The 72,089-nt window shown below is 40.3% G+C and overlaps 2 protein-coding genes and 2 long non-coding RNA genes across 5 annotated transcripts; 1 reads left to right on the top strand and 3 right to left on the bottom strand.

The window, feature by feature from the left end:
- Nucleotides 1–14,240: 14,240 nt before the first annotated feature.
- LOC125900983 (uncharacterized) lies at nucleotides 14,241–27,778 on the bottom strand. The gene is made up of 9 exons (XM_049596328.1): nucleotides 27,759–27,778; nucleotides 24,394–24,469; nucleotides 17,498–17,573; nucleotides 16,762–16,971; nucleotides 16,487–16,609; nucleotides 15,735–15,906; nucleotides 15,463–15,631; nucleotides 14,787–14,900; nucleotides 14,241–14,699 (listed from the first exon to the last, which is right to left on the bottom strand). The coding sequence occupies exons 2-8, from the start codon at nucleotides 24,421–24,423 to the stop codon at nucleotides 14,874–14,876; spliced, it is 807 nt and encodes a 268-aa protein (XP_049452285.1). The 5' UTR covers nucleotides 24,424–24,469; nucleotides 27,759–27,778; the 3' UTR covers nucleotides 14,241–14,699; nucleotides 14,787–14,873.
- LOC125900989 (uncharacterized) lies at nucleotides 27,592–49,155 on the top strand. 2 transcript variants are annotated; one of them, XM_049596332.1, is made up of 5 exons: nucleotides 27,592–27,837; nucleotides 28,219–28,375; nucleotides 47,591–47,684; nucleotides 48,163–48,250; nucleotides 48,388–49,155. In XM_049596332.1, exons 2-5 carry the CDS (start codon nucleotides 28,330–28,332, stop codon nucleotides 48,853–48,855), a joined length of 696 nt encoding a protein of 231 aa, XP_049452289.1. In that variant the 5' UTR covers nucleotides 27,592–27,837; nucleotides 28,219–28,329; the 3' UTR covers nucleotides 48,856–49,155. The 2 variants fall into 2 exon arrangements, 1 of the variants encoding a protein (XP_049452289.1); XR_007450912.1 differs by lacking the exons at nucleotides 27,592–27,837; nucleotides 47,591–47,684; nucleotides 48,163–48,250; nucleotides 48,388–49,155 and adding exons at nucleotides 31,010–31,116; nucleotides 31,414–31,999 and having other exon boundaries at nucleotides 28,237–28,375.
- A 7,749-nt stretch (nucleotides 49,156–56,904) lies between these two features.
- LOC125901008 (uncharacterized) lies at nucleotides 56,905–58,079 on the bottom strand. Its single transcript, XR_007450920.1, has 4 exons — nucleotides 58,046–58,079; nucleotides 57,861–57,956; nucleotides 57,363–57,451; nucleotides 56,905–57,238 (listed from the first exon to the last, which is right to left on the bottom strand). It is a non-coding gene; the product is annotated as an uncharacterized LOC125901008 (long non-coding RNA).
- Nucleotides 58,080–58,094: 15 nt separating this feature from the next.
- Nucleotides 58,095–60,958, bottom strand: LOC125901006 (uncharacterized). Its single transcript, XR_007450917.1, has 6 exons — nucleotides 60,929–60,958; nucleotides 60,165–60,225; nucleotides 60,038–60,088; nucleotides 58,963–59,141; nucleotides 58,223–58,303; nucleotides 58,095–58,138 (listed from the first exon to the last, which is right to left on the bottom strand). It is a non-coding gene; the product is annotated as an uncharacterized LOC125901006 (long non-coding RNA).
- Between the last annotated feature and the right edge of the window lie 11,131 nt (nucleotides 60,959–72,089).

Raw genomic sequence — 72,089 nt, 5'->3', positions numbered from 1 at the left:
AACTTGGCAGAAACCACTGTGCATTTTAATCTATAAAAATAACCAAGCTCTAACTACAATTTTTTCCATGGCCCCCAATCATTTTAAAAATGCCCCCATTTTTTACAACGTGGGGGCCAAAATGGCCCCCAAAATATTTTGTTAATTTCATACCCTGTCGGAAATCCTCGCTAGAGATCCAGCACGGCACCAGAACACTACCAGCCATGATCTACTCAGCGCAGACGTGATCCCCTGTACACAGTATCGCGACATGCTAGTTTAGCCGCTACCAAAACAACTAGCCAGTCACCGCGGATTTCATTTCAACAATTAAAGATACGAACTTCATAGTAAATAAATCCACGTTTCCACTGCTCGATGCTGTGCTCATTGGTGTTGATGATGTTTTAACGTTTAGGGGACGTGCAGTGATTGACTCAGTTCATTTGATTTAGTTGATGTTCAGACAAGAACAGAATGGGCACAATGAGCATTTAAATTTTAAAACTTTGAAAATTCCTACCAAACCAACCGTATGTGCTACAGTTTTGCAACTTTCACCAAAATGTAGCCCCAATACTTTAGAAACTTTTGTACACTCAAACTCAGTACAAATTATGAAGTCCATCACTGTTTTTTCAGAAACTGTGTATTAAACCTATCTCCTTCCACAATATTTGCTCAATTGACACCAAACTTGCTACAGAGCATCTTCAGACTGCCCTCCACAAACGATCCAGACAGATTTTTGATTTATCGAAAATTGAGCCTACAGTGCATCAAAAATGTTTGACTGTAAACAGTATTGTAAACATATACTTGCAAATTCTTGCTAAAAACATTTTCAATGTGCATTTTAAAAAATGACAAAATTTTGGAGTCATGGTAGATGATGTATGGAAAATATCAGAATTTTATCTCAAAAACTGAATTTTTTTTACAGCATTTTGAATTTCACTCTCATGCGAACAACTGGAGTCAATGTAAGAGTGGCATTTTTAAACATCAGATTTTCTCTTATGAAGCAAAACACTTACCGTTAAAAACAAATCACCAACATTTCCATGCTGTCAAGATGCAATTTATGTATTATCAGATTTTTGTTTTGATAACAGAATTTATGACATTCTGACAATTTTTGAAATCTGCCTTGACAACTGCTGCCTGCTTGGTGACTACCTGAGTCCATTTTTCAGGCAACACACGAGGAGCCACTTCCAGCCAATTAGCTCAATGAGTTACAAGCTGATTCTTGGTGTTAGAGGTTGTGAGTTCAAGCCCCAGCTATGGTAGTCAATTCAAAAATGGTATTTTTAAACATCAGTTTTTCACTTATGGGGCCAATAAATCATTGTTAAAAACAAATTACCAACATCTCCATGCTGTCTAGATGCAATTGTGTATTTTCGTCTTAATAACTGAATTTTTGACAGCCGTTTGAAATCTGACTTTACACACTAACAGCTGCTGTCTTTGATACTACAGACACCATTTTGTTTTCATTTGAATTTTAGTAATTTATTTTGGTGCTATTTATGTTGCTACAAAAATGCTATTTTACTTGAATTTTGTATGTCATGCCACTGTGACAGTTGTTTTGCAATAACCTTTTCAGATTTGGAATTGTATTTGTTTAATTTCAGATAGGCTACATTTTGAACATACATGAATATATCCGTTAATTATAACCATATCATACCATACCACCATCAAAGGAGATTAACACTACAATTTAAGAAATACAAGAATATAAGAAATAGAAAGAAATACATTTTTTTAATTGGGGACCCATTGAATTTCCCAGGGACCCAATCAACATCACTGCTATTTTATTGCTTTTGTCACTGCAATATTTCAGAATCATATTTTTTCATCAGTCTGACACATTGGTCAGTGAGGGGAACAGCCAGTAGTGCACTGTAGAGCCCTAAGAAGTCAATAGGATGGTGTCTGCAAATAGGATGGTGTCTGCAACATTAGAAAATTCTGCAGGGGTGTGCCATGAAAAGAGAGTACTGAGTGACACTTTCTTCTGTCGAAATAGACAGTCACCACAGTGACCTTTCTCTCCAACTCTCCAATAGCCTGAAAGCAACTGAAAGAAAGAAAAAACTCATGTCATATTCTTTTTGTTTGTTTTTTAAATCACTGACACATAATGAGCATGATTAAATAGCAAATATTGAGAAAGATGATATTAAATATTAAATATTAAATATAAAAGGACTTACAGATCTTTGAATACAGACACTATATTTTATTAAAGAGGACATGCAACAGCCAGTTAAACTAACACTTTAAACATAAACATTAAGGAGAAAATTGAAGTTTAGTTTAGCATTTTTCATTAGTTTTTTAGCTAGGGTGGGGCCATCTTGTTGGTCGACAGTCTATGACGTCACTGGTTGTGCTGGCAGACTGCAATAGACAGTGAAAGTGAAGGACAGCTACAGACAGAGACGGTAAAACATGAAACTGTGGAGGTACAGGATTAGAGAAGACACAGGGGAGACCACTACTGTATTATTACTTCATGTAACAATGAGTTTTACAGTGTTAAAGTCCGTGTAGTGTATTGAAAATGTAACATATCGACATTTTCAATTGCCCCACTGGAATACATTGAAACAAGCTTTGGACGTGCAGTCCCTCGCTTTGTCCTGGAGCAGTTGCAAATACTGAAAATCCCACCACTCATTTAGATAAAAGTAGATGGGAAAATAGGGTCCAGGGTGCTAAAAACCATACTTTCCCTTTAAGGAATAAGCCTCTCTTTGCAACAATCATATTGAATTATCTGACAACTGACAGCCTTGAAAAGGTAGGCTCTCTTTTTCAATACACCTTAAGCACTTTGCAATGGTCATCTCATTATGAACCAAAGCAAAGGTAGCTAGTGTGCACTGCAGCCCACAACACATCAGTTTGGGGTGACTGTGGCCCAGATGGTAACGCAGGTTAGCACCTTGCATGGCAGCTCCCGCCACTGGTGTGTGTGTGTGTGTGTGTGTGTGTGTGTGTGTGTGTGTGTGTGTGTGTGTGTGTGAATTGGTGAATGAGAGGCCATTGTAAAGTGTTTGAATGCCTCAGCTGGTGGAAAAAGCACTATGTAAGTGCAGTCCATTTACTATTTGACCCATAGAAAGAGCATAAGAGTGAGGCTCCTTATTGTCTAATTAGAGGCACTTTGTCAAGGTGAACTTATTAGGTGATGGATCAGAAATGAAGATCAAGCTACTCAAAGCGGTCTTTGCTATTTTATTATTAAAAGTCAAAGCGGCACAAGATTATATTTAGGAGCGAGTGTTAAGTGTTCCCAATGCAGTTGCTTTATGACACTGATGATCAATGAACAGTGTGCTCAAAACAACACTGATGTTGTGTTGAGAATAAATAAATAGCATTATAAATGTTCCGTGCACATATTCACTTCTCAGTAATTAATTAAATGATCTAAACCACAACGGTGTCAGTTTGTTATTAACTTGGATTTTTAGATATAGACAGAAGACGGGGGAAACAATAAAGAAATGAAATGATGATGTTTATGGAATGTTTATTTGGAGATGGGTAAGTTTATGATGTTATTTACGCTTCAGACTCTGCCATGTTGGACAGCCAGCGCAGTTGTTTCTGCCGTTGCCATGACAACACGCATCCATGAACTGGTCACCTGTTAACCCGAAACACCGGCCGGTCACAGCTTTTCACATGTCCGAAAATGTCGCAGCAGATTTACAAACAGGCGTTATTTGGATAAGCTAACCGCATATGGGGAATCTACATGATTGCTTTCTCGCCTGAAAAAATGTTAAATCTTAATAATGTGACTCAACAGTCCCACTGTGAAAATTGCAGCTGCTTGTGAGTCTGCTAGTCTCCACTCTGTTCTCCTACAGAAAAAGACGGAAAACCGGACCCATTTGCTTATTTTTCTGATTTTGTTTTGAAACGGAATAATGAAAGATCGAACCATATGCGGATTAAACATACAGAGTTGCTCACTAACTGTCACGAAGTTAACGTTCGGCGTTATGACGGCATATCTACGTTGCTAACACATGCATGGCACTGTGTTGTGCTGTGTTCCCACCAAACGCGAATTCGCAAATTCGCGCGTCAAGATTACATACAAAGTCAATGCAAAGACGCGATTAGACGCGAAATCGCGCCGGGCGGCGCGATGGACGCGCCTAGCGCGACGCGATGAACGCGATGGACGCGATAGAGGCGTCTAGCGCGGCGCGATAGATGCGAAAATCGCGTCCAACGCCTCATCGCTCAAGTTGAAAATATTGAACTTTTGAGGCGAATTCGCATTACGCTGTGCCGCAAAAGCCAATCAGCGTTGAGATTCTCCCGACGTCACTGGCGTGTGTCAACAACGTCCAGTTGTTGACACAGCAATAAACTGCTACCCACCAGAGACAGATGGACAGGCGCTCCGCAGCTGAAATGGAGCGGCTGTGGTTGGTGTCCTGCCGGGAGATCCTGGTGCCAACCCTCGCCAACAGGTCCTCAAACTGGGCCCCAGTCAGCCTGAAGTACCACTGAAAGCGGCTATCATCCAGACGGAGTTCCTGGAAAAGGTGGTGAAACTCGCCGAGCTGGATGCACTTCTGCAGGATAGTGTAAACCCAAAAACAACGGCGTTTGGTCATCCGACATATTTGGGACTTCCAGAGCAGGTACAAAGCAGCGATGGTGGATGGATATCTCAGCCATGGTCACCAGGGGCTACCTGGAACTACATGATACTACGTGTCTACTCTACAGAGACCGCAACAAAAAGGAGCAGGCTTTGGTGAAAGTCGCCGAGGAGACTGGTCTACTTGGTAAGTTCTGTAAATATGTGTCTTTAATTAGTTTGCAGAATGGTTGTACTATGAACGTTAGCACTAGCTTAGCTCCAGTTAGCACAGCCGGCTTCCCCGCTACTCGCGCGAATGACACGATAACGCGAATGAAAAAAATATCAGGCGCTGAAACTCGGGCGTTCCGGGCGGCGCGTTAAGCCTCTTTCATACAGAGCGCGATTTTCGCTGCGCCCACCGCGGGGTAGGGCGCAGAGCAAGCGGAGAGCAAGGCGCGCACATATTTGGCGCAAGTTGCTAAGCGACCGACAAGTATTCCGGTTCCGGTCTGGTGCCCTTTTCGTCTGACGCCCCCGATTTCACCATGTATCTATCCCTGCCTCAGCGAAAAGCCCTGGCTTTAGTTCTTCTGAGGAGGAGGAGGAGGCGAGCAGCAAGAAAGGTATGGGTCCATGAAATTCTCATGGCAAGACAGGATTTGGGGGAGTGTAGGCTCGTTCAGGAGCTACAGCTCCATGATGACCGCTTCCAGGTCTACTTCAGGCTGAGCAGGGAGCAGTTTGACAGTCTGTTGGGGAGAGTTGGTCCAAGCCTCCGGAGGTTGACAACGAACCTCAGGCAGCCCATCACAACGCCTGGCCATTTGTTTGAGGTGGGTGCTTATAAGGATAAGTTAAGTTATTTATAAATAACTTATCCTTATATTATATATATATATATATATACAGTACAGGCCAAAAGTTTGGACACACCTTCTCATTCAATGCGTTTTCTTTATTTTCATGACTATTTACATTGTAGATTCTCACTGAAGGCATCAAAACTATGAATGAACACGTGGAGTTATGTACTTAACAAAAAAAAGGTGAAATAACTGAAAACATGTTTTATGTTCTAGTTTCTTCAAAATAGCCACCCTTTGCTCTGATTACTGCTTTGCACACTCTTGGCATTCTCTCGATGAGCTTCAAGAGGTAGTCAGCTGAAAAACCTGAAAAGTTTTTTAATTACAAGGGCACCTACTCCATCGTCCTCCTTGCCCTTGTGGATGCCAGCTACCGCTTCAGGGTGGTGGATGTGGGGGCTTTTGGTCGCAGCAGTGATAGCGGCATCTTCGCTGCATCCTCTTTTGGACGTGCTCTGCGGGAGGGCACTCTGGATCTCCCAGAAGATGCACCTCTCCCAGCTATGTATAATCGTTTATCTAAATATTTCACACAAAAAATTCTCAAATTAGAACATGCTTTCACAATGGGAATACTCACCATTTTAAAAGTAATTCCTAAAAACAAGAATTGTTTTGAATTATAAAAATATTTTTATTTTGTTATGGCACTATGTTAACCTAAAATTGACTTGTAGTTTTTATTGTGTTTTAGTTGCCTTTGATCATTTGTCCAGTTTTGCTAAATGGTGTCATTGTTGTTAAATGTGTCTGTTTTGTTCCTCTTTTATTATAAGGAGGAATTTGCTCCGGCCCTAACCTGGACGAAACCTCTCCAGGTCTGAGAGGATTTTTAACTACCGCCTCTCCAGAGCCCGCAGAGTGGTCGAAAATGCCTTCGGGATCCTCGCTGCCCAGTGGAGGATTTATCACCGGGTGACTGGAGTCAAGCCGGACAACATTGACTGGATTGTGAAGGCCACTGTGGCCCTTCACAATTTTCAGAGGTGGAACTCCACACCACAGGCTGACCTCACACTGGAAACTGAGGGCCCCCCTGCACTGCCAGAGCTGAGAAGGGTCGGCTCTAACCATGCCTCCAGAGATGCCCTTGCAGTGCGGGAGAAGTTCACCACCTACTTCCTCTCTGCTGCTGGTGAAGTGCCCTGGCAGAACAACCTCGCTTGACCTGCCTACCTGACCCACACCCTCTTCCTCTGCTGCTCCAAAAAAAGGCTCTTTTAAGAGCCAACCATTTACTCCTAAAGAGCTTTTAAATTAATAAAAGGAAAACTGACTGACAGTTTATGAATGAAGTCATCCTCCTACTTCTTCATATCAAAAGCATATCTGTACATAAAAAGATCTGATACAGTAAATACTGCATTTTTTGCAAACTTATTTTATTTAAACTTGATCTTATTTAACAGGAACCGGAACAGGCCCAAAACATCGCCTTCACAGCAGCCCAAGGAGACTCAATAGAGAGTGTGTGTGTGTGTGTGTGTGTGTGTGTGTGTGTGTTTTTAACAAAAACGTAAAAAAAAAAAAAAAAAAAAAAAGTCTATGAAAACTCAGCACAGTGCAACGCCTGCAGAATTTCTATTTTAAAAAGACTCTTCTTTTCATTTGTCAGATTTCTGAGGCAAGGTGCCAGGCTCAGCAGGCAGAGCTCCTCCTCATCTGGCCTAGCACTGAGCATCCCCATTACCTCATTCTCGAAGGCCTCATCATCCTGCCTCTGTCTTTTATTTTTTAGCTTTCCCAGAATTTTTTAGCTTTCCCTCTGACCTGGGGGTCCTGGGGTTGCTGGGGGTGCTGAGGGTGCTGGAGGAAGTGGGGGAGTAGGACAGGGGGTGGACACTGGCGCTGAGAGGAAGCTTGAGGTGCCTTGTGTGACCACAGACTCGGACACCTCATTCTCCTCAGAGGGGACCATGGTCAGATTGAGGGTGAAAGTGTCATCATCAGCATCCATGGGGTTGGGGGGCGTGTGCTCAAGAGGTTAGATGTGGTCTCCCTCTCTGTCACACTTGGCTCCAAAAAAGTCATAATTGAATAAAATTTCCAGAGGGGCTTGTGGTCCGCTGCCGACCCACTTTTTTTCTCCCTGGCTGCTTTCCTCTCTTTAATGAACCTGTCCCTCAAGTTCTTTCATTTTTTTTCAAGTAGTCCACTGTAAATAATCAAAAACATTTTTTATTTAAAAACCTAATGAACTATGTTGTTTTAAAAAAAAGATTAACTGCACATCTAACACATATAACATTATTAAATGTATGCCTGTACTGCATTTTCTTTGCAAGAATAGTGTGTAGCTTATGTCAGTCATGTAGATTTTTACATACTGAGTGTAGGCCTACGTGTAGTAAAGCATCAGCTTCAGTTTACAAACGTATTGTCACATAGTCTTTTCATATTGATAACTGATTCAAGTGATCCTGATATGAGGCACTGGAATGCTATATTTTATTTTAAGCTAACATTGGAATGTACAAGAGCAGCAAAATATCACATTTCTACCACTTTTAAACACACCTGGTAGGCTCAAACTAGTGGAGATTTCTCTCCACCTTTGTGCCTTCTTGTGAAGGTCGCGATACGCCTGTAATCGTGTGTCCCACAGCTCGTCACAGAGGGACACAGCCATGATTATCTTTTCCTCCATCTTGCTGTTTATCAGGATTTCTCCGCCAATTTTTTTCTCACTCCACCACATCCCCTGCTATTGGACGCGCCGAGGTGTCGTCACAGCGCGTTGCGGTGAAATTAAAAAATGTTCAATTCGAGCGCAGGCTGGAAAGCCAAAAGAGTCACAATTCGCCACTAATCCAATGCGTCTGATCCTTAAGACGCCGTAAAAAACGCCCGTTTTTTTAATAAGACGCCGTAAAAAAATGACCGTTTTAAACAAAAAACGCCCGTTTTAAACAAGCAAGACGCGCGTTTTTTACGGCATTTTACCAGATGTTAATGAGCTCTGCCCTCTGATAAACACAGCCAATAAGTTTAATGTTTTTGAAGCCAATCAGCAGAGAGCACAGCGAGGCCAAAACAATGGATCCAAGAGACTTGCCTGCTCTTCTGTGTTATCGTAGCCTATACTGTGTTGCTAGAGGAAATGACTAAAATTCAGAGGATTAAAATATCTGCACGAATTAAGTATAATCACCGTGGCTGAATACGCTGTGCTGAAAACATGTGGGTAGTATATAAAATAAACAAACAAAACCTTGATCATCGTATTCTGTGAGTCAACCACAGCACTCGAGAGACGTCGGCTTGCTCCGTCTATCACCAACATACCCCCCCCCCCCCGTGCACTTTTATATCTAGCTCTGTGTCAAATACTGCCTACAATCATTTTCAAAATGTATTAAGTCCAAATATATTTGCTTTTTATTTATTTGCATTTATTTGCATTTTGTTGTTGTGTTATGTCATAACTACGAGAACAATCTCTTGCTAAAACATTTATTTTGAGATGCTAATCGTTACATGTCCACCAGTAATCAGTAGCACTGTCTCTAATGTAATAATTGCAGGTTTAGCCCATACAGTCTATGGTTTAGCGGCCACATCTGATCTGCCAACAGATCGTGCTCATAAGGTGATGTTACGTATTTTAACCACAGGGTGGCAGTAGTGGTTAAAACAACTGTTTTAGCTCAGCTCAGCAAATGTGGATTTTTCCAGCTGTGCCGACATGGTTTTCCTGTTTCTCAGTGCAGGATTATGGGGCAGGCTATCAACAGTTCAGTCAATTCTGGATTTTCCTGTTTGAATTTAAATTTAACAAACAAGTAAATGTTTTCCAGGGATTTTGCTGGGAGGAAGTTGCCAAATCTACCAATAATAACATTATCATCATGTTTGTGTATGTCTCAAGAAAAAAAAACATACAGTGATCTATTTCTATTTCATAAACCTTGTAAATACATCATTTCCCCCTTAACTATGTATTCTATGTATGAAATGTTTGCAGTACATATTTGAGATGTCAGAATTCTGAGGAAATGAGTGTTATTGATGAGTGGTGAAATGAGTGTTGTGATGGTACTTCAGTCTGTACTTGGGGGTGTAATCAATTTTCTTGATTTGATTGCTTCATACTAATGACTCTTTTATACTTCTACTGTACTGTTTTATTTGCAAATATATCTGATGCAAATAAGCAGTTTCTGTGTTTTATGTTTGTTTATTTATTTAGAACTGAATAAGAAAAGCCTAGAAAAAGCATGAAGTTAAGGTAAAGAATTTAATTAACAACTAAATAACAACCCAGCAAAAGGGTAAAATTAAACCAATGCTGGGTAAAAATTCCATAAATAACAATAAATAATATTAACCCAACAAATGGTCAAATTAAACCAATGCTGGGTAAGAAATGCCCAGCATTGGGTAAAAATTCCATAGATAACAATAAATAATATTAACCCAACAAAGGGTAAAAAGTGACTGGCTCAAAGTGACCCATTTTTGGGTAAAATAAGTTGACCCAGTATGTTGGGTCAAATTTGTGACAAAGGCATTGGGTCCTTTTGACCCAATGCCTAGTAGGTGATATAGTGACTACCCATTGTCACTGAAATCACCCAATTTGGGTGATTATTGACCCAGCAGTTTTTAGAGTGAATGATACACGGATTGTGTATGTCCACTCCCATAGGGAATTATGCCGATTTCAGCAGACTATGTAGGCTATAGCCTAGGTTTTTTTCGAGCCATATTGACATCAGTTTATAAATAAATGTCTGCACATTTCAGGGAAAAAAGTTTATATATGATATATCAGACAGAAGCAATCAAAGAAATCATTCATAATTTTTCAGTTAGGTGACCCATTTAGCAAGGTAGCCTATTGATCTTGAGGTTATGATCTAACAAATATATAATAATAATAATAATAATAATAATAATAATAAATATATATATAACGCTGTCTGCCTCATGATGAACATCTTCAGAGGCTTTCACAGAGTGCTCTCTGTGGAAGGAACACACAATCAGAGGATAGAGCAGCTCTGGGGTGACCTGTGAAGAGGACTCAGCAACGTGTACTACTATATTACATTTATTTGTATAGCACCTTTCACAGAAATTAAATTCAAAGTGCTTCACAAAATTTTAATTCAATACTAAGACCCCTTCAGCTTCCCACAGAGGGAGGGCATAATAGACATGGACAATGAGAGACTGTCTGGAACAAACAACAAATTCTTGTGTCTAAATTTCTGTTTTTCACTGGTGTCTTTTTTGTCCATCTTCTGTGTGCTGCATTAATGATTCTGGTGATGTCATTGCAACAACAAAATCCCTGCTGTACAGGAAAATCCAGAATTGACTGAACTGTTGATAGCCTGCCCCATAATCCTGCACTGAGAAACAGGAAAACCATGTCGGCACAGCTGGAAAAATCCACATTTGCTGAGCTGAGCTAAAGCAGTTGTTTTAACCACTACTGCCACCCTGTGGTTAAAATACGTAACATCACCTTATGAGCACGATCTGTTGGCAGATCAGATGTGGTCGCTAAACCATAGACTGTATGGGCTAAACCTGCAATTATTACATTAGAGACAGTGCTACTGATTACTGGTGGACATGGGAGAAAGTGTAACGATTAGCATCTCAAAATAAATGTTTTAGCAAGAGATTGTTCTCGTAGTTATGACATAACACAACAACAAAACGCAAATAAATGCAAATAAATAAAAAGCAAATATATTTGGACTTAATACATTTTGAAAATGATTGTAGGCAGTATTTGACACAGAGCTAGATATAAAAGTGCACGGGGGGGGGGGGGGGGGGGGTATGTTGGTGATAGACGGAGCAAGCAACACAGTATAGGCTACGATAACACAGAAGAGCAGGCAAGTCTCTTGGATCCATTGTTTTGGCCTCGCTGTGCTCTCTGCTGATTGGCTTCAGAAACATTAAACTTATTGGCTGTGTTTATCAGAGGGCAGAGCTCATTAACATCTGGTAAAACGCCGTAAAAAACGCGCGTCTTGCTTGTTTAAAACGGGCGTTTTTTTGTTTAAAACGGTCGTTTTTTTACGGCGTCTTATTAAAAAAACGGGCGTTTTTTTACGGCGTCTTAAGGATCAGACGCGTTGGATTAGTGGCGAATTGTGACTCTTTTGGCTTTCCATACTCGCGCGCCGCTCAGGTCTGCGGCAGGGCGGTGCGCTCTTGCGCCGCGGTAGCACATACACAATGAATTGGTTCGTCGGCGGAGGTCTGCGCTTTGCGCGTTCTGTGTGAAAAGGGCTTTACTCGCGTTACGAGCGAATCGCGTTCATCGCGTTTGGTGGGAACACACCATTATATTATGTGTTGTTCTATGTCTGTGTACATATAGCATAAGAAATTCTTCTTCTTCTTTGATGTTTAATGGCGGTTGGCAAACCAGCTTAAGGTGCATTACCGCCACCTACAGGACTGGAGTGTGGAACAGGCGATTAGAGCAGGAAAAACAAAAACAAAACTAAATTCTTCAAACTAATTCAGTGTCATTCAGAAATTTGATAATGGCATACATGATATGAAATATTTCATTAATGATGTCTCTTCTGACTGACATTCCAGACCCTATGCTTGTCAGTGCTGAGATGCTGTCAGATGCTATAACTGTGTTTGGTGTTTTGTTGTCCAAAATCCATTGCAGGGCTATTAATATTCCAATGAGTTCTGTGGTGTAGACTGATACATGATCTGATAACCGTTTCTTTATATATGTTTATGGTCTGGAATAAATACTGCTGCACCTGTACTTCCTGTAGTGGGATCTTTGGAACCATCTGTGAAAATGAATACTGAGTTTGAATAATGCTGATCTAAATATTGTTGGACTATGCTCCACACTGGACGTTTTATTAATTTATTCTTTAATTCCTTTTGTATAGCCAAATCTACACTCGGTAAAGGGAATAACCAAGGAGGAATGGAAGAGACTGGGACAGAAGGACTGTACTATGACTCAATCCTGCAGTTCTAGCCTTTGCATCACCAACCCATCCAAAACTTACAAAGTTTGATTTACTGTGTTCCCAGCACTCTATCAGAACATTTTTGGTTGGGTGGGAATCAAGCTGTCCCTGAAGGTTAGCCCAGTATGTCAGCATTAACTTTATTCGTCTTATTCTTAGAGGCATTTCTCCCATTTCCACCTGCATAACTGAGACTGGCGATGTTTTAAAAGCTCCACTACATACTCTAAGGGCTTGAGCCTGTAAGATATCAAGCTTCCTTAAATTTCTGCTGCTGACATGTAAGCTATACAGCCATGATCCAGAACAGATCTCCTGAACGCCCAGTATATGTTTTGTAAGGCTGCCCTGCTTGCTCCCCATTCTTGTCCTGCCAGACAACGAAGCATATTAATCACCTTTTTACATTTATTTTGTACTTTTTCTAGATGAACACTCCATGTAAGTCTTTCATCAAACCACAATCCAAGAAATCGAACTACTTTTACTTGCTCTAAAGGTTGTCCATAGAGTTTTAAAGAGACAGGTACTCTTCGACGCTTTGAGAAGCAAACTACTTGTGTCTTTGACAATGAAAGTTTGAATCCCCACTCATTTGCCCATTTTTCCACTTTAACTATTGCATTTTGCATTTTAGAAGAGACATAAGACACATTACGTCCCCTTGCCCACAATGCCCCATCATCTGCGTACAGGGACTTTCCTACAGTACACTCAACTTGATCAAAGATGTCATTGATCATAATATTGAATAAGAGCGGGCTGCAGGCGCTGCCTTGAGGGGTTCTGTTTTCAACTGTGTATACACTAGAATACTCTGTACCTCCCCTTACCTGAATTGATCTACCAAACAAGAAATTCATAATCCAATTATAGCTTTTGCCACCAATTCCCAAAGATTTTAGTTTGATAAGAAGTCCTTCCTTCCAGAGCATATCGTATGCTTTTTCAACATCGAAAAAGACTGCTACCACTACCTCATTGTTTGTTTGTGCCTTCCTGATATCTGATTCTAGGCATAAATTTGAGTCCATTGTACCCCTACCTCTGCGAAACCCACTCTGAAATGGAGATTAAATAGAATTTTGGGTAAGACTTTCTATGAAGACCACATCTATAGTGCATTATGAGCGCATTCATAGTGAATTATAATGCTCATCATAATAAATCATAATGCATTATAACTACACTCATAATGCTTTATGGTGCACTATATCCACAGTTATGAATAACTATAAATCTAGCTTATAATGACTTATAAATCCAAGGGTCTTATGAGTGCTCTTGACTGGTTATAAACTACAGACTGACTGATGGGGCTTATAATACGTTTTGACTACTTGTACCCCTCTATACACACACCTCAACAATAGACTGTTGTAAGGGCTCATAGGATCCTATAATACTCCATGAACGATCATAAGTTATCAATGTATGCTTTAAGTAAAGTGTAGTTCATATGCATGCATCTGTAATGCAGCATACCTCATCGTAATGTTTCATTGTTGGTGTTAAGTAAAGTGTAACACATTTGCATGCATTTAAAAGAATCTATGCTGCATCATAAGTCATTATGTCAGATACTAAAATATAAAGACACTACTAAATACGTAGACATAATAGTTTTCAGCTGAAAACGTGGTTTTGGGGTTTAGTTACTGTTGGTATAAAACACTAAAAGGGAGAAAAAGACAAAACACATTTTTTCAAGCTTTATTTTAACAATGAAAACAGTTCTACGGTAGAACTGTTAACAGTGAAATTAACAGAACTGTTTTACCATCTTAAAAGTTGAGTGTGTAGGATTTAGTTGCATCTACTGGTCACTGCCTGGTGAGACTTGCTAAAACAGAAGAAACAGCATTGTGTGCTGCCATGACAAGACTTGCAGCCACTATAAAAGTCTCTATTTATTTTATTTATTAAGTCTCTCTATTTCTCAACTTTATTTTCAAAATAGAAACCTTAACAAGTGCAAACCTGCATTCATTTTAACTTAACATGTGGCAAACATTTTTAAACTTTCACCCAATGCTACTGAAAAGAATAAAAATAAATCTCTTTGTCATCATAAAAAAATAATACTGATCTTGTATCGGCATCAAGTGCAAACCTAACCTTAACACTTAAATGAACAATTAGTGACATGGTTAGACATGGGTGGCGATGGGAAGCAGGAACCGCCTCGGTTGAAGGCATCCATAGCCATCTTGTAGCGAGCAATGATGCCCCTGGTGTTTCTAGCTGTAAATGGCACATTAAAACCAGATTTTGTTTTAAAAGCTTGCTGTCAAGATGTGTGAACTTGTCAAAACTGTAATGAGCAATTACCTCGTCTTCTTCCAATCAGGTCATCAGTGTTCGAGGGTTTAACTTGATGGCGGGAAGAGGAGGAAGAGGCTGGAGATTTTGACTTCCTCACTCGGTGACTATCCATGGATGAATCTAGAATAGAAATCAAGGGAGGATCAAGGATCATGATAGTGTCAACTTTCAAAATATAAACAAATATATAGCACCCATGGAATAAGCTGCTAGAGATTGGTTTTGGCAATACAGGCTCACAGGTGATAAAACAAGTGTCATCATGATGACATACATCTGAATGTGTCAATTAAATGAAACAGGTGGGAGGTGAGAGAGTGATAAACATGGCCTCTCCCAACCAAACAAAATGTGTCAATAAAGCATATGCACTAAGGGAAATATGGCATTATTGCCTGCAGAACTGACAGTGAAGGCAAAGCCCTTCTGTAAAGCAAGTAAAAACTTATACAAAACTAAGAGTGTGACCTAATTATCAATTAATAATGCAATTATTGTTATTTGTATCATTTTTGTTGTCAAAAATACACCTACATGTGTGGGAAAAACAAACATGGGAACACACTTGACCAACATTTGTCATTTAAAGAGCTAAACACAGAAGCTGCAGCTGTTAAGGCAGTTCAATATTAGGACCCAAAAGCAGACACCACCAGAAGACTGAACAGTTTAGACAGTTTATTTTTTTGGGAAAAAAGGAAAGTTGGTTGAAGGCTTGGCTGGAGTGGACAGGTTGGGTTCGGCGGAGCAGGGCAGGTGGTGGAGTTGAAGGAGGAGAAACCAAATTGGCTGCTGAAGACAGAATTGAGGCAGGTCGAGTCTTGTATAGTGGTGGAGCTGGCAAGGAGGATCTGAGGCACAGAGAAAAAACAGGTAAACTGGTTGTCCAGGAAAAAACACCAAAAATACAAATGATCCAAATAGTCTTAGGAAAGGAAGCCTAGACGTCTGTACCGCAACAGAGACTGAACGATCTGGCGGAGTCTGGAGGTCTGAACCAGGGTTATATACACTGCAGGGCTTGATTGGAGATTAGGTGCAGGTGAGGAGAACCAGCAGCTGCAGGAGATCAGATGGGCAGGCAGGAGGAGGGAACCCAGAGTCCACGCCCAGCAACACAGACAGACTGAGACAAACATGACACAATAGGGAGGGGAAAACAGGAAAACACAAGGAAAGGGAGAAGCTACGCCCAAACTCTAACAGCAGCAGAGTAATTTAATTTTTATTAAAACATGTTCAATTATTATATAGCCCTGCAGCTGTGACAAGATACCTCTAAATAGTGCAAATTTCTGCTCTGCCTCCTCTGAATTTTTTTTCTTTAAAAACTTCAACTTTCTTATTTTAAAAAAATGAATTCAGTTATTTCCAGGATGTTTTAGATTTCTGCCATGGACTTGTTTCAGTATCACTATCAAGATATTTAGTCATAATTCTGGTATTGTGACAATACTACATCTACAGTGCATTACAAAGTTGTCCTTGAGTGAGGCACTGAACAGCAGCTAGCCTTGTGCTCTGATCTTGCCAATAGTACAGTAATGCAGGGAAACAGTGTATACAGTATAATGTGTCAATAAAGGGTGTGCAAAGAGACAAATTCAATGTTACTGTTTGTGAAGTTAACATTAAAATATTTCCAGACAATGAGAAGAAATGTGGGATTTGATTCAACTGTATGTAATAAATTGTGCCTTTGTTACCTTCAGATGAATCAGAAAGAACAGAACTGAATTCTTCCTCTTCATCGTCAATAACGTTGCTCTTTAATTGTTTGGCTTTCTTCAAAGGGGCTTTTCTATCATCCCCATGCTTGCGTTTGACACCTGCAAATAACAAAACAAATTTTGTGACTAGTGATCTAGTTGTGAGAAAGGAATGAAAATGAAAACACATGTTTCTGTGTGCCAGAGAAAACCTATTGGAGAGTGAAAAAAGAATACTTGTACTGTATGAATGTGAATGGATAATTACTCACTTGACTTGCCAGACATGACTCTAGAATTATCATCATCCTTCTTGGAGAGTAGCTGATGGATGAGCTCATCCTTTTTTCCCAAGTTGTCCTTGCAGGTAGGTTTTGTCATCTTTGAGGAGGGAGATGGTTTCATCACGAATACGCCCTTCTCTTTCTCTGCCTCAAGAAGTAATTTAAGTCTTTCAACCTCCTGAACTGCATTTGGTGAGGCTGTTGAAATAATTACAAATTAAGTAATCCTTAAATAAGAAATTCTCTTACATTAAGAATAATAACAGGAGGCATGTATAATTGCAACACAATTTAAGAATCCCAGATTATGTGTCTATGTGCTGACACAAAGGTCTCAAAGATTCTAAGATGTAACTAATCTGCACTTGGTCAATGTGTCACTGCACACTCACTCTAATTGCTGTACATGAAGAGTCTGTGTATCACCTGCCTGCCCTGCCAGTTTTGCTTTTGTGTCAAGCAACAAAGAATGTTTCTTATATTATCTTAATTTGTCTTATATCAAGTGTCAGATGATAGGACTATTGTGTATGTGCACATTGCGATGTTGATGTTGAAACAATATATTGTACAGCCACTACATCAGCCATAGACATGGACCATACTGAGAACCTTGTGCCACACATTATTAAAAACAATGCTGTTGTTAATATTTGGTAGTCAATGACCTAGATGTCGACAATTATGTTACAATTCTACCAGGAAAAAATTAATATTACCAGACCTTTTATGCTGTTCTGGGGGGATGAATCATCTGTGGGATTGGCATTCACCTTGCGACGACTCATGGTTGAAGCTGGCTAGATGAATAAAAAGTAAGGCACATGTTATGAGTTTCAGGAAAATGCTATTATTGTTACAATAATCTAGGTATAATGATATCAATTACAGATGCATTACATGTGAATCACTGCTGTCTTCAGAAAGAATTATTGCGTAATTTGTATATACATGCAGCAGTCAAATGCACAAAAAAGTGAGGGATGCACTTTTATGAAAATTCTTCTTACCAATAACAGATTGTTTTAAAAAATCTTAAGATGCCAATAAAATTAGTTGGCTATTTATAACAGTTTGTCAATTTGCTAGCTTTACACTAACCTACCATAATTACTACTGCATGTATATAGCTTCAATTGTTTACATCTCCGCAATAATCATCAATTTTTAACTTTTCAACTTTGAAAAAAATAACAATAGCTATAAAATGAAAAATCCTGCAACAAGCCCATCACAGGAGAAAATGTGTGTAACGTTAGTGTAAGTTAGCAGGTTTCCTTGCTAGCAAGCAAACTCAAAGTTAGCTTAGTCTGATATTGTGTCTGCATTCTGTCTTTGCGGGTGGTTTTATTTTTCGTGAATCTTGAGTCGCATAATTAATTTGTCTTGTTCCTTTTTTTTCCATCTCTTACCAATACAACCATTCAAGGCCCCTTTCTGAAGTTGAACGCATGCAGTAAAGTAGAAACGTGATGTGGGAGGAGGCCCGACTTCACCAAATAACTCATAGAGAAAAAAAACGGAAGTTAATTGTCTTGGCTCCTTCCTAAAAGCAAACTGATTTTTGGATTATTGTAGAAAGTAAAGTTTGTGGCAAACAAAAAAGGATGACACATGTTTTTCAGCAAGATAGTCCTCACCTTTTTGAAGCAGGATGCGATCTGTTCTGGATTGTGCGCATGCGCGAGGAGAACCTCCCGCTTATTCTTCTTCTTCTGCGCAGTTTAATGGCGGTTAGCAACAAAGCACAGACAGACACAAGACACGGAAACACGGAGGCAAAACAGAACGCAGCCAGCTTCCGTTTTTTTGTGCGACACTTCCGGTCCAGCACTCTTACCACTGTGTAAATGGGAATCGCCTTGTTGTTTACCTTACTGAATTTAGCTATATATATGTATATATCACATTTTTCACGTCACTATAATCACCGTTTAGACTAATCTGATGTTTGTAAAGTCTATAAACACAATGACTGAACAAACATTAGTATTTTCTCTGTGTGTAATTAATAACATGGTTATCGTAGATTAGCTGGGCTAACCGTTAGCTGTTAGCCGTGTCTGTAATAACTCACTAAACTCACAAAGTGGCCCGTGAAAAAAATATTTTCTCCAGCGGATGTCTTAGTTACAACATGATTGAGCTAACTGGAGTAGTTTCATGTTGTATCCGACAACGGGAGGCTTTTAACGGATGACAATCCTGATGATGACTTTGCTGCTAGTGTTAACGTTAGCTGTCCCTGTCAGCTGCAGCCACTGATGCTTTCTAGACATCGTGATTTCCCAAAACTGAATAAATACCACACACAGCAACACAAAACTGCTTTGCTAGCTTAATCATGTTGTAACGGCCGGATGGTTGATGCGTACATGCTGATTCAGGTGCTATCAGAGCCGATCCGCGCATCACTATGGCTTAATGATCAACTCAGTCAATTAAAACAACCCGTCCTGTGTTAGGAGTGTATGTCGCTGACAGAAAGACAGAAAGAAAGAAAGAAAGAAAGAAAAGGAAAAAAAAAGATAGAAAAGTAGCGTACACCTCACATATTTATTTCTCACAGTTGCGCACACGTTTGGCTGGTATGCAGAAGCACCGTCTGTGTGTCGAGGGTGCGAGCCGCAGCTTCAGCTGCTCAGGTAGAGAGGCTTAGCCCGGTGTGTTTTTTCACTGATTCGGTTCTGCAGGTTCTCTGCTGGTACACTGGAGACGGGGATCAAGCAGTTTGTCTCACTCGGGATAGATTGTGCTTTTTTGGTTCTTAGTTTATGATTGACGTGCGATTTATTCGCGTTTAGAGGGAATAAATTTCCGTTATAATGGAAACGTGGGCACAGTTATCTATACAAAATACACAGACTAACTAACTAACTAACTGATTGTCTAACATAAACAACTGAAAATTGAAAAAAATTAGCTTGCACCGTTAGCTCCGGTAAGGGAAAGCATGAGGGAAAGCGGCTGACCGGAAGTCACGCACAAAAAACGGAAGTTGATCACTATTTACTTCCGTGTTTGAAAATAAGGTGGATATAGAGTCTATGCAACAAACGGAAAAGGAGCATACCGCCACCCTCTTGACAAAATGGGTAAATTAAGGCGAGGATTAACCGAATTGTTGCGTGCAAGAAATACTCTTGTCAATAGAAGAAAGATTGTGTCGTGGATGCAGAACAAGGGAATTTTGAAGCGCCAAATGAAGTGTAAATCATGCGATACTCCGATGACTGCTGTGCAGGTTTAGAGACACGACGGCTTCCACTGGTAAGAAAAGCTAGCTAGCCAATTTGCTATGATGTGCCATTGTTTCTCCCTGTATAACGTTACTACTGTAGCAAACGTGTACTTATTTCGGGGCTTCCGGTTATGGCGTCGAGGTGAACGGACGTGTTTAACAGACGCTCCCTGCATGGTCTGCCAAATCCCCCAAATTAGAGCCGTTTCAACCTTTTTAATTCGTAAAATATACGATGAAAAGGGGGAGGACGTGAAAAAATACCGGCAAACTGACCCAGACACAAAAAAACAGCGAGAAAACCTTAACGGGATTAGTCAACGAAGACGCGCATGGCGAACACATGGCTATGGATAGCCTGCAAGCTAGCATCGGGGCCATCCACAAAGAGATATTGGCCATTCGCTCAGATGTCAAGGACGAACTAAGCTTCCTCCGTGACAACCTTTCTGGCGACATGAAGAGGGATTTGGCTAGCTTCAGGGAGGACGTTAATGGAAAGCTGAACGAAATTATGGCCAACATGATAGAAACCAGAGACCGAGCCGAGGAGGCAGTACAGCAGGTGGCAGATATGGAGGAGTGGACTGCGGCAGCGAAAGAGGTGCTGTCTCAAACTTTAAACAATCAAGATAAAATTCAAGCCAAGCTGACTGACTTAGAAGCTCGCTCAAGGAGAAATAATGTCCGTGTGTACGGGATTCCTGAGGACACAGAGGGAAGCAGCCTGCAGGAATTTATTGAGCGTTTTATTAAGGCTGAGCTGTCGCTGCATGACGTTGATCTTGGCATTCAACGCTGCCACCGGGCTCCGGGTCCCAAACCGCCGCAGAATGTCAGCCCCCGCTCCATGGTGATTTATTTTTTGGAGTACAGAACCAAGGAGTTGGTACTTCGCTCCGCGTGGAAAAAAGGAGAGATTCGCCTTGGACAACAGAGGATATACTTCGATCAAGATTACCCAGCGGAGACCCAAAAGAAGAGAAAGGCTTACGACCCCATCAGAAAGCTCCTAAAAGAAAAAGGTCTCCGCTTTCAAACCCCGCCACCAGCTAAGCTTCGGGTGTTCTTCGAGGGCGGCCCCGTCCTATACGACAGCGCATCAGATGCCATGGATGATCTGAAGAAGAGGGGGCTCACACCGGGCGGTGGCAGCACTGAGGGAGCCTCCGCGGCGGTGTCACCGATGGAGAGGTTGAATAAGTTATCCTGGGAGACGGTGGAGGCCAAGCAACGGAACTCGGACACGCACGGAGAGAGGGCTCGGAAAAAACTCATCGGATTTCGCCGTGATGCTGAGGACACAGCCTCCACATAAGGATGAACACCACCCAAATTACAATTTGACATCTCTGTGGTAGGACTTCTAACACAGTGAGTTAAATCAGCATAAGAGCTAGGATCTGACCCTATTTAAAATGGGACTCTGTGTCAGGCTTTTATATTTTAAGCCCGTTTTCTGTAGCCTTTACTAATGCTATAGTTTGCTGTAAATAGATCAAAGCATCAGACCGCTGATCTGGGAGCCTGCTTCACTCCGTGTGTGCACTGGACTTGTACTCATTACTGAGCTATGTCAGTTTGCACTGGAGAGACCCTTCATTTACTGGAGGCTTTTCTTTCCAATCAAGACTCCTTCTGTATGGGACATTTTGTTTTGGAAGCTGTTTTTTCTTTCATTTCCCTTATCAGGGTGTTTTCAAGTTACAAGTTCTTTGTTATTGTTTTTATTCAAGTTCAAAGGTTAAGGTCAACAGGGGAGGGCATGGTGGTGGGAATAAGCGTATTAAACAATTTATGTCTCGGCAAGAATATAGAATCATAACCCTTAATGTTAATGGGTTACAAAATCCAACTAAAAGAGGAAAACTCATAGCTAAGATGAAGAGGGAACAACACCATATAATCTTTTGGCAAGAAACTCATCTAGTAAAAACACACCATGAGAAACTTAAGAAAATGGGTTTTAAAAATACATTCTATTCTTCTTATACAAATGGACATGCAAGAGGGTTGCAATACTTATTGCAAATAAAGTAGATTTCCAGCTTTCCAAACAGATCACGGACAAGGAAGGGTGTTTCGTCTTGGTGAGAGGAATGTTAGACTCAAAGGAAGTAACATTAGTTAACGTCTACAGACCGCCAGGACAAGACAGGACACTAATTAACAGAATATTTGACCTTATAGCTGCAGAAGTTTCTGGTGTCTTGATCTGTGGTGGGGATTGGAATGTGCAGTTGCATCCCACCATGGACTCCTCAAACCCAACAAAAAAAATTAACTCTGAGTCACTGTATATTAAGAAAATGATTAAAAAGCTTGGCCTAGTTGATGTATGGAGGGACTTTCACCCATCTGCTAAACAGTACACTTTTTTTCCCACCCCCACGCAGTTTACTCACGAATTGATTATTTTTTTATTTTTAGAACAGACAGACACAGAGTATTAGATTGTAACATTGGTGTTTGGGACGTATCTGACCACTCCGGAGTATATTTGAAAGTACATTTAGATGTTCAGCTCAAAAACTCCATTTGGAGACTTAATACTTCTCTGCTAAATGATAACCAATTTGTGGATTTTATTAAAAAAGAAACTAGGGATTATGAAGAATTTAATAATGACACAGAAGTGACACCGAGTACCTTATGGGATGCTGCAAAGGCAGTATTGTGAGGAAAAATTATAATGTGGGCCTCGCAAAAGAAAAAAGAAGAACTTAAGCAACTCAGTGACCTGATAAATGAACTAGACACAATGGAACAGAAGTATATAGTGACTAATGATCCTGCAATATTGGAACAAATATCGGTTGTGAAATCAGAACTAAATAAGAAACTAAACGACGAGGTGGAACTCAAACTTAAGTATATCAAACAAACTTATTTTTAAAATGGACCTCGAGCGAAAAAAATATTGGCCTGGAGATTGAGAAAACAACAGTCTGAAAGATCCATTTACAAAATAAAAGACCCCGTCACCAACCGGATGTGTCATAGAACAGAAGATATACATAAGTCATTTGAAATATACTACAGGAACCTATACAGTCAACCCAAATTAGCAGAGCCCCCTACAGTAAAGCACTTCCTAGACTCCCTAGACTTACCATCTATTGGCATAGAACAAAACAAACGAATAACCACAGACATAACAAAAGCAGAGATTGATAAGGCCATTTCAAAACTGAAAACGAGTAAAGCACCTGGGGGAGATGGACTTCTGGCAGAGTGGTATAAGGCTTTTAGGGACTCCCTAACACCATTGTTACTAAAATGTTTTAATTATGTGCTTAAAGGGGGCGAGATCCCACCATCCTGGAAACAAGCCATAGTATCTGTATTACCGAAACCGGGAAAGGACAAGACAGAGTGCAGCTCATATAGACCTATTTCTGTTTTAAATACTGATTATAAAATATTCACCTCAATTATTGTTAATAGATTAGAAAATATCATCCCAGACCTGATCGACACGGACCAGATGGGTTTTGTTAAAAACAGACGCTCCCAAGACAACGTGAGGTGAGCAATACAGCTCATGGACATTATGAGCAGAAGTAATACAAAGTCTTTAGCAATTAGTTTTGACGCAGAAAAAGCTTTTGACTCCGTGCGGTGGGAGTTCCTGTACTTGACTCTACAACGTTTTGGCTTTAATGATACAGTTATAAGATGTCTTAAATCCATATATGATTCACCAACGGCCCGTATCAAAATAAACAGCAGTCTTTCAAGCACAATCCCTCTGGAGCGGGGATGCAGGCAGGGCTGCCCATTAAGTCCCATTTTATTTGCGTTATTTATAGAGCCACTTGCTCAAAAAATCAGGGAAGAACCGAAAATTATAGGAGTTTCACTTAAGGGAAGAGAATATAAAACATGTCTATACGCGGACGACATCTTGGTGACTTTGTCCGACCCCGATACCAGTCTGCCTGAACTCATGTCCTGCCTCGGTCAATTTGGTCTCTATTTGGGATATAAACTGAACATAGAGAAAACTCAGACCCTCTCTTTTAATTACTTACCTCAAGAAGACATACGCAAAATGTTTAAATTTAAATGGAAAACTAAAATTATGAAATACTTTGGTATAAATATTCCCAAGACCTTAAAGGACATATATGACGCAAATTATGGTATTTTTACAAACAAAATTAAAAATGACTTGAATAGATGGGCTCCGCTGACACTTGATTTGCATAACCGAATAGAAACTATAAAAATTACTGTTCTACCTCAACTGTTATTCCTTTTTCAGTCCATTTCAGTGGAAATACCATCTAAACAGTTTAACGAGTGGAATCGGACGATCTCCAGGTTTATATGGCAGAATAAGAAACCAAGGGTACGATATAAAACTTTACACTTACCAAAAGACGAAGGAGGGATGTCACTCCCATGTTTGGAGAGCTACTACAAAGCAGCACAACTGCAGTATGTTGTCTACTGGTGTGAAGAGGGATATGATGCCAAATGGAAAGAAATAGAACTGAGTCAACTTGATATCCCTCTTCAACCTCTGCTAGGTGATAAAAGCCTCATGACTATACATTCAAGTAATTTAAGTGACCTCACAAAAGTCCCCCTTAACATCTGGTTCAAAGAGGTCTGCAATTCACACTCAGAGAGGAATGCACCGTTATTAAGGTGGGTTGAATATGATAAAGATTTCAGACCAGCACAGCTTGATTTGAGATTTAGGGAAATGACCCGAAAAGACATTACTTCATACTGTGTAATTTCATCCGATACTGGCTTGGACAGTTTCCAACAACTGCAGGAAAAATATGATTTAAACAAGCATGATTTTTATAGATACTTACAGCTTAGGCATTATTTTGACAGAAACATTAAAACACTAGGGGAATGTGATAGGGACCTCATTAACATTATCATTGATGCCTATAAAGGTAAAATCTATAAGAGAGTGGTTTCTAGAATATACTTATGCCTACAATCTTTCAAAAAAATGTCAACATCCTATGTTAAATGTACTTGGGAGAAGGAAGCAAATATAACACTGACTGAAGACGAGTGGCGAAACATATGTCAAATTAATTCCTCCACCACCAGTTCAGGGCAGTGGAGGGAGTTCGCGTGGAAGAATGTTATCAGGTTTTTTATAACCCTGAGAAGAAAATATCTACAGAGTGGTGGAACTGAGTCTGGGCAATGTTGGAGGCAATGTAGTAATGTGATGGCTGACCACTATCATATCTTTTGGTGTTGCCCAGTAATCCAACCTTACTGGCTGGATGTAGTTAAAGAAATAAAATCAATTCTTGGTTTTGAAATTGAGTATAACTTTCAAACTATATATTTGTGTAATCTGCCAACTGATTTCAGTTCCCAGGATGAGTACTTACTGAAAATACTGCTGACAGGCAGCAAAAAATCAGTACCAAGGAAATGGCTTAACAGGGAACCACCGAGGGTGAGAGAATGGACAGCCATTGTAAAGGAAATATACGAAATGGAAATGCTGACCTTCTCCCTAAGATTTAATGGTAATAAGGCTCAGAAGTATTGGTCGAAATGGCTATTATATGTAAGTGAGAAAATGGTGAAGAACGATGCCTCTTTTCTTTTCCCTTACTTGCTCACAACTGAGACGGATGTTTAATGTCAATTAATGTTGTAAGTCTGACTGGGTTACTCTGGAAACTCTTTCTGATATCAATGCTGATGAACCCTTTTATCATTTCCCGCCGCTGACTTGCTTATGCCCTATGGACATGTCTGCCTCCCCACTCCTTATCTAGACTGATTGGACTAACATTGGAAAGACTCCCTCCCTCTTCATCCCCCCACCCATGGACTACTGTAACCCCGTGCCACATAGAAAATTATAATTGTTTGCCTCTTTTCTTTCTGATACACTACATTATCTCCCTTGGTGACCTGATTGTTCTGTATTGTTTGGTTTATACATTATGTTCTCCTGTACAAAACCTCAATACTTTGCACTTAAAAATAAAGTTTAAAAAAACAAAACAAACGTATACTTATTTCAGTGTTGGGCAAGTTACTTAAAAAAGTAATTAGTTATAGTTACTAGTTACTTTCCCCGGAAACACGCCCACAAAGCGTCGCCACTGTAAACAGGAAAAAATACACTGCAGCTTGCCAAAGATGAATGAATTTGCCAAGTAACGGACAAACGCACCATATTGTAACGGTAACATTTAAAAAGTAAGGTGTTACAGTAACGCGTTACGTGTTATTGCCCAACACTGTTAATAACCTAATAACTTTCAAGACTAGGGGAAATGTTTTGCTTGTGTTAGTAAAAAATATGTTGTCTTGTTTTAGATATATCCATGGAGCAGCAAATAAGTTCATGTTTTTTTTGTTTTTTGTTAAAGTTTTGATATAAAATATCCTACATCTTTAGGCTGTCTGTGTTTGTGTTTGTAGCTAATGGATACATGAACAAGTAACTTGTGTTTACAGGATTTGCAGGCAACACAGAGGAAGAAGTGTTTCAGTTCGCCAAGGATCCATGTTCTACAAGTCCCGCAGATCCCTTCAGAACCACCTAGAATTCATTTACAGGTGGGTTTGCTTTGTCTGTTGCTGATGGGACTAACTTGAAATGGGAAAAAAAATTGGTATGAAGCTGTGGAAAAGTAGGACCAATGAGTAAATAAAGCTGTCTTGTCTGCACAGTGTTAAAGAATAAAAAAATATATCACCTGTAAAAAGGACATGCAGGTGTTTTATTCTGAAAGTGACAGCACATAAAAGTGGTAACTTGAAGACCCAGTAAACTAATATCCAACCATTATACCTCCACTAATTACTATGCTTCAGTATGCAGTTTGATATGGACTGAATCAATGGGGAAATAAAGCAGTATGTCAGCTCTGTAAGAGGGAGGAGACAGAAAGAAACTCTGGGTTTGCTGAGGAAAACCTGCCAGTGAACAAGTTAAGTTCAGACAGTGAGTTACCACGGAAACCGGCCCAGAGTTTACGTTAATGCCCTGACAATGCATTTATGTTATTACTGTGTAGCACTTTGGTCAACCTTGTTGTTTCAAAATGTGCTCTATAAATAAATTTGATGGTATATAATTGAAAACATGGAGTTTCTCCCCTCTCATTTCCACTTTGTGGAATAGAGCTCTGGCTCAGATTTTATCCGGTGGGCTAGTGATCTGTTCTTGTTTTCATGTAGATTTTCGCAAGGACTGCGCATGAGGCAAGTTGACCTTATTGAAGACGGTGTTCCAGCGAGTAGCAGAACCTTAACAAAGATGGCTTCGTCTTTGAGAAAAGTATGATATCACACCACATTTTTCCTTTAGTAAAATGAGAAATGCCTTTTGTAAACTGGCTTATAAGCCCCATCAAGATAATTAAAGATTCTTCATTGCTCAAATGAACCTGGTTGGCTATACATTATTCTATACATGTCAGAAACCTATCATGACTTTAAAGTTATGATGTTGTAACCCTGTTAAATTTATTGCACTGTGATTTCCAGAACCCTTTGAATGTTTTTGAATGCATCGTAGTTGTTTCTCGCAGGTAGTGAAATTTCTGAGCTTACCTGAACGCATCACCTGCAGCTCTCCGTGTGTGCGAAAGGAGGGACAGAAAAAAAGGAGGAAAAAGAAAAACCTTGTGCAGCCGCAGAGCAAAGAGTCCTCTTCGGTGACTAAATGTGATGATATTTTGTGTTGAAGTGTGATAGAACTGTCGTTAGAAACGGAGTGTGAAGCGAAACTCACCTGGTAGCACCTGGTAGAAGTGAGACTGATCACGGGAGCAATTCGGACGAGTGTTTCCCGATCTTTCTGGACTATTCTGGTGAGTTAGCGGTCTGTTAGCTCTGTTAGCAGTGTCATCCTGCTTTGGTATATAGGAAAAAAAAACAGTCAGAATAGCTAACAAATGTTTAATGATACTGAGATATGTTTTTTCGTGATGATGTGATGATATGCTATTAATGCGCATTACCGTGATGAACGGGTAGCGAGTTAACGAGCAGTTAACGAGCGTTAGCTCAGTTGCGGCTCCACAGCCGTTGCTGTAGCTTATGATGCTAAAATGATGTGTTGCTGCATATGTTCGTGGTTCCTGTTATTTATTTCGTTCAGTGGAGCTATATTGTTTAATGGACACAGGGGGGAAAAAAAAACTAACAGAGAGTCATTAAGTTGATAAATAATTCCGCTGCATATTATGCAGGCTGGTCTTTAGTGAGCGACGAGCTCTTCGGTTCAATTGTGATTCCACACTACCGCCGCTGCCGTGGGGAGGCTCTTGGTTCAACTGCAACCCGCATCACCGCCATGCTGCATGGAGGCTCTTGGTTCAACGGGATCACAGTGTGGATACCAGTGTGGTAGGACAGGCTCAGTCCTGAGGAGTGACACCTTTTATTTGCACTTTATTTTCTGAGATCTCAGTATTTTTTTTTAATTCATTTTCTCTATTTAGGGTTCTAACCCCGAAGGGGTAGAACCCTTCTAAAATTGTACCGGTTTATTATTATTATTATTATTATTATTTGTTGTCTGCCGCTTGAGCTCAAATTCCCGTGAGCTGGAATGAGCCAGAAACCTGAAACTTGGCCCAATGATTGGAAATGATGTGCATCAACTTTTATTAAAATATGAGCCCAGTCGGCCACATGGTGGCGCTGTAATTAAGGCTTAAAAATGGCTTTTTTGGGAGGCCACGCCCCTCACACCATAAGTCTGATTGACTTGAAATTTGACACACAGGTCCAGCTCAATGTGCTCTACAAAAAAGCCTCAAGGACCATTAAGCTCCGCCTGACTAGATTTTTTGCTAATTTGCATAATTTGAAAAACAGTAAAATGACATAAACTTTTACAATTTTGACTCCATCAACACCAAAGTTGGTACACGGCTTTGGGGGATGACAAGACACATTTCTATTACAAATGAGCCAGATTGGTCAAAAAACGTGGCTGCCACGGACCAATGAATCTTTGCTGTGGGCGGAGCTTAGAATTGATTGGCCATAACTCCCACACCCTTTGACCTATCATCACCAAACTTGGTGGGTAGGTCCACAATGAGACTTGGAAGCTGTCTACCAAAGCATTTTGAGCTCAGCCTATAGGGGGCGCTATAAATGCCACGCATCTGTATCTCAAAGACCATTGGATGGAATTTCACCAAATTTGGTATGCATGCTCTAGGGGTGGCTCTTAACTACTATCTTGAGTGCCATGTTGATAGGTGAAAGTGGGCGTGGTCTATTCGTCATTAACCGTCATAATTTGCGTTTTATTAATTTATGACCAGCTGGAAGGACCTAGGGACATGAAACGTGGTACATGGACTATAAAGGACATCCAAATACTGCTCAAAAAATGTGGTCCCAATCGGCCTTATGGGGGCGCTCTAACATAGAGTGTAAAGCTTGAAAGGCACTGCCCGCCGCACCACAAGTGCTATTGACTTGAAATTTTACATACACATCCTCCTGATAGTCCTCTACAAAAAAGCCTCTTGCACCATGAATGCCGCCCTTACAGAATTTTTGCTAATTTTAATAATGTTAAAAACAGTAAAATGAATAAGCTTTTGAAATAATTGTGCTATCAACACCAAACTTGGTATGAGGCATCGGGGGACCGAGACACTCATTTCTATTATAAATGAGCCAGATTGGTCAAAAAACATGGCCGCCACGGACCAATGAATCTTGGCTGTGGGCGGAGCTTAGAATTGATTGGCCATAACTCCCACACCCTTTGACCTATCATCACCAAACTTGGTGGGTGGGTCCACAATGAGACTTGGAAGCTGCCTCCCAAAGCATTTTGGGCTCAGCCTATAGGGGGCGCTATAAATGCCACACATCTGTATCTCAAAGACCATTGGATGGAAGTACACCAAATTTGGTATGCATGCTCTAGGAGTGGCTATTAACTAATATCTTGAGTGCCATGTTGATAGGTGAAAGTGGTCGTGGCCTATTCGACATTAACCGTAATAATTTGCGTTTTATTAATTTATGACCAGCTGGAAGGACCTAGGGACATGAAACGTGGTACATGGACAATAAATGACATCCAACTACTGCTCAAAAAATTTGGTCCCAATCGGCCTTATGGGGGCGCTATAATTATCTCCAGATTTCTCCCAAAGTTATCATGATCATGGAACTGTGATTGCTTAAACATTAAAATACCTATTGAAACTTTGAAATACGCATCAACAGGTAAAATTTCAATTTATGTTTTGATTTTCAAATGGAGTCTCTATGTGAAAGTATACCACAAATGTTATTAGCATGTAGGCTAGCTGAAAACCCGATTTCAAGAAATGTGTGACTTGGAAAGAGTATGTATTGCTTGGAGCTTTCAGGGACAAAGTGGGGAACGTCTTGCACTACGGCAGATGAGGGTCACGGTGGGTGTTGAGGGTCACGGTGGCTGGTTTGGGGCGGAACAGGTTAGAACCCGCAGATTGCCGCTCGCGGCTATATTTTTTTTACATTTTTGCTAAAAAAAAACTGATTGATAAAGGGAAAAAAACCCTGTTTTCTCATTGGAGGACCCTGGAAGACAATAAATAAACTGAGTAAACAACGGAAAACCGGGAATAAAAAGGACAATTTAACACATTAAAAGGGAAAGAAACATTTTTTTACTTTTTTATTTTTTTTTTGTCTTTATTTTCTTAATACATCGGTACCAGTCAGGTAATTTTCAGTTCATACTGTGAATTTAATTTCATTTAATGTGGAAAAACAAAACGCTCAATGTGTGGAAACTGAACGTTCTAAGTTGAAGAAAAGGAAATTGAATACCTGAACATAAACGTTTAAACTACATTCTGTGTTACGTGTTGTGTGGGTTGGAAATCAGTTGCTTTAATGCTCAGTGCTACCGCCAATCTCCTTACCGGAACCTAGTGAATAGACAGGACCTGATAGAACCCGAGTAGACTGAGGAAAAGGTTACAATGTCATTATGCTTTGTGTTTTTCTATATGCAAGTCTGCAGACGCGCTATTCACAAATTACGCGCTCAAGGCAAAATGAAAGTTGGTGGCCGTCATTGCTTTGTTATGCTGGACGAAAGCAAGTTCTTACACAAAAGAAAGGTAAGATACATTTGCTCTTTATGTGGAATTTTCTTTGATAGAATCAGTTTTTAAATGACAAGTAAATCATCCCATTTGAAATTGATTGTATTTGTTTGGACTTGTGCTGTTCTTTGTTGGTAATTGCTGTTAAACTGAAATAAGAAAACAAATAATAGACACTATGATTTATTCCTTAACTAGCAGAATTAATAATCCATCTGTGTACAATGAAGTTACACTTTTTGAACACCCATGTAAATTGAATTACAAAGTGCATGTATTAATTCAATGTGTATCCCAATCAATGTTTGACAGTACAACCGTGGGAGGATGGGACCAGCATGGAGACGGAATAAAAAATGGGTTTTTGGTATATTGGAAGTATCACATACCACCAGGAGACCCATTCTCAAGATCGTCAGGAGGCGTTCCACGGACCAGCTTCTGCCTATCATAAAGCGCCATGTTAAGAGAGGATCAAGCATTGAGACTGACGACTGGAGAGCTTACAAGAGAGCTCTGTCAGAGGAGGGATATGATCATCATACTGTCTGCCACAAGAGACACTTTGTAGATCCTGGTTCCAGATGTCACACACAGAATTTGGAGAGAGCCTGGCAAACCTTTAAATGTGATGTTTGGCGTCACAGAGGAAATCGGACTACAGGGCTTTTGAAAGAACATTTAAGAGTTATTGAGTGGGAGTACTGGCTTGGGCGATGTCACAGATATGGTATTCTTGGCCGGCTCATTCATGATATAAGGAAATTCAACAAACATGAATGTAAATAGAGAGACTTTTATAGTGGCTGCAAGTCTTGTCATGGCAGCACACAATGCTGTTTCTTCTGTTTTAGCAAGTCTCACCAGGCAGTGACCAGTAGATGCAACTAAATCCTACACACTCAACTTTTAAGATGGTAAAACAGTTCTGTTAATTTCACTGTTAACAGTTCTACCGTAGAACTGTTTTCATTGTTAAAATAAAGCTTGAAAAAATGTGTTTTGTCTTTTTCTCCCTTTTAGTGTTTTATACCAACAGTAACTAAACCCCAAAACCACGTTTTCAGCTGAAAACTATTATGTCTATGTATTTAGCAGTGTCTTTATATTTTAGTATCTGACATAATGACTTATGATGCAGCATAGATTCTTTTAAATGCATGCAAATGTGTTACACTTTACTTAACACCAACAATGAAACATTACGATGAGGTATGCTGCATTACAGATGCATGCATATGAACTACACTTTACTTAAAGCATACATTGATAACTTATGATCGTTCATGGAGTATTATAGCATCCTATGAGCCCTTACAACAGTCTATTGTTGAGGTGTGTGTATAGAGGGGTACAAGTAGTCAAAACGTATTATAAGCCCCATCAGTCAGTCTGTAGTTTATAACCAGTCAAGAGCACTCATAAGACCCTTGGATTTATAAGTCATTATAAGCTAGATTTATAGTTATTCATAACTGTTGATATAGTGCATCATAAAGCATTATGAGTGTAGTTATAATGTATTATGGCTTATTATGATGAGCATTATAATTCACTATGAATGCGCTCATAATGCACTATAGATGTGGTCTTCATAGAAAGTGTTACCGAATTTTGTTCTAAATAATATGTCAGTCTCTCTATCATCATTCTTTCCATTATTTTACATAAGTGTGAAGTTAATGCAATGGGTCTGTACCTTGATGGGTCTGATGGGTCCTTACCTGGCTAAAATTGGCACTATTATTGCCTGTTTCCAATCTAAAGGAAGTTGGCCATTTTCCCAAACTTTGTTAAATAATTTCAAGACTATATTTAGTGTGCTGTCATCCATGTGCAGTAACATTGAATAACAGACTCCATCTTTCCCAGGTGTGGTTTTCCGTGCACTACTTATTGCTTTCCTGAGTTCAAATAGGTTGAAAGGTAAATCTAACACTTCATCTGTTATCATCCTTTTCTGTAAGATTCCTGGGTTCTCTAATAAGATTTTATTCCTAACCTGTCTGGCCTCCAATGAAAGATTATCTGAGCTGTGGACTTTCCTCAATGTTTTCACATGAAGTTCAGCTTTTTCTGAATTGGACACAGCCACTGTTTCCCCATTGCTCAATACTGGAAGTTCACTGTATCCTCCTACACCCCCCATTTTCCTAATCATGCCCCAAACCTCTGTCAATTGCACTTGGTTCCCAATGGTGCTGCAGTACTGCCTCCAAAATGTGCGTTTTTGTGTTTTTATTACCTTCCTTACCATCGCCTGGGCCCTTTTATATTGTATCAAACTTTCTGGTGTGTGAAGTTTTTTAAGCTTTCTAAATGCCTTCTTTCTGGCTTTTATGACTTTGCTGCAGTCGTCACTCCACCAAGGTACACTCTTATTTCTTGTAGATCCTGTGCTTTTGGGAATTGTCTCCTCTGCAGCCTGAATTATTTCATTTATTATCTTGCTATTCAATATGTTAACATCTGTTTCATTCTCTTCACAAAGTTTCCTTAATCTTTCAGAACTGATTCTTTTGAATGCATCCCAATCAGCATTTCCTAATTTCCATTTTGGGATCTTCTATCTTCTACTATATTTAATCATTGAGCCAACTTTGGTCATTACAGGATAATGGTCACTTCCTATTGTAGTTTGTTTGATAACCCTCCATGTACTTATTCCGGCAATTGCACTTGATACAAATGTCAAGTCAAGTGCTGTTTCAGTATTTTGTGTGCAATTATACCTGGTTCCTTCCCCATTATTAAGACACACTAGACCATGATCATTTATAAATTCTTCTATAACTAATCCATTACTATCATTTTTATTACTGCCCCATAATGGATTATGAGAATTAAAATCCCCACATAATATGACGTTATCCTGCATTGATCCACTTATATCTTTTAGTATATCTACGTTTAAATTACCACATGGGTTGTAATAATTTATAATATCTACAATACCTCTTTCAGTCCACACCTTTGTATTAATTGATTCATTACTTGTACCTATACTTATAACCTTATAATTCATTCCATTCCAAAAAAGTCACAACACCTCCACCTTTACCAGCAGTTCTGTCTCTTCTAACTGCAGTGTATCCTTTAATAATAAAATCTAGCTGCTTTAACCATGTCTCTTGCACACATATTACATTTGGTTTTTCTTCTGGACTGTCAATATACTTTTTAAACTCCTGACCATTTGCAATTAAGCTTCTTGCATTCCATTGAAGAAGTAGCAGCATTAGGAGGATCCAGCCCATGACTGGGAGGATTGGGTGTCTACATTAAGAATATCTCTAACAGTTTCCCATTGGAGAGCCCTCACATCCAGATATTTCTCAGCTGATCTTACTATTATTTTGATCCTTTCATTTCTGCTTTTTGTCTGTAGTGAACAGTTAACAATCTGTGTCATAAAGAGAACAAAATCATTCTTATTCACAATCAGAGTTTCTTCCTTTATTTTATCACTTTGGCATTTCTCTGTGTTTTTGGTGTTTAAGCTGTTCTGTTTGATCTCTTGGGTGTCCCCTGAAACCTGTTTTACTGCCTCAGCATAGCTGATTCCCTGTGTGATTTTAACCCGCTGCACCTCCGCTGCTCTCTTACTGACCTCACACCCGCGGTAAGCTGAGCTGTGCTCCTCTCCACAGTTGCAACATTTAAGTTTTGCTCCTTCGGCACATTTACCGTACTCATGTTCACCACCACATCTACCACATCTTTGCTTTCCCTTGCACACAGCCGCCACATGTCCAAATCTCTGACATTTGAAGCACCTCAGTGGAGGGGGGACGTATGGTCTTACATCATAACTCATAAATCCAATAAAGATTTTTTCAGGCATTCTTTCTTCATCAAACGTGATGAGCACCAAGAGACTGTCGCATTTCACTCCATTTCTGTTAGCTTTCAAGCGTTTGACCTCACTTACGTTTGCGTTTTCCACATTTTCTTTAATATCATCCTCTGACACATTTACTGGGATTCCAGAGATTACACCCCTGACCAACTTCTTATTTGCCAGCAAGAGAACACTGAACTTTCTTGCCCTGAATTTTGTTCATCCGGATGGCTTTTCCTTGCTGTCCCCCATCCTTGCACACAATCAATAGCGAACCATTTCTCAATATTTTCGCACTCCTTACCTCGCCAATTTCCTTTGTGATAGCTTTAGTGAGCTGTATTAGATTCCAATCACTGAAAGAAGCGCCCTCCTGTACAAGTTTAACAATTACCTTGTAATCCTCCCTTCTTCTCTCCCCTAGAGCTCTTCTCCTGTCATTATCACTGTCATCCGATCTATCAGTTTGATTCTTTTTACATTTATTTTTCCGGACTAGATTCCACTTTCCAAAACTCCCGCCAGCTACTTCCATTCCTTCTGACTCACTTCCCATTCCATCACTTCTCTCTGCCATCTCCTGTCCAGTCACAGTCCAGTGTTGCCAACCGCCAGCCAATCGCTCTCGCTTCCTACCGTCTCAGCATAAGAAATCATACTCACTGTGCCATAAAATGCATTATGAATCGTCATGACGTTAGCCAACATGCGAGCCTCCTAGCGGAAACGGAAACACCATTCGCGGGTAAATAAGAGTTTAGCCAATCACAGACCCTGCCGGTAGACGTTGGGATTATGGGTAATGTAGTACTTTTTCGTGACTACGTGAAAATTAATTGTTGTCAAACCTATATTTGGAAAAAAAAAACCTAGATACGAGCGTTGATCATCTGACAGTTGTTATAATTAGTGAGTCTACATTGGCAAGTTAGGACATTACATTTAAACTCATTTGAGTCATAGCATGCTAGCTAACGGACGTTTAGCCACTTGGCTATCTACGGCTGTGGTTGAGTTTATTCAGGTTTTTCTTTTTTCTTTTTTTTTTACCTCACATTATAGTGGCTTAAATACCAAAACATTTTGATGACACCTTAAGTGTCAATAATACAGCAGTATATAACAATATTATTTTACCTAAAACAATTAAATTTAATTTACAAGGGAACTGCCCATTGGTTCGACAACCCATTGGTTCGACATCCCATTGTTCCGACCATATTAAACTCATTGTTCCAAAGTCCGTTCCGAAATCATCATGATGCCCTGTGGTTAAGGTCTAGTTAGGTTTAGGCACAAAAACCACTTGGTTAGGGTCAGGAAAAGATCATGGTGTGGGTTAAAATGAAAAAGAAAGTAACAAACACATAAGCCGTGAGCCTGCTCCGCCTCAAGCCGGTTGCGGCGCACCATACGCCCACTGCGAGTCGTTCAGCTCCGCGGACAGTCGGACTAATGGGATGTCGAACCAATGGGCTGTCGAACCAATGACATGGACCCTTTCACAATAGGCTATGGCCCAGTTGGGACCCATCTAGTTCCCATATGTGCTGGCCAACTGGGATGCCCATCTCTTGCCCATGTATATTCTTCTGGGATGCCCACATGGGGCCCAACACCAACCCACTTAAAAGCCCAGTCTGAGCCCATGCCCAGTTAAAGCCCATGTAACCCAAGTAAATCCCATGTGGGCCCCACTTGGATGTGTTGGCTGGGATGTATTTAATGAAATCACTGAACACTGCAATCTACAAACATACTATATATCCTACACAAGGACCCACTAGAAATCACACAGATGTGATTGCCAAAGAAGGCTATAACATCTGTGTTCCTCCATCACATTAGGAACCATTAAAGACCACTACACCCTGTAGTGACCACTGTATAGTGATCACTAGACTGGTATAGAAACACCTGTAGGAACCATTAGACTCCTGTAGGAATCATTAGTAGGGACCAGTTAAATTCCTGTGTATTTAGAATCCCATTAGAACCCAAAAATATTACCCAAATTTCAACCAAACAGGAACATCAAGGGGAACAGTATAGAAATGAATAATATATTAATAACAACAATTGTTATTATTATTATTATTATTATTATTATAACTTGAATTGAACATCAAGGGGAACAGTATAGTAATTAATAATATAATAACAACAACAACAAGTATTATTATTTGGGGGCGAAGTAGCCGGTTGATAGAGGAAAACAGCATTCTGGGTTGGTTTTGCTGGTTGCAAATGAGGGTGGAGTAGTGCTGAGTTTTGGCCTGGGAGAGAGCTTCTTTATAGGACCTCACATCCATAGGCCTCAAGGTGGACAGTGAGGCCAGATCTTTTAAAGAACCTCTCCAGTTAGCGCCAGTGGCCTTCAAGGGGTGGAGTTCAGTGGTGAACCAGGGGGCAAGATGGGTATAGAAGACAGTCCTGATTTTGAGGGGGGCAAGAAAGTCAAGCCAGTAGGATAAGGCAGAGTGGCAGTGAGCAGCCAGCCCATCAAAAAGGGTGTTGGAATGAGCAGAGGCCAGGTGGGTTGTTATGAAATTGGTTAGGGCTGGTGTACTCACTGTCTTGATGTTCCTGTATGTGATGGTCCATTTTGTGAGCTGCCAGGGCAGGGAGACAAGAACAGTGAAGAGAATTGCATGGTGGTCAGACAGAGCAAGGTCCAAGCACTGAAGATGGGATGGGATTGTGCCAATGGAGTTCACAAGGTCCAGTGTGTGGCCTTTGGTGTGGGTGCACCCTTTAACATGCTGTGTGATATTGAAGCAGTCCAGTAGGCTAGTGAAAGGAATTCAGTGGCGAACAAGCAGTTGGTATTGTCCACATGACCCCCAATAATCATTATGTCAACATTTTGGGAATGTTATGATAAAGAAAATAATTTTTAAAAAGTCTTGATAGCAAACTGTTGCCATGTAACAGATCATTGGAAACAGTTCTGTGTCCATAAGAACAAATGCAATTATTTTCATTCAGAGCAGTAATAAACTTATTTTTAACTCAATAAAATCATATGAAAAATGTAATAAGCAGGATAATACAGTGAGTTGATTATTATTGCAGAAAACCACTTCAAGGGGGATTTGTATCAGGATACTGATCATCCTGTCAGGATTTTTATCCTCAAGAATGACCACCTCACTGTGCATTATCCATTACATGGCAACCTGTCCATTGAAGCTAAAACACAAAACATGACCAGAGGGCTGGCAAAAATATTGTTGTGCTGCCCCCATCCTCCCTCGTTCATTACATTGAGTAGAAGTTACATGTTGCCTGTAACTGTATACTGAATAGGTAACAATTCTCTTTTATTCCTTTTTCAATCAAACTGCTACATAGCCAGCAATGATGATGTGTGTGTGAGGTGGAGGGGCAGAGGAATTAATAGAATAGAATTTATTGATCCTCAAAGGGAGATTAAATTGCTTTGTAGCTCAACACAACAAACTATGTATTCTGATGGCAGTTTGTATGAAACATTTCCAGAATCTCAGTTCTGCAACGTAGTTGGATCAGTCGATCTCTGCTTCATCCCTTCCATTCCACCGGCGCTATGAAGATGGTTTCTAACTTCCATTGTGTGTGCATTGCTTCACCACAGCCTCCAATGAGTCTAATCTGATTCCTATCACAAAGCCAGCTCTTTTCACCAGTCTGTCAAGCTGTCGTTCATCTTTCTGTTTTATGTTGCCTTCCTAGCAGACGGCAGCATAGAACAGTACACTTGCCACTACAGATTGGTAAAAAACATCTGCAGCATATTTTTGCAGATGTCTGGATCTGAGCCTCCATAACAAAAAGAGCTGCTCTGTCCCTTTCTGTAGAGTGTATCTATGTTAAGGGACAAGTACAACTTGTTGTCCAGGTGAACTCCCAGATATTTGTAGGTTAGCATTACCTCAATGTCCACCCCACGAATGTTCACTGGCTGGTCCAGGAGCTTGGACTTTTGGAAATCCACTATCATTTCCTTTATCTTTGTGGTGTTCAGTTGGAGGCCATTGTAAATATGATTTTTGGGTGACCCTGTAGTTTATGTCATTTGGAGTTATTCTGTGTATGCCTGACCTCTCTTGGATGCCCATGATGAATTTCTCCTGACAGAGTCAATAAATACAAATCAATCAATCAATCAATCAATGGGGATCTCAGGAGATCATTATAAAATTCACACACACAAATCATTTGTGCAACGTTTTTAGAACTATCCAGAATTCAACCAAATGGGAACCTCAGGGGAACATTATAAAATTACTCTCAAAAAATGTTACAAGCATCTGGTTATTAGAATGTTTTATGAATGTTACATCAAAAACCAAATATGTGTAGAACTTACTTAGAACGTTGTGGGAAGGTTACCCAAAATGCAACCAAACAGGAACCTTAGGGGAACATTCTACAAATTACTCCAAAAAAACGTTACAAGCATCTTGTTATTACAACGTTTTAGGAATGTTACATTATATGTAGAACTTTCTTAGAACATTGTGGGAAGGTTACCCAAAATGCAACCAAACAGGAACCTTAGGGGAACATTCTGAAAATTACTCCAAAAAAAAAACGTTATAAGCATCTGATTATTAGAACGTTCTAGGAATGTTGCATTATTTGTAGAACTTTCTTAGAACATTGTGGGAAGGTTACCCAAAATGCAACCAAACAGGAACCTTAGGGGAACATTCTAAAAATTACTCCAAAAAAACGTTACAGGCATCTGGTTATTAGAACGTTTTAGGAATGTTACATTATATGAGGAACTTTCTTAGAATGTTGTGGGAAGGTTACCCAAAATGCAACCAAACGAGAACCTTAGGGGAACATTCTAAAAATTACTCCAAAAAAATGTTACAAGCATCTGGTTATTAGAACGTTTTAAGAATGTTACATTAAAAACTAAATATCTGTAGAACTTTCTTAGAACGTTGTGGGAAGGTTACCCAAAATGCAACCAAACTGGACCCTAGGGGAACATTCTAAAAATCTCTCCAAAAAAACGCTGTTTCATGTGGTTATTAGAATGTTATGGGAATGTTGTGTTAAACAAAAACATTTGTGCAACATTCCCAGAATGTTGTGGGAGGGTTATCCAGAATTCAACCAAATGGGAACCTCAGGGGAACATTATAAAATTACTCTCCAAAAACATTATAATCATCTAGTTATTATAATGTTTTAGGAATGTTACATTATTTGTAGAACTTTCTTGGAACGTTGTGGGAAGGTTACCCAAAATGCAACTAAATGGGAATCTTAGGGGAACATTCTAAAGGTTACTTTAAAAAATACGTTATTTCATCTGGTTATTAGAACGTTTTGTGAATGTTACATTAAACACAAACATTTATACAACGTTCTTAAAATGTTCTTTAGGGAACGTTCAGTAGAAAACTTGTAGGGAATGTTCTGGGAATGTTACCGGAACGTTATGTGTTAGCTGGGAATGGTGCAGTCTAGGGTGTCCCCGTGCAGTTACTCACATGCATAAAGTGAAGGGACCTCACCACAAGTGCTTTAGCCCCCCCGAAAATATGGCGCTCTGCTCCTGAAAGAAAAAGACTAAATACAAAAAAAAGTCAGAAACAAATAACCAAATAAACAGGCAAAGGAAATACGATACGGCAACCCAGTAGTCAATTAAACAATTAATGTAATAAAGTAATAGAATAAAATAAGCAAAATAGTCAAAATGAATTAAGTTATTCAAATAACTGGATACAGTAACCCAGTAAAGTAAACAAAGGACCCAACCAAATCAGTAAACGAGGTAACAAAGAAATAAAGTAACCAGGAAATAAACCAATGAACAATGTAATATAACCCTGTTGATTGTAACAGATATGTAAAGAGGATAACCCAGGAAACTGAACCTTAAAGAAAATCAAAGAAAAACCACTAAATTAAACCCTAACAAAATGAGAAAAATAAGGTAACTAAAGGGACTCAATTAATGAACACAAAAAGGGGACAAAGCAGCAGTAGGTAGGGTGGGAGAACCTGGAAGAGGGAACAAACTATTGACCAGGCCCAAATTACATTAAAAATTATTAAAATTGTGCTCACCACCTCTAGCTAGGGCATTAAGTCTCTTTAAGGGCATGGAGCAGTTAGGGGGTTCCCAAAGTTGCAGCAAACACTCTAAACACAAACAAATCAACCTTTAAAAGAAAAATGCCACTTAATATGGGAATTATCAGGGTTTCTTCACTAATCATACCTGGGGCACAGGACACCAGCCACAGCAGGGACAGAGCAGAAGACCAACTGGCTGAACAATGGCACACAAGTGCCTCATATAACCTGGCCTGATTAGGGAGTTGGTTGGGGGAAGGAGTCAGCCTCAGGCTGCGTTCACAATCGCCATACACACACACACACACAACACTAAGGAGAGTATTCCCCACCACATATCTATAGATAGATAGATAGATAGATAGATAGATAGTTAAATATCTAGGATATATATTCTTTGTGTGTGGAATATAACCACTGGTATTCCTCTGACTTCAAGTGTGTTTATGTACCATCTTAAATCCTTGGTAATGTAATGATCTGTTTTTTCGCTATCCTTCCATAACGTTACCATTTGCATATCTGCCGACTGTGTATTCGTTTTTTTTTTTTTAGTAACACTTCCGGTGTTCTGAGGACAACCACTGTATTTGACGTCACAACGCTATGAACTGTGGGTAATTTCCTTACCGTAAGTCCACATCGATGCTGACCTACGATAAGGGGCCATAAAGGGCTCACTCACTGACTCACTGACTTGACAATTTGACAATGGGACAGCCCTCACACACTCACGCACTTCACATGAACGCGCCTCTAAGTCAGTGAGTCTGTAAGGGATCGGATTGGAATTGGGCCTAAGAGACATGAGATGGCCTTACTCTGAAGCGTCACGTGAAGCGACGTCCATTCCTGATGACGGCGGCACATCTGGATCTGCTGCATAACGGAGCCAGCGTTTGGCATACATTCCAAGTCACATTAGGCTATATTTGCTGATCAAAGCCGTGTGTGTGTTTGTGTGTCTGGTGTTATATCAACACGTGTGGTTCTGGACATGAGCTGCTGCACATTTAACAGCCACACATCACCGACAGTCCGCTGAACAATGCAACAGATTGTGAATGAAATAAACTTAATTACAACATGACAGTCTTGCAGGAAATATCATTAACGTTACTCTTTGCAGTCACGTAGGCATGTGAATTACAGCGTTTCATTGCAAAGAATGCATGTAACGGGTACACTTGCGCTGTTTCTGTTCCATCTCGTTCAAATGAGCCAGATGTAGGGGGCGGGCATTTATACGTCATGGCGTTCAGCTAGCCTGGGCTGAGACATGGGCTGCGGTCAGAAAGTCCCTCCTATCGTCTATTCCTAATCACTATTACTCATACTCACACGCGTTCCATACTCATACTCATCTTTCCTTGACCTTGTGACGTTTCCCACCGAGGTCAAGGAAAGATGAGGAAAGCTGGGCTACGTCATCATGCGACGGCGGATGTTATTGACGTGGGTCTGCTGTGGTGAAACTACAATGTTCTGAAGATGGACTACAAAATGCACACGTTCTCATCGTGTTGTTTCATGCAGGATATATAAACATGGACAACACGGTGAAAGATATTGTTTAATTACTAAGGTCGGAATTGCATTAAAAAAATGAATATAGGCTGCCAGCCACAAACTGAAACGAAATTGTCACATTGAGAATGTTTGCTCACACTCACCCATCTGAATCCCAAGTAGTAAAATGAATTAATGATACTACTAAGGGCTGACAATACAACAATGCTCAAATGAATAAATGACTGATGCAAACTGAGCATATGTTACGGTGCGTCTCTCTTTATGGGGAAACGCGCTTATTGTTTCTGCTGCGGGGTGAGGTGGGGTGCTCGCTGCAGGTATTTAATAACCTCAGGCAGATATCTTTTAATGTTACAGTCTTTTGTATTTTTTGTTATGATCCTTCCACTCTCTCTGCTCTGCAGGAAACACTGTACAGGGGGATAAAAAGTGGGAAGCAGTAACTTCATTGATTATTTAAATCTCCAGATACGCCACGTATATGTGCATTTACGCACGAGGCACAGCAATGTTACTTCATTGATTATCTATTTTTTTTAGATTCAATTTTATTTATATAGTGCCAAATCACAACAAAAGTCATCTCAGGGCACTTTACACATAGAGCAGGTCTAGATAATATTCTTGAATCTATCTATCTATCTATCTAGGCCATAAGCATAGCCGATGCCAATGTTTTGAGATGCAGTAGGGGCAGATAATATAGATATAACAATAAAGGCGAAAAACAGGTAGGTTTCTGGTTTTGGTTTAATTTCTATATCAATTAGCCATTTGAAGACGAAAATGGGAGAAGCACGTGGATTTCCATTTTTCACACGAAAATCGGAAAATTAAAATGATGCATTGTATTTTTGCATTTTTGTTTATCCTGTTATAAAACAAGTTAAACAAAGCTGTGGACGGAGGGTACACCATTAGTGGCGATACGTTCATAGTTCGCATCTAAGTTTAACATAATGTTGAAAGTTGAAAAAATATATATGAACAAGTTATGGCATGTGATGTATAATGCTTCATAAACAGTGGTAACTTAGATGGTGATCTCCTTCCTTTCTTGGTCATGTTGATCTTTTTCTTTCCTAATCATTTGAGTTTGTGAATAGTGCGTAAATATTGCTGCTGCAATGACTTGTGGGATGGAATTATCTCCTTTCCTATCGCTTAGGAAGGTCCGATGTATCCTATGCTAAAGGAGATCTGAAAGGAAGCACTGAACCTCCTTTCCTTAGTGTTTAGAGAATTCGAACGGCTCTTATCATGGCGGCCACTAAAATACTTCTGGGTCATTTCACTCAACTAGGAACCTTCCCGAAGAGCATGGATACCAAAAGGCGAAGCTCAATAGAACCAAAGAGCATGGATACCAAGAGGCGAAGCTCAACAGAACGCCCCATAGCAACAAATTCCCCCATGGTTTCGTCCTAACGCCGCCATTTTGGACGGTCAGCAGACCTCAGCAGACCTGCTTGCATACAAAAACACACAGAGAAACTGAAGTATATCGCTATTAATTATGCTTACAGTGCTACTCACCTCGTGATAGCTTGGTCACAGCTGCTTTTTCACGTTTTTGTAAAGCAAAATATAAACTTTAAAAAACACAAAATGAAGAAAAACAGCCTAGATGGCATCTCTACATATTACATCCACTTATGAGAAGATTAACTTAATTACTCCTTCAAAATCACCCCATAAGCCAATCTACCAAAAAAAAAAAAAAAAAAAATCAATATTAAACACATTAATGGCTACGTCATATAGTCAGGAATAAAGACAGTAAGGGGACAGTAATAATAATAATAATAATAATATATACGCTATTTTAATATGATATATTTTAATGCTAAAGCAGTAAAATACAGTACAGGCCAAAAGTTTGGACACACCTTCTCATTCAATGCGTTTTCTTTATTTTCATGACTATTTACATTGTAGATTCTCACTGAAGGCATCAAAACTATGAATGAACACGTGGAGTTATGTACTTAACAAAAAAAGGTGAAATAACTGAAAACATGTTTTATATTCTAGTTTCTTCAAAATAGCCACCCTTTGCTCTGATTACTGCTTTGCACACTCTTGGCATTCTCTCCATGAGCTTCAAGAGGTAGTCACCTGAAATGGTTTTCCAACAGTCTTGAAGGAGTTCCCAGAGGTGTTTAGCACTTGTTGGCCCCTTTGCCTTCACTCTGCGGTCCAGCTCACCCCAAACCATCTCCATTGGGTTCAGGTCCGGTGACTGTGGAGGCCAGGTCATCTGCCGCAGCACTCCATCACTCTCCTTCTTGGTCAAATAGCCCTTACACAGCCTGGAGGTGTGTTTGGGGTCATTGTCCTGTTGAAAAATAAATGATCGTCCAACTAAACGCAAACCGGATGGGATGGCATGTCGCTGCAGGATGCTGTGGTAGCCATGCTGGTTCAGTGTGCCTTCAATTTTGAATAAATTCCCAACAGTGTCACCAGCAAAACACCCCCACACCATCACACCTCCTCCTCCATGCTTCACAGTGGGAACCAGGCATGTGGAATCCATCCGTTCACCTTTTCTGCGTCTCACAAAGACACGGCGGTTGGAACCAAAGATCTCAAATTTGGACTCATCAGACCAAAGCACAGATTTCCACTGGTCTAATGTCCATTCCTTGTGTTTCTTGGCCCAAACAAATCTCTTCTGCTTGTTGCCTCTCCTTAGCAGTGGTTTCCTAGCAGCTATTTGACCATGAAGGCCTGATTCGCACAGTCTCCTCTTAACAGTTGTTCTAGAGATGGGTCTGCTAGAACTCTGTGTGGCATTCATCTGGTCTCTGATCTGAGCTGCTGTTAACTTGCGATTTCTGAGGCTGGTGACTCGGATGAACTTATCCTCAGAAGCAGAGGTGACTCTTGGTCTTCCTTTCCTGGGTCGGTCCTCATGTGTGCCAGTTTCGTTGTAGCGCTTGATGGTTTTGCGACTCCACTTGGGGACACATTTAAAGTTTTTGCAATTTTCCGGACTGACTGACCTTCATTTCTTAAAGTAATGATGGCCACTCGTTTTTCTTTAGTTAGCTGATTGGTTCTTGCCATAATATGAATTTTAACAGTTGTCCAATAGGGCTGTCGGCTGTGTATTAACCTGACTTCTGCACAACACAACTGATGGTCCCAACCCCATTGATAAAGCAAGAAGTTCCACTAATTAACCCTGATAAGGCACACCTGTGAAGTGGAAACCATTTCAGGTGACTACCTCTTGAAGCTCATGGAGAGAATGCCAAGAGTGTGCAAAGCAGTAATCAGAGCAAAGGGTGGCTATTTTGAAGAAACTAGAATATAAAACATGTTTTCAGTTATTTCACCTTTTTTTTGTTAAGTACATAACTCCACATGTGTTCATTCATAGTTTTGATGCCTTCAGTGAGAATCTACAATGTAAATAGTCATGAAAATAAAGAAAACACATTGAATGAGAAGGTGTGTCCAAACTTTTGGCCTGTACTGTATATTGGTAGATTGGCTTATGAGGTGATTTTGAAGGAGTAATCAAGTTAATCTTCTATAAGTGTTATCTTCCCTCCAAAACTTGATATTAAAACACTTTAAAACTTACACCTCTGGAGTTGTTACCTGTGGTAAGGTAGAAACGGTGGAAGGCCAGGTGCGGGGTGTTCCACTGATAGCCTAGTTGTTGCAGTTAATTGCACTACACTGTTTTCTTTTACTTTTTTTTTCCTCTCTCCTTGACATCTTGCATGTTGTCTGGGCGCAACAGTCCAAAATGGCGTTAGCGCCCCTAGTGGCTGTTGGCAATAATTCAACGGAGCTTCGTCTCATGGGGTGCGTCCCACGTCTCTTATTTTTATAGTGCTACCATACATAGACATATATACATAGACGCCGCATCGAGCGCTGGGCCGTACGTCAACGTCACCGCCATATTGGATGTGGCAAGGCTGCGCTGTAAACTAATACAAGTGAATGGACTTAATTTCATAAAGCGCCTTTCTACAAAGAAATTTATGTTAATGACTCTCGTTTATTCATTCACACATGAACTAATATACTTGGGAAACAGTTAGGCACCAAAAACAATGTATTTGATCTTCTCAAATGGCTAAGATAAGAACTTTATTGATCCCACACAGGAGCAATTCACGTTACATCAGCTCAGCAGAACAGCAGAACAAGGTAGTGCCGAAAAACAATGTACAGTGTATATGTATATGTGTGTGTGTGTGTGTGTGTGTGTGTGTGTGTGTGTGTGTGTAGTACAGTAGGCCTACAATAAAAATACAAGACACAGTAAAAGGACAGACAGATACAAAAATAGCAAATATTTGCATATAAACTAAAACGCCAATGGTTCCAGAGCCTTGAGGTGAACCTAACCGTACTCATGGCAGGATTTGCAAGCGCTGAAATTAAGCTGTTTGGTGACTCAATTAGACTTTTGGGGCTTCTGAGGCTTGTGCTTCCCTTCCTTCAGGAGGAGTTGGGGGCACGCCGTCACCCCCAGTGACTGCTGAGCAGGCTCTGCCGACCCCGGTGCTTCCCTCTCCTGCGATCCCGACCACCAGCACCAGCCCTGTTGGTATCCATGCTCTTTGCTAGGATGGTCGAGAGATTCCTAACAGGAAGTCTTTTTCAGCTTGAGGCCATGACGTATAAATACCCACCCCCTTTATCTGGCTCATTTGAACGAGATGGCAGAGAAACAGCGCAAGTGTACCCATTACATGCATTCTTTGCAATGAATCGCTGTAATTCACGTACCTACTTCAAAGAGTAGTTAATGATATTTCATGCAAGATTGTTATGTTGCAATTAGGTTTATTTCAGTCACAACCCGTTGCGTTGGTCAGCGGACTGTCGGTGATGTGCGGCTGCTATAACTTATGTCCAGAACCACACATATTGATATAACACACACACACACACACACACACACACATTTGACCATCAGTAATTATCCTGCATGTCGTGTGAGTGGAATGTTTCACGGCTTGTAGGTAGACTGACAGGTCTGAAATATGTCCTATTCAACAGTGACCGACGAGCAAATCTTCAGGCTCATCGACCTGTGTGTCGAGCACAAGCAGCTCTTCACAGGGAGGAGAGGCACGGCGAAGAAGGCCTGGAGGTGAGTTCAGTTTCATATGTTACCTGAATGCTATTCCACTCACCAACACAAGCATGTGCACTGAGTGATGATTCAATTATAGTCCTGGATTGTCATTGTAAGTCAAGCAAACAACGAAATTGTAGAAAACACCTCTGGTGTATAAAAACACAGGACAATAAGACAGCAATACAAGACATAAGATGTGGTCTGACCTAATGATAAATAAACATCACACACATCTGTGTGTGCAATAAAATAGCACTGTAATACCTTGGCACTTTAGCACTAATGTGTGGTCCCTCAAAGTCTGGTCTGTCATAAGCAACATTGTTTGTTGTCGTCTGTTTGCTTATTGTATAGAGTTTGTTCTCTGTACTTGTTGTTACTGTTGTTGTCTTTTTCAGAGAGATATGTTTGTACGTATATTCAGCATAAATATCTGGTGTCTGGGATCATACCAGGGATGCAATAAGTTGACATGTTTCATTCTACACAGGGAAATAATGCGGTTACTGGGCGTGGAGGGAAAGATGTCCCCAGCCCAAGTGTCAAAGAAGTGGGACAACCTTAAGATCCGATACAAGGTGGGAATTTGTACTCATTATGAGCTCGGGTCACATTCATATAAAGCATTTGTGACTGTTGTTGGATACATAATGTATTAAATTCTAGTGGTTTTATGTCTACATCACACTGACACATCCCTTTTGATATCTTCCAGAAGCTGAGTAACCCACCGACGGGCACAGGGACAGACGGAGGGGAGGACACAGCAGCCACATGGCCATTCTTTCCCCGGATGCACAAGGCCACCGGGACACGGCCCTCCATCAAGCCGCCTGTCCTGATGGACTCGTGTGACCGGGAAGATGAGCCTGTGGCTGCTGTGTTCTCCAGAGGCCCAACATTCCCTGGAGCTGCTACTTGTGGCCAGGCATGTGAGGAGGAGGAGGAGGAGGAGGAAGAGGATGCTGCACAGCCTGGCACAAGTGGCAGCACCACCACACAGGGGGATGATGGGCCATCCACCTCTGACTGTCCCCAACCCAAGAGGCAGCGGACCACCAGAGGGACAGTGCTGGCGTTCCTCAAAGATGAGGCTGCCAAAGACAACGAGCGCCTTGAGGACATGCAGCGTGATAGGAAGCGGTTCTTGGACTTGTTCGAGGAGGTGGCCAAGAAGTTTTGAGTTTGTTTTTATATCCTCCTCAATTGAGTTTCTGTGCTGCAGTGTTTTCAGTTAGACTTTAATTTTGTTTTGATAAGTACCTGCTAGCAGTGTTTTCAGTTACTTTAAGTTTGTTATATTGATACCTCGCAGTGAAACTGCAGCATTTCAAGTTGCAGTATTTATTTTGTTATATTGATACCTCGCAGTGAAACTGCAGCAGTTCAAGTTGCAATATTTATTTTGTTATATCGATACATCTCGCAGTACAACACACATTTAACTTTTGTACAGTGTTATATGCATTCTGTGTCACAGTATATTCACGTCTGACAGTAACAATTAAATGTTTACATTGTGGACAACAGTCTTGAATCTGTGTTACTTGACATTCTGGGTCTAACAGTGATTTCAGCCACACAAGTAACAGTGTATGCTCACACATTCCTGTTCAGAGTAATGTGCAAAGGAATGTTACACAACATCCTCAACGGGCTCAAGGATGTCCCCCGCTGTCAGGCAGATGTTGTGTAACACCGCGCAGGCAGTGATGATGGGGGGGACAAAGGTGTGGTTGACCTCCAGAGCCCTGAAGAACAGCATTCTCCACCGTGTCTTCAACATGCCAAAGGCCCGCTCTATGATGCAATGGGCCTTGGCATGATGGTGGTTGAAGTGGCTCTGCACCCTCCCTTCCAGTGGTTCTCTGTATGGGGTGATGATGGCTACAGGTTGTTCACTGCAGGGGTAGCCACCATCACCCACAATGAAGTAGCCTGCAGACATTGGGGAAACCACAAGTTAATATATTGACAGTTATTGATGGATGTTGATGTATTAAGCAATTAGTCTCACCTGGGGGAGGATACAGGGCCTACTGATGCCTCAGTCTGTAGAGTCCCTCATGAGGTCCCTCTGGCCATCAAAGTACACAGCAAGGACTGGCACATGAGGGTTGAGGTGTGCATGTATTGGTGACCCTTCCATCTACAAAAGACAGAAAGCTGTGTTACTTCCCACACTTAATTTCTTCATGCAGTAACAACATTTGATCTACCTGGATCCTGACATATGTTTCACACAGGCAACATATTCTGAGGCCATGATATATGCTTTCTTTCCCAACATTATCTTTGAGTTTTCAAAATGTTTCCAAAGTACATAAATATACAGAGATAAGAGTGCTCTCACATCAAAGGGGACGTCAGGAGCAGCTAAATTATTATCCAGCATTCAAATCGTCCTTCTTTACAAGTCAGGTTATGAGATAACATTGAGCAACACTTAGATGAAAGTACAAGTATAAAAAAACAACAACAACCAGAACAACAAAGGTTTCTCTATATTATCAAGAGTTAGCCCAAATTATTTCACTATTGTGCATGGTTCAAAAATACAAACTCAGATGTACAATTCACACAGAATAAAGAAATCAAGTATCAAAAGAAAAGAAATTATTTTAGGACACTGCAAAGGACTACCGAAAACTACGCCTCATCCGCTTCATTCCCCACATTACTTAAATCCACACTCTCCATATATTCCATAAAAGGACCCCAAATGTTTTTGAAATAGTGATAGTTTCCCCTTTATGATGTAAGTAATCTTCTCCATAGGTAAAGTTGTGGATATTTCCTTAATCCAGTTAATGAATTTTGGTTTACTGGTACTCCTCCATGAGAGTGCCATGACTCTTTTTGCAAGTAGTAAACATAAATCCAGGGCAGTGATTATTTTTCTAGACATATAATGTCTATCAGGATATAAACCTAGAATAAATAGTTTAGGGTCAAGAACTAATTTTATACCTAGTATAGTCTCTAAAGCTTGTTTAATCTCCCACCAGAACTGTTGGACTTTATTGCATTCCCAGATACAGTAGAAGAACGTCCCCTTCTCCTCTCCACACCTGAAACACAGGTCTGGGATGGCATCATTATACTTTAGCTTTTCTGGCGTCACATATGTCCTCATTAGTCAATTATATTGCAGTACTTTGAGGCGAGTATTGGTAGTTTGTGTTTGTGCTTCAGCACACGCTTTTTCCCAGTCCTTGGAGGGCAAGTCCTCCTGTAAATCTTCCCTCCAGGCGTTAAGTTTCCATAAAGAAGACTCAGAGGAACCCTCTGCTAACATGTTATATAGTTTGGAGATAATTCCCTTTCCAAAGCAATCTTTTTTCATTTCATTTTCCAAAGTGGACAACGGGGGGATCGACAAACACTGGTTTTGAGATGATCTAATGAAGTTTCTCACCTGTAGATATTTAAATTGATGTTTGTTTGGAATGTCATACCTGGCAATCAATTCCATAAATGACATCAAAATCCCACCATCTGATCCCATGAGATCCCCTATTGTCTTCAAACCTTTTTCGGCCCACTTCCTAATACCAGGGTCTGCTCTGCCTGGAGGGAAAAATTGGTTACCCCATATCAGGCTGAAGCGTGACAGAGAGGAGGATTCACCTAAATACTTCTTAACCTGATACCAAATTATTAGTATAGTATTATATATATATATATATATATATATATATATATATATATATATATATATATATACAGTACAGGCCAAAAGTTTGGACACACCTTCTCATTCAATGCGTTTTCTTTATTTTCATGACTATTTACATTGTAGATTCTCACTGAAGGCATCAAAACTATGAATGAACACATGTGGAGTTATGTACTTAACAAAAAAGGTGAAATAACTGAAAACATGTTTTATATTCTAGTTTCTTCAAAATAGCCACCCTTTGCTCTGATTACTGCTTTGCACACTCTTGGCATTCTCTCCATGAGCTTCAAGAGGTAGTCACCTGAAATGGTTTCCACTTCACAGGTGTGCCTTATCAGGGTTAATTAGTGGAATTTCTTGCTTTATCAATGGGGTTGGGACCATCAGTCGTGTTGTGCAGAAGTCAGGTTAATACACAGCCGACAGCCCTATTGGACAACTGTTAAAATTCATATTATGGCAAGAACCAATCAGCTAACTAAAGAAAAACGAGTGGCCATCATTACTTTAAGAAATGAAGGTCAGTCAGTCCGGAAAATTGCAAAAACTTTAAATGTGTCCCCAAGTGGAGTCGCAAAAGCCATCAAGCGCTACAACGAAACTGGCACACATGAGGACCGACCCAGGAAAGGAAGACCAAGAGTCACCTCTGCTTCTGAGGATAAGTTCATCCGAGTCACCAGCCTCAGAAATCGCAAGTTAACAGCAGCTCAGATCAGAGACCAGATGAATGCCACACAGAGTTCTAGCAGCAGACCCATCTCTAGAACAACTGTTAAGAGGAGACTGTGCGAATCAGGCCTTCATGGTCAAATAGCTGCTAGGAAACCACTGCTAAGGAGAGGCAACAAGCAGAAGAGATTTGTTTGGGCCAAGAAACACAAGGAATGGACATTAGACCAGTGGAAATCTGTGCTTTGGTCTGATGAGTCCAAATTTGAGATCTTTGGTTCCAACCGCCGTGTCTTTGTGAGACGCAGAAAAGGTGAATGGATGGATTCCACATGCCTGGTTCCCACTGTGAAGCATGGAGGAGGAGGTGTGATGGTGTGGGGGTGTTTTGCTGGTGACACTGTTGGGGATTTATTCAAAATTGAAGGCACACTGAACCAGCATGGCTACCACAGCATCCTGCAGCGACATGCCATCCCATCTGGTTTGCATTTAGTTGGACGACCATTTATTTTTCAACAGGACAATGACCCCAAACACACCTCCAGGCTGTGTAAGGGCTATTTGACCAAGAAGGAGAGTGATGGAGTGCTGCGGCAGATGACCTGGCCTCCACAGTCACCGGACCTGAACCCAATTGAGATGGTTTGGGGTGAGCTGGACCGCAGAGTGAAGGCAAAGGGCCAACAAGTGCTAAACACCTCTGGGAACTGGGAAAGAGTGTGCAAAGCAGTAATCAGAGCAAAGGGTGGCTATTTTGAAGAAACTAGAATATAAAACATGTTTTCAGTTATTTCACCTTTTTTTGTTAAGTACATAACTCCACATGTGTTCATTCATAGTTTTGATGCCTTCAGTGAGAATCTACAATGTAAATAGTCATGAAAATAAAGAAAACGCATTGAGTGAGAAGGTGTGTCCAAACTTTTGGCCTGTACTGTATATATATATATATATACACATACATATATACATACATATATGGCCTCTTGGACCATTTATATCAGAACTGATTACTGCTTTAGCATTAAAATATATCATATTAAAATAGCCTATATATTATTATTATTATTACTGTCCCCTCACTGTACAAACTGTAAATAAATCTTCATTCCTGACTATGTGACGTCGCCATTAATGTGTTTCTAGTTAAAATATTGATTTTTTTTTTTTTTTTTTGTAGATTGAGTAATTAAGTTAATCTTCTCCTAAGTGGATGTAATATGTAGAGATGCCATCTAGGCCGTTTTTCTTCGTTTTGGTTTTTTTTTTAAAGTCTATATTTTGCTTTACAAAAACGTGAAAAAGCAGCTGTGACCAAGCTATCACGAGGTGAGTAGCATTGTAAGCATAATTAATAGCGATATACTTAAGTTTGTCTGTGTGTTTTTGTATGCAAGCGGGTCTGCTGCGGTCTGCTGACAGTCCAATATGGCGGCGTTAGGACGAAACCACAGGCGAGTCTGTTGCTATGGGGCGTTCTGTTGAGCTTCGCCTCTTGGTATCCATGCTCTTTGGTCTTGGCTTACGGTAAGGAAATTACCCACAGTTCATAGCGTTGTGACGTCAAATACAGGGGTTGCCCTGAGTAGGGTCTAGCCATAGACATATATACATAGATGCCGCATTGACTGCCGCTGCCTATTGGAGCCGACGTCCTCGCCGGCCGCCATCTTGGATGGGTCTCGCTTCGCCTCCACAGTGCATTCACTTCTATTGAGGAAGGAGCTGTATGCACAAGTAAAATAGAATAACTCACTGAATTTTCAACTGATTTTCACGCGGTTTGGTTTGTTACAAACGGCACACATGTAGTTATGATACAGGATGCTTGCGTACATTAAAATTGCGGGATTTCATGCTTTAATACTTTCTGCAGATAGCAACAGCACGTAACCACGCCAAAACAACCAACAAACAAGAACTTAGCTGTAACTCCAACTGTGCACTCCTGCTCTCTCCTCCAGCTCGCTCCTACACACACCAGCCCCCTCACACACTGCCCTCATTCCCGTCACACTCGCACCTCGCACCTCGCCCCCCTACCTATACTCATTCAATCCATCAATCAAACATGCCATTAACTCACAGAACACTGACATTATAACAGAACATTTACTGCAGGGTCGCTACAATACATACAGTACAGGCCAAAAGTTTGGACACACCTTCTCATTCAGTGCGTTTTCTTTATTTTCATGACTATTTACATTGTAGATTCTCACTGAAGGCATCAAAACTATGAATGAACACATGTGGAGTTATGTACTTAACAAAAAAAGGTGAAATAACTGAAAACATGTTTTATATTCTAGTTTCTTCAAGATAGCCACCCTTTGCTCTGATTACTGCTTTGCACACTCTTGGCATTCTCTCCATGAGCTTCAAGAGGTAGTCACCTGAAATGGTTTCCACTTCACAGGTGTGCCTTATCAGGGTTAATTAGTGGAACTTCTTGCTTTATCAATGGGATTGGGACCATCAGTTGTGTTGTGCAGAAGTCAGGTTAATACACAGCCGACAGCCCTATTGGACAACTGTTAAAATTCATATTATGGCAAGAACCAATCAGCTAACTAAAGAAAAACGAGTGGCCATCATTACTTTAAGAAATGAAGGTCAGTCAGTCTGGAAAATTGCAAAAACTTTAAATGTGTCCCCAAGTGGAGTCGCAAAAACCATCAAGCGCTACAACGAAACTGGCACACATGAGGACCGACCCAGGAAAGGAAGACCAAGAGTCACCTCTGCTTCTGAGGATAAGTTCATCCGAGTCACCAGCCTCAGAAATCGCAAGTTAACAGCAGCTCAGATCAGAGACCAGATGAATGCCACACAGAGTTCTAGCAGCAGACCCATCTCTAGAACAACTGTTAAGAGGAGACTGCGCGAATCAGGCCTTCATGGTCAAATAGCTGCTAGGAAACCACTGCTAAGGAGAGGCAACAAGCAGAAGAGATTTGTTTGGGCCAAGAAACACAAGGAATGGACATTAGACCAGTGGAAATCTGTGCTTTGGTCAGGACAATGAACACACCTCCAGGCTGTGTAAGGGCTATTTGACCAAGAAGGAGAGTGATGGAGTGCTGCGGCAGATGACCTGGCCTCCACAGTCACCGGACCTGAACCCAATGGAGATGGTTTGGGGTGAGCTGGACCGCAGAGTGAAGGCAAAGGGGCCAACAAGTGCTAAACACCTCTGGGAACTCCTTCAAGACTGTTGGAAAACCATTTCAGGTGACTACCTCTTGAAGCTCATGGAGAGAATGCCAAGAGTGTGCAAAGCAGTAATCAGAGCAAAGGGTGGCTATTTTGAAGAAACTAGAATATAAAACATGTTTTCAGTTATTTCACCTTTTTTTGTTAAGTACATAACTCCACATGTGTTCATTCATAGTTTTGATGCCTTCAGTGAGAATCTACAATGTAAATAGTCATGAAAATAAAGAAAACGCATTGAATGAGAAGGTGTGTCCAAACTTTTGGCCTGTACTGTATATATGTGTGTGTGTGTGTGTGTGTGTGTGTGTGTGTGTGTGTGTGTATGTATATATACTGTGTATTGTTTTTCGGCACTACCTTGTTCTCTATAGCTGATGTAAGGTGAATTACTCCTGTGTGGGATCAATAAAGTTCTTATCTTAGCCATCTGAGAAGATCAAATACATTGTTTTTGGTGCCTAACTGTTTCCCAAGTATATTAGTGTGTGTGTGAATGAATAAACGAGAGGCATTAACGTAAATTTCTTTGTAGAAAGGCGCTTTATGAAATCAAGTCCATTCACTTGTATTAGTTTACAGCGCAGCCTTGCCACATCCAATATGGCGGTGACGTTGACGTACGGCTCAGCGCTCGATGCGGCGTCTATGTGTATATGTCTATGCTAGCTGCAGCCAGAGCCACTACAAACCACGCCCCCTACAAAACACGCCCATACAACCCATGGTGGCTGTGGAGAGCAGAGCACTTAGAAAGCAAACAGAAACAAAACAAAGCAATAATGGGAGCAATTTTAACAACTTTAACGGTTGATTCACAACATTAAATGCCTTTCAATGCAAACAATGCGCTTGATATTAGCGCTTAGTTATTTCAACTAAAATAGGTTGTTTCCACCAGCCAAGAGCCACACTATCACAGAGCTTGGCCTACCACATCAGATGCCATAAATATCGCTCTAGGTGATGATTTCTTATTGGTTAACAGAAAAGATTGCTGGCCCTTTGACATTGCTGGCCTTGGTGTGGTGGTTAGCACTGTCGCCTCACAGCAAGAGGGTTGCCGGTTCGATCCCAGGTGTGGGAGCCCTTCTGTGCGGAGTTTGCATGTTCTTCCCATGTCTCTCCGGGCACTCTGGCTCCCTCCCACAGTCCAAGATATGCAGATTGAGGACTAGGTTAATTGATAACTCTAAATTGTCCGTAGGTGTGAATGTGAGCGTGAATGGTTGTTTGTCTCTATGTGTCAGCCCTGCAATAGTCTGGCGACCTGTCCAGGGTGTACCCTGCCTCTCACCCAATGTAGCTGGGATAGGCTCCAGCCCTCCCGTGACCCTCAAGAGGATGAAGTGGTTAGAAGATGAATGAATGAATGAAATATGACCATACACAAGTCATTAAAATATGTACCTTAAAACACACAAGTCGAGACAAATGAAACAGCCAGCAACAACTTTTATTGTCAATAAAAAAAAAAACAACAACAACATTCTCATTTCACATATGTAACACTCTTAACGTACGAACCACACACACACACACACACACACACACAGTACTGGGGTTTAGGGTTCTTTTATTTTTTTTTAACCCCACCACACAATCATGCAGCCCAGGGCCAAACACGGCTCGTGCGTCTCATCTTTTACTCCTGTTCTCCTGCTCCCGTACTGCTCCCCTGCTCTCAGTCTGCTCTCCAGTGCGTCTCTCATGCCGCTGCCATCCGAGGTCCAGTCGCCACGGCATTTAAAGGGAGTGAGTGATTAGTAACTGGGTGCCAGCTCTGTCAATCACTCACCTAGCTCTGCTCACTTCTGACTCTAGACTTTAGACTTTTTTTTTTAATTCATCCTACATACATAGATACAACAGCCTCTTCAAAAACTCCTCAGATTCCAGAGCTCTTCTGATTTTTTCAGCATATTTTTGTAGTTGCTGTAGTGCCTCCTTGCTCATGTTTTTTTCCATGTAATGAGCCAACAGCCGTTTCTCACTGATGAAACAAAATGGAAGAAAATAACAATTAGTAAAAGGAAATTCACACTGAGAGGCTGTCATAAACAATGTAAAAAACAATACATATAGGTATTAGCACTCTCCTTATGTATGTAGCATACCTCAAGTCATACTGCAGTCCACATTTATACATTTCCATGGCTCTGTCAATGGAAACTGCATGGACAGCTGAAAGGGCGTGGACTGTTGCCTGTGTCATGAGGTGAACAAAAGGACATCTTTCATTTAGACATTAAAGTAGTCTGTCATGTTGCAGTTAACAAGATATTAACCATAAGTTAAAGACTGACAATAATAATAATAATACAAAATATGTTAATATGATAAATAAAAAAAGTTTCATAATTTCTGTACATAAAGTCTGTCCAGCTGCTCATCCTCCTCAAAGAAAATTATCACCCTGCCCTTTGATGTTGCCCAGGAGGATGTAACTTTTCCTGCGATGACCGCCTGTAAATATATATATTTTTTGGGAGGATGCTCAAAATAAATGTACAAACACTAGCCTAACAGAAAATGTTTCACTTAAATCATTCATTTATCATGTTTTGACCAAAATTAGTTACAGTATGTGACTCAAATTTCATTTTCAAACTCACTTCAAGATGTTGGAGTAGGCCGTTATCCTGAGTGATGAACGTTACAAGAAGGTCACTAGTGACTCCTCTATGGTGTTCAGCTTGCTGAGCCCTTTCCTAAAATTTGATTAAACAGCAAACGTAACTATTCTGGTTAAGTATATTAAATGAGATTTGTTGTTTCTTGATCCTTTGCTTGTTCTTACCACAAGCCTGTCGAAAGATGCATCTTCACTCAGGATCCCAACGTCTCTGGTTGTGGTGACCACATCATGTTGGTCCATGCTGTCATTATTGTCCTTAATCAAGACACACAAAGACATGACTTAGTGCACAGCTGTAAACACTGGATATGTTGTTCTCATGCAATAATCTTCACTCACATTAACCTGCTCTCTGGGTGGAATGCTGTAACGCCTCTTACTGTAAATGTGGTCGGTGGCAGGGTCGGTGTCCTGTGGACTCTGCAGAAAGCAAACCATAATTGTGTCAGTTTGTTTTATGGGGATCCAGGGAGGATTGACATTTGCACTTAAAATTATTGTACCCCCATTGCAAATTATGTTTATTGACAAAATGTACAAACTTTCTGCTTGTTACAATAAACAAATCAACCAAAAAACATTGGAAAAGCTCAAGACAACAAATGATAATTGTGGATTTTTCAAAATTTGACACAAAATCCACGTTTTATGACTACTGCTGTCTCAAAATCATTCAATCCCCTCAATGGAATCCTTCATAAGAGTACACATTTGCAAAACTGGTGTTGTACACCTGATGCAATTTATCAATAGCTTCAATAGTTATATCAGGTGTGCTTTAGATATCACTTCAAATAACTGTAGTGGCTAGAGATTTGTCAACGGTGACGTTTAAGTGCATGTCAGAAATGTGCCTGACTGACATACAAATACATTTATTGCAAACATGACAGATGTATTCTTGAATCCATTTAAATTGTTCATGTTTGATTTGTTTATTGCCAAGTGCTGAAAGTTTGTTAATTTTACTAATACACTGATTCTGCAATGGGGGTGCAATAATTTTGAATGTAACTGTATAATAACACAGTACCATCCAAAACATATTGCATCGTGTGCTATAAATGTTCATTTAATACCTGTTTGAGTGGTGACCTATTTTCAAACAGGCAGGAGTGATGGATACTGTGTCAAGTCTTCACTGACCATGGTGCTGCTTTCGTGTTTTCTTTTTCGTGTGATCCTGAATACCGGTGGTACATTGTCACGAAGGGTTGCCTTTCCTTCTTCTGTAAAATGGGCAAACTTCCTTCCGTACCTGTAATTAACACACATTTTCATGACCCAGAATCAAGAGATAAGTGTTACCATAAAGTGTTCTTAGTAATTAAATTAAAAATCGAGTTATCTTTCAGGAAGCCCTGCAGCGTACCCTTTCAGCCCAAGGTTTTCTAATATGACAATACACCACCATCTTCTCAGGAGACACATGTCATCCTAATAAAGAGCACAGTTACTCGATAAGGATACATTTTTTATGGTATAAAAAAAATGTAGCGATATAATTTTTTTTCAATTTTTTAGGATACTTACAACACTGAAGTCAAAGCAAGCATCCATGGCAATGTACCAGGCATACTTATATAAATCAGTACATGCAAGACACAGGTAATAACTGACAGCTGACTACTCAGTGAAAAAGTGGGCACACATTTACACTGAAATATGTAGTGCAGATGAGGATATTGTTGTCATTACAATAAATTGTATATTACAAAAGACATGACATACTGCATAGATAGAAAACAGAGCACTGTCCACAATCCATTTATTTACTTCACAGTAACACTGTTTTAATTTTTTTTTTTTTCAAAAAAAGTTACTGTATTGGTTTCAAGTCACTGAATTGTGTTGTATTGCTCTACGTGAGCCAAACATTGTCCTTGAATTGTATTGGAGCCATGGAAAATACTACATATCATCCAATGTATTGTTAAATCACTACTTCCAGCTTCTATAGCTGGACAAAATTTGGTAAACTTGTATTTATCTGGGCCCGTATTTATCAAGCTTCTCAGAATTACTCCTAAGAATTGACTTAAGAGTGAAATAATTCTTGGCTTAAAGCTGCAATTAAAAATAATTATCAAAAAAAAGAAAGAAAAAAAACCAATCATGTGCCACATTACTTTATATGGCATTACCCTCACTCACCATTATCTTGAAGACACCACAATCATTGCCATGTGTCTGCTTAGGAACACCCTGTATGACGGACAGTTACAGTTAACGAATAGTAGATAATTACAAATCAATTTGATAGTGATATTGCAGGCAATACCTCCAAATCCAAAGCAGTCTTCTCCGTCCAGGCTCCCACAGCAATCTGCTGTGCAACACCTCTGAGTAACAAAAAACACAGCAATGTAAAACATAAAAGGTATACACTGCTATGATTCTGTTGGGGAGAAAAAACAAAAACTGATGGTATGTCACAATATGAACAGTATCAAAATCTGTAATCCACAGAAGAGGGAACATGTCCAAGAACTGGACCATGCAAATAGATATATATTGATCATTTCCTAAAGTTCAACAAGGAGGATTTCTTTCTGTCCCCCTTTCCTTTTGATTGCACTGACAATTTGTCTTTTTGAGTCCATTTCAGCTCTCTAGAAGCAAATCTCGTCTGACCCTATAACAATCTTTCAGTGCTTGGTGCATTTATTGTCACATTACCTCCTGATTGAACTTGTATGTTTGGAAATTTTTCGAAACATTGGCAGGTCAGGGTAACGTGACCGTCAGAACACACAACACTAGCAACCTCAACAGATTCCTGTAGGCCTGACTGGAGAAACCATCTGCTCTTCTGAAATAATGGGAATCCAGAAAGAAAATTTCTTTCTGGAGTGGCCTCATTACCTATAGAAAATACACAGTCTATACAATAAGCAAAAAGCCACAGCAAACTCACAAATGACTTGAAGGTTAAAACACAGACTTCATCATCCACAACATATGTCTTCACATTGTGTTGACATTGTATGCCGCTCACAAAATTATGTTCTGTATACAGTATCTCAAATGGTATAATGTCCTTACACTCAGAAGAAAATGCCCTGGAATCCACAGAGGGATGATGAGGGCATCTTTCTGGTCAGCATCTTTCTGTTAAAAAAAAAATGTGCTGCTTTATTAACACTTGAAAAAAAGGTCAAAATCAGTTATGCATGATGAGGGAGTACATGATATTGATTAATGATTTGTTAGACATAATAGTGTTGCAAGGCTAAGAGACATTTTATTTAGCTTAGTGTTTGAATTATCCTTGCATTAAATTATCCTTGATGCATAGTATTTAGGACCAGCAAAAACTTTTACAAAATGACTATTTATGTTATTTAATTACTGGGAAATGGAGCAGGGGATTGCAGTTGGTGGGAGGGAGCCATGTTGGAGTGACATCCCTGTAGACTGAAAGCATACCAAGATTTTGTAAGTGCTAGAAAATGGTAAAGCATATGGCTCAGTATCACCTATCAATGCATCTATGTAATGCATGCAAGTCTAGAAATTCCCTTTTCATCTAGTCACTTAGTCTTGGTCGGTATTAAATGTCTTATATATATATATATATATATATATATATATATATATATATATATATCAATCAATCAATCAATCAATCAATCAATTTTATTTATAAAGCCCAATATCACAAATCACAATTTGCCTCACAGGGCTTTACAGCATACGACATCCCTCTGTCCTTAAGACCCTCACAGCGGATAAGGAAAAACTCCCCCAAAAAAACCCTTTAACGGGGAAAAAAAAACGGTAGAAACCTCAGGAAGAGCAACTGAGGAGGGATCCCTCTTCCAGGACAGACAGACGTGCAATAGATGTCGTACAGAACAGATCAGCATAATAAATTAACAGTAATCCATATGACAGAGAGAGAGAGAGAGAGAGAGAGAGATGCAGGTAATGATAGTAGCTTACAACAACATTAATGAAAGTAATAATATTATAGTTATAGTTCTGGTTACTGCGGTACAATATGTTGAAAGTATGTATTAATACCTGGCAGTATACATGTGTGAAAATAATCATATGTGTATAATAACAGAAGAAGTATGACTAATGACTAATGATGGCAGCAGCAGCAGGAGGCATCTGGCGGGACCACGGCAGCAGCACAACCACACACGTCACGCTGTCCAGGCACCGCTGTGATAGGAGTTAATCTGAGAGACAGTGGAGCACAAAGGCTCCGGAGAAGAAGCTGAGTTAGTGACATCCAGAATGGCCGGGTTAGCTAGATGCAGTAATAGGATACGAGAGAGAGAGAGAAGGAGAGAAGGGGCCCGGTGTATTATAGAGGGGTCCTCCAGCAGACTAGGCCTAAGTCAGCCTAACTAAGGGCTGGTACAGGACAAGCCTGAGCCATCCCTAACTATAAGCTTTATCAAAGAGGAAAGTCTTAAGTCTAGTCTTAAATGTGGAGACGGTGTCTGCCTCCCGGACCGTAACAGGAAGATGATTCCACAGGAGAGGAGCCTGATAGCTAAAGGCTCTGGCTCCTGATCTACTTTTGGAGACTTTAGGGACCACGAGTAATCCTGCGTTCTCAGAGCGCAGTGTTCTGGTGGGATAATATGGCACTATGAGCTCTCTAAGATATGACGGAGCTTGACCATTTAGAGCTTTATAAGTTAACAGTAGGATTTTAAATTCAATTCTGGATTTTACAGGGAGCCAGTGCAGAGAAGCTAAAACAGGAGAGATATGATCGCGTTTCTTAGTTCCTGTTAGTACACGTGCTGCTGCATTCTGAATTAGCTGGAGAGTTTTTAAGGACTTACTAGAGCTACCTGATAATAGAGAGTTACAGTAATCCAGCCTTGAGGTAATAAAAGCGTGGACCAATTTTTCTGCATCTTTTCGGGTCAGGATAGGCCTAATTTTCGCAATATTACGCAGATTAAAAAATGCAGTCCGTGAGGTTTGCTTTAAATGAGAATTAAAAGACAAATCTTGATCAAATGTTACTCCGAGGTTTCTTACGGTAGTGGCAGGGGCCAGAGCAATGCCATCTAGAGAAACTATGTCATCAGATAAAGAGTCTCTGAGTTGTTTGGGGCCAAGAACAATAACTTCAGTTTTGTCTGAATTTAACATCAGGAAATTGGTGCTCATCCAAGTTTTTATGTCTTTAAGGCAATTATGGAGTTTAGTTAATTGATTGCTTTCTTCTGGCTTCATTGATAAATACAACTGAGTATCATCCGCATAACAATGGAAATTTATAGAGTGATTTCTAATGATGTTACCTAAAGGAAGCATATATAGAGTAAACAGGATTGGTCCGAGCACAGAACTCGGAACTCCAAAACAAACTTTAGTACGTAAGGATGGTTCATTGCAAACGTCAACAAATTGAAAACGATCAGATAAATAAGATTTAAACCAGCTTAGTGCTGAACCTTTTAAGCCAATTAAGTGATCCAGTCTCTGCAGTAGAATTTGATGGTCAATTGTGTCAAACGCCGCACTAAGATCTAATAAAACAAGTACAGAGACGAGTCCTTTGTCTGAAGCAATCAGAAGGTCATTTGTAATTTTAACTAGAGCTGTCTCAGTGCTATGATGCACTCTAAATCCTGACTGAAATTCCTCAAATAAATTATTATCCTGGAGAAAATCACACAGCTGGTCTGCGACTACTTTCTCAAGGATCTTTGACATAAAGGGAAGATTAGATATTGGTCTATAATTGGCTAACACCTCTGGATCCAGGGTGGGCTTTTTTAGTAGAGGTTTAATTACAGCTATCTTAAAAGACTGTGGTACATAGCCTGTTAATAAGGATATATTGATCATATCTAATATATGAGTGTTAACTAAAGGAAAGACCTCCTTAAGTAGCCTAGTTGGGGTAGGGTCTAAGAGACACGTTGATGATTTGGATGAAGAAATCACTGCAGTCAATTCTTGAAGAGAAATTGGGGAGAAGCAATCTAAATATATATTAGGTTTTACAGCTGTGTTTGAGGTTAGATAGGTACTATCTGAGGGCAGGAGGTCATGAATTTTGCCTCTAATAGTTAGAATTTTGTCATTAAAAAAGCTCATAAAATCATTACTGCTAAGGGCTAAGGGAATACAAGGCTCAATAGAGCTTTGACTCTCAGTCAGCCTGGCTACAGTGCTGAAAAGAAACCTGGGGTTGTTCTTATTGTCTTCTATTAGAGCTGAGTAATAGTTTGCTCTGGCATTGGAGGCCCTCTTATAAGTTTTGAGACTGTCTGTCCAGATTAAACGAGATTCTTCCAGTTTGGTTAATCGCCAATTCCTTTCAAATTTTCGCGATATTTGTTTTAACTTACGGTTTGACAGTTATACCAAGGAGCGAACTTTCTTTGCTTTGTTAACTTCTTTTTAAGAGGAGCTACAGAGTCGAGCGTTGTTCGTAGCGAGCCTACGGTGCTATCAACAAAATGATCAATTCGGGAGAGGTTAAAGTCGGCACGGGAAACCTCTGTTACTGAAGGTATTGGTATTGAATTTAACGATGAAGTAATCTTTTCCTTAAGTTTTGTGACAGCACTATCTGATAAACATCTAGTATAGTAACTGTTGCTGAGTGGCGTGTAATCGAGTAAAAAGAAATCAAAAGTAATCAGATAATGATCCGATAGTGAGGGATTCTGTGGAAAGACTTTTAGGTTATCAATTTCAATTCCATACGTCAGAACTAGATCGAGGGTATGGTTAAAACAATGAGTAGGTTCATGTACACCCTGACTGAAGCCAATGGAGTCTAATAATGAGATAAACGCGGTAGCCAGGGAGTCATTATCAACGTCGACATGAATGTTAAAATCGCCTACAATAATAACTTTATCTGATTTAAGAACTAAACTGGATAAAAACTCTGAGAATTCAGATAAAAATTCAGGCACGGTACACTATAATAAATAAAAGTGGCTGCGAGGTTTTCCAGGTCGGATGTAAAAGACTAAGAACGAGGCTTTCAAATGAATTATAATCTAGTTTAGGTTTAGGACTGATTAACAGGCTAGAGTTAAAAATGGCTGCAACTCCCCCTCCTCGGCTGCTGCCTCGAGGAATGTGGGTATTATTATGACTGGGAGGAGTGGACTCATTTAGACTGACATATTCATCTTGACAGCCAGGTTTCAGTGAGACTGAGTAAATCAATATGATTATCTGATATTAATTCGTTTACTAACACTGCTTTAGACGATAGAGACCTGATATTCAACAGTCCGCATTTAATTCTCCTGTTTTGTCTTTCTGTCACAGAAGAGGTTTTAATTTTTATGAGGTTGTTATGCACAACTCCTCTTTGTTTAATTTTAGATTTTGATAATTTAGGCGGTCGGGGGACAGACACCGTTTGTATAAAACTATTAAAACTTTGGCTGGGTAACTGAACTAGAAGCTCAGAGAGGCGTTTAGGACTGCGTCTCCGAGTCCTGGTCTCAACTCTGGGTTGTCAGGGATTTAAATTACTAATAAAGTTTGCCAGGTTCCTAGAAATGAGAGCAGCTCCATCCAAAGTGGGATGAATGCCGTGTCTCCTAATAAGACCAGGTTTTCCCCAGAAAGTTTGCCAATTATTAACGAAACCCACATCGTTTGCTGGACACCACCTGGACAGCCAGCGGTTAAATGATGACATGCGGCTAAACATGTTATCACTGGTCAGATTTGGGAGGGGTCCAGAGAACACTACGGAGTCCGACATCGTTTTTGCGTATTCACACACCGAAGCAATATTAATTTTAGTGACCTCCGATTGGCGTAACTGGGTGTCATTGCCGCCGACGTGAATAACAATCTTACTGAATCTACGTTTAGCTTTAGCCAGCAGCTTTAAATTTGATTCAATGTTGCCCGCTCTGGCCCCAGGGATACATTTGACTATGGCCGCTGGTGTTGCTAACTTCACGTTTCTCAGAATAGAGCTGCCAATAACCAGAGTTTTATCCTCAGCGGGTGTGTCGCTGAGTGGGGAAAAGCGGTTGGAAACGTGAACAGGCTGGTGGTGAGCCGTGGGCTTCGGCTTGGAGCTGTGCTTCTGGCGGACCGTGACCCAACCTCCTGGCTGAACGGGAGTTACCGGAGGACAGTTAGCAGAGGCTAAGGCTATGCTATGTGGCTCTGCACCGGCTACAGGGGGCTGGCTAACTACCGCAGCTGCTGAATGGTTTTCCATGGTGCGGAGCCGCGCTTCTAATTCACTAAGCCTCTCCTCCAACGCAGCAAATAAGCTACACTTGTTACAATTACCACTGTCGCTAAAGGAGGCAGAGGCATAACTGAACATTTGACACACCGGGCAAGAAAGAGCAGGAGAAGGAGAAGCCATGGCTAAGCTAATGTAGCTAACAAGGCTAAGAGCGTGCAAACAACAGATAAGAGATTAGCGAGAAAGTCGTAGAAAGGAGGAGAGCTATAGGTGCTTAAACAGAACCAGTGTGGGTTATGACTTGAAGTAGACATAAAAGCAGCGTTAAAGCAACTGAGGTGAGAAAGCAGGCAAGTGGAATTCACCAGAGCAGTACAGAGACGCTGTCACAGAAAAAGCGGAAATGACACAACTCGCTTACCGCAATACGTCAGCACGTCATGCATCCTTCCTCTTCCTGGACTTCCTCCTTACTTGCACATGGCTTTCTCAGCCCAAACAGCACTGCCATCTTCAACCAAACCCAGGCTCCCTGATACAGTCAGGGCTTCACATCTGTACAAATGTTATTTTAAGAATCCTCACATCCCACTGACCACAAGTCTCTGTGTTGCTAAATACTTCAGTAATTAAAACAGCCCAGTGTTAATATACAGTAGACTATGTATAGTTTATGATGAATGTATTTAGTCTCTGATGACTAAACTTCACTATCAGTCACACGTGTTTTCTGTTCAGAGAATAAACCTTCAAATCAGACAAATACAACCTTAATCTCTAAAATTCTACAAAATTGAGTAGTTTATCTAAAATGTCATCTTGTTGAGTCGACATCTAAATCAATCAGCTGTTAGATCAGATGAGAGCCAGGCGGTGGAAAGCAACTGCAGTGCCTGGCTCTGAAAACTGCGGCCGCCTCGCTCCCGCGGTTTCATCGCCGTCCAATTTTGTAATACGTCAGAGCAAGTCGGGATGAAGTCGGACACAAAACTAACCGGCATGCATTGTGCACCGATCGCCAGTGATCGAATCTGCACAGGCCTGGCTCATCTTGAACGAACCTACTAAATCAGTGAAGTCTGCTGATGTCTGCATCCCTAGCGGACTCTCTGGAAGTCTGCAGAAAGTCCACTATAGGCCTCTTGCGGACTGGATGAATTGGGGATTTGGACAGCCATAAGCATTCCCAGACTTCCTGGGAACATGCCATATATACTTTTTTTAATTTATTTTTCTGACAGAATCATTTTGCTTTCTTTCCCTTACTTTCTTTCTCTTTCACTTTCATGGGGAAAGATATGAGCAGCATAAGCATTCACTAACTCATATGAATCCTAGTGCAGGGGCAGTCTAAACCAATTTGAAACTTTCAGGGGTGAGAGGGGCCTCAGAGAGCTTCCAATATTTTTTATACAAAGTTTAGTCTTTTAACCGATTTATTCAGCCAATTTTAATTTATATGGCACTAATTATTTAGAAATAAAAACTGCAAACAGATCCAAACTTTTAATTCCAGGCTTTTTGAGAGCCTCTGAAAGACAGGCAGCCATGAAAATAGCAGCACACGATTAATTGCGATTTTTTTTTTTTTTAAATTAACGTGAAATTCCAGTCTTAACATTAACAGTACATTGGATATTTTAATCATATGTTGACCACTCAACTAAAAATGTCCCATGTTTTTATTTCTGAAATCTGGTCACTTCACTGTAACGTGAAGCTCTGATTGCCATTTCTTTACAATATTTTGTGTATCTTCAACACTGACAAGCGTGAAAACATTTCACACAAAATGGTCAGAAGACTAAAGAGGCCCTTTACAAATGCAAGTCCATTTACCATTTACCAAAAACATTTTTGTGTCATGCCTCAGGCTTTTTGCATTCACCGAAGAAAAAATATCTGGAAATGTATTTACAATTCAGCCTATGATTTTCACTGTTCATAATTTTATATTGAAAGATACAGATAAAGGTCATTTTAAGTTCCCAGAATGAATTGAGAAGCACTTTATGCTTGCATTTATTTTCTTAGACTTAGTATTTATCGTATGCAACTCAATTAAGAATTAAATGAAATCGAGGGATCACGTGAGGTGGTAGGCGAGCATGGCACACTAGACGCGGTGTCTGCCTCCCAAACTTTTCCAACTTTAGCCCTTATTTGAAGGTGGAGTGAAATAAAAGTCCCTTCACAAATCAGTTGGGAACTTTTTGGTATTAAAAGGAAGACAACGACTTCTAACACTGACCGAGCACAGACGAGGAGCAGCAGGAAGAAAGACGAACACGTCTTCCACAGACCAGCCATGCAACCTCGCTGCTCAACACCACGCCGAGGACACGCAGGTGGACGAACCTCCCAGGTGGGCACAAAACTTGGCTCTGCAGCTCTCCAAGATCAGAAATGATTTCATAATTAGAATGGACAGCATGGCCAACTCTATCCATGTGCTTAACAAAGACACCAGAGCTGCGCTCCACAGGCTGGCTAATGCAGAAAAACGTATCGGGGATCTGGAAGATAAAGTGGAAAAAACCTCCAGAGAGGCGCCTGCGACTGCTAAAAAGACGCTAAACCTTCTTCAGAAAGTGGATGAGTTGGAGAACAGAAGCAGACGAAACAACCTGAGGCTGGTGGGTGTGAAGGAGGGTCTGGAAGCGGGTGACATCTACACTTTGTTGGCGCGAATTTTAGGCTTCATACTACGGCTCCCCCAGGACCACACTCCCCCGGACATTGGGTGCCCAGACCGCATCCTAATCCCAACCAGCCCCCTCGGCACATGATCATACGCCTTTCAAGGTGGAGGGATAAACAAGATATTATGAGAGCGGCAGCCCAGAGGAAAGATCTGGCATGGGAAGGGCAGCGTTTCTTGGCGTACCAGGACTTTTCTGCAGAGGATTCCCAGAGACGGGCACAGTACAACGACCTGAAGAAACCGCTGCGTAAAGCTGGCGTGAGGTTTGGAGTGGTTCACCCTGCCACTCTTATTGTCACCACTGATGAGCAGAAGTTCACATACTCCTCTCGGGAAGATGCCGAAAAAGACCTGAGGCAGCGTCTTCCACGATTCTTTGACGCCTGATATGACTGTAGACAGAAATGTAGTCTGAATGCATCTCAGAGCAGCGCGCAGGATATCATGTAATACGAACGTGGTGCCCGGTTTCATTGATGTATATTATTTGGTTTTGATTATACACTCATAATTTGTTTTGAGACCTTATGTGGGAAGCATGGGTAAATTCCTCCACTCTCTGAACAAGTTAACCTTTTTTTTTCTTTTCTTTTGCTTTCTAATGGGCTTGTATTTAGTTTAATTTACCTTGGGTAGGGCAGAGGGACTTCAGCTGTGCCTGCGCCACACCTTCACGGATATGGGACATCTATGTTGTGTATCTGGCTTTACTGCCAGACAGGCCTTTTGGCATTTCTGTTGTTATTGTTGTATCTTTGTTTGCCTCTTATGTGTATATATGTCTGTTAGCCCCTCCCCTCTCTTTTTTGGTACATGGTTAGGGTGCAAGCTGAGTTTTAAAGTTCAGGGCTTGAATGTTTTTTCTCAGAGATGGATAAAAATGTAAATACTATTAAGGTGGTGACTTTGAATGTAAATGGTATCCAGAATAAAATTAAAAGACATAAGATCCTTACTTATCTAAGGTCCCTTAATTGTGATATCGCTAAGTTACAGGAGACTCACCTAAATGCAGAACAGTCGAAAAACCTAAAACAGCAGTGGGTGGGGCAATTCTTCTCCTCTTCAGGAAGTCAGGCTAGTCAGGGGGTGAGCATTTTAATCTCCAAAAATATAGCATTTAAACTGAGTAAGAGCCACACTGACCTTGAGGGTAGGTATATAATAGTTACTGGTCTCTTGCAGAATCAAAAACTTACACTGGTGAATATTTATGCACCTAACATATCACAACCATTTTTTTTATCAGCCCTCTATCCAGTGATTTCCTGCCATATGGAAGGACCGCTTGTCATTGCAGGAGATTTCAACTGTGTGTTAAATGCATTATTAGATAGGTCGAATGGTCCTCTTCCATCAGATAGGTGAAATTCAGCTGCAATGCATGAGTTTCAGATGCAATTATCAATCAGTGATGTTTGGCGCATGGTAAATTCAGATAATCAGAATTATACTTTTTTCTCTAACCCACATAGCTCTTATTCCAGAATAGACTGCATCCTCATGTCCTCAAACCTTACTCAAAATATAATTAATTCTCAAATTCATAGTATTCTTGTGAGTGATCATGCAGCTGTATCTGTCTCTTTTGCTCCACCTTCCAGTCCTCATAGATCTAAGCAGTGGTGACTCAATACTTCTCTTCTTAAAAGTACAGATTTTGTTACATATATTGGAAACAAAATCTCTGAATTTTTTGAAATAAATTTGAACTCAGTATCAACTGTGTCCACTGTATGGAAAGCCTTTAAGGCCACATGCAGAGGATGGATCATAAGCTACGCAACAGCTGAGAAACGTAAAAAAGCAGAGAAAAAGTTACCTTTATTTATTTATTTTTTTATATATTTTTTTTATATATAACATAAAGCACACAAACAAAACAAAGACAAACAAATAAGACCCATACCACACTACACACAAACAAGGAACAACAAAAAGAAAAAAAAAAGAACAAAACAAAATCCAAAATAAACTCATAGGCTGGGATGACATAGTTCATGTCTTTAGGGTTTCTGCACATATCTATGTATACACATATACATCTTTATCTCTGTTAGCATATTCTATTTCCCACTTTCATTTTTAACCAAGCTCAGTCCATACTCATGCTAAGTTAGTAAATAAATAAATAAATAAATAGAAATAGAACAAATATGAGAAAAAAAATATAATAATAATAAATCATCCAATCAGACTGCCTCAGGCACTCTCCAATTCATTGTGTCATACCTTTTACGGATTGTGTCGCTAAGGTGCTTGGGCAAGGGCTAAGTCTTTAATAACTTAGATCTTTGAGTGTCTATAATTTGTTTTTTTGACGGCAGCCCTAATAAAAATTCCCATACATAATGCATATACATTCCAACAGAAATTTTACACTTGGTACATATGGGAGACTTGCTGGATCAATTCTACTTAGAGAAAATTTAACAATTGCATTAATAAAGCTACGAGCCTGGAGGTAAGCAAAAAATTCATCTACACCATATTTGTCTCTAACCACTGAAAATGACATAAGAACACCATTATCCTCAAACAGCTCTCCTATCACTTTAATACCTCTATCAAACCAGGACTGAAATATCCTGCTCCTAATTCCTGGAGGAAAGTTCCTGTTATTTACAAGCGGGGTTAGATGAGAAACTCCATTCTTTCTGCCTGTATGCAATTTCCTTAAAAACCTTAAATGAGTTACTAAGTCCAGGATTATCTGTTGCTCTAACTGGAGGTCTTTTTATACTTGTGAGTTCTCCCAGTAGTTCCAGAGGGGTACATTCCCAAGCTTCAGTAGATTCTGGTCCACCTTTAAAATAGCAGTGAACCCATTCGTATATAGTTTGACTGTGGCAGGCCCAGTTATAATATAAAATGTTTGGGAACGCCATCCCCTTGTAAACTTGTAAAAGTTCAAATTAAGAAGATTTTTGACATTAGGAGTAATAGAAATGCCTAAATATGTGGATCCGGAGGTAGATAAAGAAAAGGGAGAGTCTGGCCAGTTTAGTGGGTCTTCACCACCCAATGGCATGGCCACTGATTTGTCAAAATTTATTTTATATCCTCATATAGAGCCGAATTTTTGTATGATGGATATTATAACTGGACATAATTCTTTTGGTCTGGATACAAATAATAATACGTCGTCCGCATAAAGGGCAATTTTGTATATTACTGGTCCCATTTGGATACCTGTAATATTCCTATGGCTTCTAATGGCCTCTGCTAGAGGCTCAATAGCCAACGCAAAAATAAGTGGTGATAAAGGATCCCTTTGGCGGGTAGCTCTACCTAATGAAAATTCTGAAGACCACGCATTATTAATCAGTACACATGCCTTG

This window comes from Epinephelus fuscoguttatus, linkage group LG14 (genome assembly GCF_011397635.1).
Source record: "Epinephelus fuscoguttatus linkage group LG14, E.fuscoguttatus.final_Chr_v1".
Lineage (NCBI taxonomy): Eukaryota > Metazoa > Chordata > Actinopteri > Perciformes > Serranidae > Epinephelus > Epinephelus fuscoguttatus.
The sequence above is the reverse complement of the archived record's forward strand: the minus strand, read 5'-3'. Positions and strand labels throughout refer to the sequence as shown.

Excerpts from the sequence above, each read along its gene's own strand:
- LOC125900983 (XM_049596328.1), bottom strand. The coding sequence starts at position 24,423 with ATGGGAGTGACATCCCTCCTTCGTCTTTTG. Across the intron at positions 17,574-24,393 it reads CATCCCTCCTTCGTCTTTTG|CCAGCTTCAACCATGAGTCG; the intron begins GTAAGTGTAAAG and ends TTATTCATCTAG. Across the intron at positions 15,907-16,486 it reads TCTTTCTGATTCATCTGAAG|TCTGTCTGTGTTGCTGGGCG; the intron begins GTAACAAAGGCA and ends TGTTTGTCTCAG.
- LOC125900989 (XM_049596332.1), top strand. The coding sequence starts at position 28,330 with ATGGAGGCTCTTGGTTCAACGGGATCACAGTGTGGATACCAGTGTG. Across the intron at positions 28,376-47,590 it reads ACAGTGTGGATACCAGTGTG|TGACCGACGAGCAAATCTTC; the intron begins GTAGGACAGGCT and ends CCTATTCAACAG. Across the intron at positions 47,685-48,162 it reads ACGGCGAAGAAGGCCTGGAG|GGAAATAATGCGGTTACTGG; the intron begins GTGAGTTCAGTT and ends CATTCTACACAG.